Source organism: Nomascus leucogenys, chromosome 22a (genome assembly GCF_006542625.1).
Source record: "Nomascus leucogenys isolate Asia chromosome 22a, Asia_NLE_v1, whole genome shotgun sequence".
Lineage (NCBI taxonomy): Eukaryota > Metazoa > Chordata > Mammalia > Primates > Hylobatidae > Nomascus > Nomascus leucogenys.
In genome coordinates this window covers 117242617-117314283 of record NC_044402.1, presented here as the reverse complement: position 1 = coordinate 117314283, position 71667 = coordinate 117242617, and the positions used below count along the sequence as shown (strand labels likewise).

The 71667-nt window shown below is 47.8% G+C and overlaps 1 protein-coding gene across 1 annotated transcript; it reads left to right on the top strand.

Annotated features, from left to right (window-relative positions):
• The first annotated feature begins 42041 nt into the window (after positions 1-42041).
• Positions 42042-65500, top strand: IGFBP5 (insulin like growth factor binding protein 5). Its single transcript, XM_003254058.3, has 4 exons — positions 42042-43196; positions 58541-58770; positions 59390-59509; positions 60734-65500. Exons 1-4 carry the CDS (start codon positions 42860-42862, stop codon positions 60863-60865), a joined length of 819 nt encoding a protein of 272 aa, XP_003254106.1. The 5' UTR covers positions 42042-42859; the 3' UTR covers positions 60866-65500.
• Positions 65501-71667: the final 6167 nt, after the last annotated feature.

The window sequence follows — 71667 nt, the reverse complement described above, 5'->3', positions numbered from 1 at the left end:
GGGGCGCTGAGTTTGAGTAGCAACGAGCAGTGTCACTTCACTATATGAAATACACACAAACAGACAACATCTGCCATCTACCATCTCCAACATTTCATTTAAAAAGAGCATTTTGTGGGGTTTTTTTGTTTGTTTGTTTGTTTGAGACAGAGTTTCGCTCTGTCACCCAGGCTGGAGTGCAGTGGCGCAATCTGAGCTCACTGCAAGCTCTGCCTCCTGGGTTCACACCATTCTCCTGCCTCAGCCTCCTGAGTAGCTGGGACTACAGGTGCCTGCCACCATGCCAGGCTAATTTTTTGTATTTTTAGTAGAGACAGGGTTTACTGTGTTAGCCAGGATGGTCTTGATCTCCTGACCTCGTGATCTGCCTGCCTCAGCCTCTCAAAGTATTACAGGCATGAGCCACTGTACCCAGCCTAAAAAGAGCATTTTGATATCAAAGACATAGGATGAACCCAATTTCATGATAAAGGGTGGGGGTTTTGATTGAATGCCTATAGTTTTATGAAAAACTTACTTCACAGGCCGGGCATGGTAGCTCATGCCCGTAATCCCAGAACTTTGGGAGGCCGAGATGGGCGGATCACCTGAGCTCAGGAGTTTGAGACCAGCCTGGCCAACATGGTGAAACCCCGTCTTTACTAAAAACACAAAATTAGCTGGGTGTGGTGGCACATGCCTGTAATCCCAGCTACTCAGGAAGCTTAGGCAGGAGAATCACTTGAACCTGGGAGACAGAGGTTACAGTAAGCTGAGATTGCGCCACTGCACTCCAGCCTGGGTGACAAAAGCAAACTCCATCTGAATGAATGAATGAATAAAGCATTTTGATATCAAAGACATAGGATGAACACAATTTCACGATAAAGAGTGGGGGTTTTGATTGAATGCCCATAGTTTTATGAAAAACTTACTACACTGATTGGAAATGGAAAGAGAGGAAGAAGACAGTGGATGGGTGGTCTCTGGCTTGAGAAGAGGTGAGAAAAGGTGAGAAAGGAGGGTATTTACTCAAACAAAGAAACAGAGAGGAAGCAAGTTTGGGGTAGAAACTTGAATTCCACTTTGGACATGTTGAGCTTGACCAGGACCTGGAAGACAGCCAGGTCAGAGAACTGAATATAGAGAATTGGGGCTCAGACAGCTCCAAAATTCTAAAATTTGGGCTACATAGAAAATGCATAAAGAAGGAAATAAAAATCACCCAAATTCTCATAACCCAGAGACAACTGTGATTAGGACATTTTTCTAGTTTCTAACAGACATATTCCTTGGTTTACCAAGAGGCATAGCAGTGTGAAGGTTAAAAGCAAAGTCTCAGAGCCAGGAGCTAAGCCAGTTACCAGCTCTGTGACCTTATACCCTTATACAAGTGATGGCCTTCTGTCTACTTCAGCTGCTTCATCTGTAAAATGTAGATCATGGTACCTTTGCTAGAAGGAGGGAATTTCAGGAAAGGTGACCCCCATTAAGTCCCTGCCTTGTTCATCTCAGTAACCCCTTAATTTAGCACAGTTACATGGTGAGTGTTCGATAAATATTTAACTAATAAATGTGATTTTCACAGATGGCCTATAAGGAAGAAAGGAATTAAAACTGACACAAAGAGGAAGTTTAGGAGGACTTCCTAACTCAAAACCATGTAAAACCAAAGCACATATTCCCTGGGGATATTTCCCAACATGATAGACTTCGGTCAGCTTCAGATGGGAGCAGAGGCAGAGGAATGGACACAGTGACCCGTAACGACTCTAAGGGCCTGAGCAGAGGCAACATGTCCTAGTTAAAAAACAAACATTAAAAAAATCATCTGGGTTTGAGTCCCGGCTTGTAGAGATTTATAGAACGTGGGGGTTTATGGGACTTCAGGGACCTTCCCTACTTCTTCCATAGCCCACATGCAAATCCCTCCCACACTCTCACCATCTTGCAACCTGACCTCTAATTCCCATCTGACCATATCCACGACGAGGGGACTTATTCTTCAAAAAGCCCATTTTAGTAACATGTCCTTGGAAAGATCTGAAGCAACCCTCTTTGAAAATATCATTGACGTGACATTTTCTGTCCTAGGATGGCGAACCTGGTTGATATCCAAGCTGGAATGTTTATGAGACTGACTCTACCTTTTCTCTTGCCCATGGGGAATACCACCTCTCGTAAAAACAAACAAATCCACCTCAGCAGATGCCATTTTAGAACACTTGATCCATTTCTCCAAGTAGTTGTTTCAAATAAGAGAAACCTCTGCTAACTCTGTCAACTTGATTAAATTTCTAACCTTTCTTAGCCCTCCATTTCCTCATCTGTAAAATGAGAAAATTAGATTAGACAACTTCTCACTGAAATCTAATCTAAGATTAACACTGCAATCCTGTGATTACTCTTGCTGGTGAACTGGCAGGTGGGGAGAGAACAGGTACACAGGATTTATGAGGAAGTCAAACCTGAGCTCCAGGTATAAACCAGCCGTGGCAATTAGCAAAGGCTGGAAACATGAAAAAGGGGTGTACTTGTACTTGCACTTGCACTTGAGAGTCAATGGCTGCCCAGGGCTCCAGGTGCACAGAGAAGGCCGGGGTCTCAAGCTGCTTGAGGACACGCCCACCTGAAGGGAAGGCCCCACGCGCCCACAGCTGTCAGGGCTGTGGAGGAGAGTGCTCGGAGCTCCACCCTGAAGCCAGAACTTCAGAAAGTGCCCCCCTTCCCAGGTATAGCTCTGGGACTGCAAGGTGACTGGGGAGGCAGGTGACTATCTGGGGAAGGCTTGGAAGGGTCTTTTCTAGGTGAGGTTTCCAAAAGTTCTTAACAAGGCTTGGGAAACCACTGGGCAGATTATAAGTGAGGAGGGATTAATACTAAGCATAAGCAGTAAGACATCAGGGAAGTGCAGGCAAACATAGGAAGTTATACATTCAAGGTCACAGCCAGAAAATGCCAACCCATAGTACGGATGAGATGGGGATGGCACTGAAATGCCGCTGCTGTGTTCCCATTCCAACGCAGTGCCTGGGCAGGAGGGGGTGCTGCCATGGACAGGGTGGGCTCTAGCAGAGATCATGGAGCTCAAGTCCCACCACACTCTGATTCACAGCTGTGTAACTTGGACCAAAAACTTAACCTTTCTAAGTTCAATTTCCTCATCTGTATTATGGGCGTAATAATAGTATCTACCTCATAAGGTCCTTATGGGGATTAAGTGAGATAATTTTCCAAAGCAAAAACCTAAGGTGCACCCAATAACGTGAGTAGCAGTGGCAGTCAGAGCAGCCGTTATTGTCATCTTACAGACCAGCCCTCGCCCAGCCCTGTGCCAACAATGGAGCTCCAGCTTATTCTCAAAGTTCCAGAGTTTGGAGGAGATGATGGAAGGGATGAGGCAGGAAGGAAAAATCAACCCCAATGATAAGCCCGAAGAAAGAGTCCTTTTCTCTGCAGGCCACCCCTCACCCCCACCCCCAAACCCAGCTATGTCTCTCATAGCTCCTTGCAGAGAGCAGTGGCAGGAGGCCCACAGGCCACCTGGACTCCCACAGGGGCTGCTGGAGTGCTGGAGAGGCTAATGTCATAGGTGACAGACAGGGAGCCTATGGGACAGCAGGGGACCACACACTCAATGGGGAGACACGAAAAGAAATGTTTTGCAGTGATGTGAAAGGGGAGAAATGGGAAAGCGTTGGCTAAAACAGTGTGGAAAGTAGGACTGTCAGATAAAATGCAGGACACCCAATTAAATCTGAATTTCAGATAAGGAATAATTTGTAATACAAGTATGTCCCAAATAGTGCATAGGATATATTTTTTAAAAAATTGTTGGTTATCTAAATATCAAACTTAACTGGACGTCCTGTTTTGTATTTGCTAAATCTAGCAACCTTGGCAAGAAGTACCACTACAGCAGGCTGAAAGGGTCTTCTGCGGGCAGGAAGAGGGGAGCTGGACTCAGCCTGGCAGAGGAGGGGAGGGGACAGGGTCAGACCAAGTGTGCAGAGGAGTTGACAGGGAACCCGACGCATAAGCCGTGAAAGATGACAGAGGCTGGTCAGCCAGAAAAGGAAAGGGAGAGCTCTACAGACCTCATGTACAAAGGCCCAGATTCTGAAATAGATGGGAGTTTTTGGAGAACCACTGGCATCCAGTGTGGCTGGAGCAGAGGGCATGAAGCAGAGAGGGCCGAGGCAGGACACCTAGCAGGTCCTCTCTGAAAGGGTCTGGGCAAGGTGACCCTGGTTCAGAACATGTTTGTGCAGAACGTTTTTAGCATCACCACGTGCTGGACTTTCTTCCTGAGGCTACAGTAGTGAACAGACAGACAAGCTCTGTCTTATGGTGCCACTTATTCTAGCAGGAAGTGAGGGCATTCCAGAAAATAAACTAGCGAACAAGATCATTACAGAAAGAGACCGCCAGAACTGGCCACCACTCCCATGCATATCTGGTTAATTCTAATTCACCTTTAGGTTTTTTCTGGATATTGTGTCCTTGAGGAAGCCTTTCCTAAACCCCTTAGCGAGGGTTAGGTGCCCTCCTTGGTTTTCCCAGCACCTCCTGGACTTCTGCCAGCACAGCACTCAGTACCCTTGTTGAAATAGGGTTCTTACTTCTCTATGCCACACACTAGACCCCAATATACAGGTGCCCCTTATAATTATGAAGCTTTACCAAACTCACAATGCAAAGTGCTGGAACAGGGGACCCAAGGATGCTCAAAGTCTCCCATGGTAATTTCCTTAGGAGATTCCTCCTAAGGAAACCCCTTCTCCTAGGTAACCCCTGTCTCAGATTATTTCAAGGGAACACTGACTGAAAGTAGAAGAATATGCTGCAGAATATCTTTAGTTGTTCTTTCTAGATCTACAAGAATCAACGTTCCAGGAGAACCTGAATGGTTTGATGTCATTGTTAGTGTGTTTTACTGTGTGGGATAGTATGAAATCATGCTGTTTCATTTTTGGTGTGGTGGTGATGGTAAGGGCAGGGGGCACAGTGGGGTGAGTGGCTGGAATAACCAACTTCAGGTTTAGTGGGTGATGTCTAATTTATGTATAGATGTGTGTTCAGTGTGCAGGTGCATATGTCAAGATAGACATCTAAACGTGTTGGTATGCCACAGGCAAGCTGCCCTCCTGTTGGAGCACCTGGGATGTACAGATTTGGAAAAGGCCTCCCCATGCAAGCAACTGTCAAGAATGATGGATACTGAAACCTCAGGGAAGAGGAAGGCACGAACAAGAGGCCTGAGCTCTGGGAACCCGTTGGAACTTAGTTCCATTCTCTCCATCCTTGACTATCAAGGACCAAGTGATCGGTGGTTCTCTCTAGTTTGCCTAGAGGACATCTGAGCCTAGAAACCAGAGAAGTGATTGGAGAGGTGATAAGAACAGCTATTTGAGGGAGAGGGGCGTGGTGGAGGAGGGTGATCATGGGATGGGGAAGCAATGGGGCAGAGACCCGATGGGGAACACCAAGAGGTGATTTTGCGTGTCAGAAAGAAAACTGGGATGATTTTCCTTTAAAACTATAGTTTTGGATAGGAAATCCTATTCTCCAGCTGTAATACTGAGTATCTTTCTCCTAATTTTCAAAGCTCGAGAGCCTTTTCATGGCCTTCCCAAATTTCCCTGCCCAATTTATCTTTTCTTTCACTTCCCATTCCTTTGTTTCCCACTTCACATCTAAAGGAGACTGGAAAATAAGCAGTCAAAATGTTAAAGCCAACAGGCACTATTTCCCCAAGTTTTAAAATAGCAGCAGTCAGCCGGGCACGGTGGCTCGTGCTTGTAATCCCAGTACTTTGGGAGGCCGGGATGGGCAGATCACTGAAGGTGGGGAGATCGAGACCAGCCTGGCCAACAGGGTGAAACCTCATCTCTACTAAAAATACAAAAATTAGCCAGGCATGGTGGTGGAATCTCAGCTACTCAGGAGGCTGAGGCAGGAGAATCGCTTGAACCTGGGAGGCAGAGGTTGCAGTGAGCCGGGATCGTGCCACGCACTCCAGCCTGGGTGACAGAGTGAGACTCTGTCAATAAATAAATAAAATAGCAGCAGTCCTTTTCATGTATATGGTAATTACCAGATTGAAAAGCATTTTCATGTATGCAATCCCATCTGATTGTCACATCAGCCCTCTGAAATAAGAAAGGCAGTCATTATTTTTCTTCAAAGATAAGAAAACAGTAATGGAGAAATAAAGACAAGTGTTCAAGATGGTGTGTCTGGAAAGGAGCAAAGTGGAGAGAGGTGAATCCCAATCTTCTTAATGCAAATTCAGAGTTCTTTCCGTAACACCACACTGCCTGAAACCTGTGCTCTTTACTGCTTACCAGAGGGGCGTGTGATTTACTCTGGACAACAGGAAAGGAGTAGAAAATAACATCAAAGCTTCTTGGAATGGAAGCCCACTTCAAATGCTTCTCTGAGAGGGCGATACTGCCTGATCCATCCATTCTGAAACCATGCACAGAACCACTGATACATAGCAGGTAGCTGCCCCTCCTCCTTTACCTTGTAGGTTGGGTGAAGTGTGACCCACCCCAACTCGAAAGACAGGCCCCAATTGGTCTAAACCAGTCAGATAATCCCTTTCAATTTACCATAATAGTTGATCCAGGAATGAGCAAATCCAAATTTAGGAGAAGCAGCCCATGGCATTTCCCTGGGAATCACAGTGATGGGTTCAAGTTGGCCCAATGGGAGTGAAGCGCAGGACCAGCCCCAACTTCATGGGTACATGACCTTTGAGGTCAAGGCCCCATACTTACTGGGTCCCACAGTTGGTTTAATATTCTGGTTTTGCCTTCTTGAAATTCTTAATAATGGTTGAACAACGGGTTCCACATTTTCCTTTCACACTAAATCCACAAATTATGTAGCTTGTCCTGCACAGGACTTTGGTCTGTTGGCTGAGGGAGGACAAGAACAAGAAGCATGCAGCCATGGTCATGGTGGGCTGCCATCTTCAGCCATGAGGCAAGTCAGCCTGAGGATGCAACCAACATTTAGAGGAGGACAGAGCTCAGAGAATCACAGTGAGCTGTGGTCCTGATGGAGCCAGACCTAAAGCAGCTGCCACTCAGTCTGACTTCTTGATTTTACCAACTAAAACATCCCCTTCTTGGTTTAAGCAAATTTCAGGGAAATTTTCTATTACTTGCAATTGAAAACGTCCTAATTGATACAATGACTAAGGATGACTGTCAGTGCAGTAACTTAGCACCTCACCTCCAGCGCAGGATGCAGCGGCCTCAGCTACTTCCACTACATATTCACACTCGGTTCTCATTCCCTCCATAAAATCTGTCCTGCCCACTCACTCCAGCCCCCAAAGGAGCCACCACTCCTCCATACTCCCAAAGCAATTCAACTAAATCAATACATGTTCCTTGATCATTTGGCATAGGACGTGCTAAGGACCAAGCTGGGCTGAGCCATTCATGTGCCTTATAGTGAGTATTTATACAAAAAGCATTAGAAGTGTATCATTTAGAGCTGGACATGATCTATGAGATCGAGTCCAACACCACTGCACTTTTCAGAAGGAAGAAAGCCCACAGAGAAAGTGGCTTGTTTTAGGGCACACAGTGAGTCAGAGGCTGAGCCAGGCCTGAGTCTCCACCCCTTACCTCCAGCTTTCTTCACCCTATTCTGCCTCTGGAACTGTCCAGGTATTTCTACACATAAGTTGAAAGATTGAGTTTAGTCCCACTAAAGTTGAAGAAGGTGCAGTAACCCTGCCAGTCATAAAGAGCTTGATTCACAAAATCCCTTCTACCTTCTCCAAGACTTAGACTCCACCATTTACAAATGTCAAAAATCTTCCCAATATCTGATCATAATAAAAATTGCTTCTTCTCCGTATTGCAATTTATTTATTTTTATTTTATTTATTTAAGAAGGGGTCTCGCTCTGCTGTCCACGCTGGAGTGCAGTGACACAATCTCAGCTCACTGCAACCTCCGCCTCCCGGGTTCAAGCAATTCTCCTGCCTCAGCCTCCCGTGTAGCTGGGACTACAGGCACGCACCACTATGCCCAGCTAATTTTTTGTATTTTTAGTAGAGACAGGGTTTCACCGTGTTAGCCAGAATAGTCTCCATCTCCTGACCTCGTGATCTGCCCACCTCACCCTCCCAAAGTGCTAGAATTACAGAAGTGAGCCACCACGCCTGCCCCTATTGCAATTTAATTATTCATCTTCTGGTATTAAATTATCTGGGTTCACCTCCTGAAATCTTGCACTTACTAACCCTGTGATCCTAGGCAAGTTTTTCTGCATCTCTATGACTCAGTTTCCTTCCCTGTAAAATAATAGTTCCTACCTCAGAAGAGAAAAATAGGGATGAAATAAACTAATGAATATGAAGCACTTAGAGCAGGCCTGGCACATAATAAGTGCTTAGTAAAAGTTAGCTATTATTACTATGATTACTATTATTATTATTACTATGATTATTATTATACTCTCCCTAGTGATATGGCACATGGCTGTCTTGCATTGACATTTAACCCTACGCTGATGTTTAGCTTTTCATAGATATGCGCTTTACCCTCTCCCAAAAGCTCCTCAGGACAAAGGCCATGTCATAATTGATTTATTTCTCCTATAATACTTGACCCACCTCTTCCCTCTCTACTAGTTGGGATCCAAGAACTTCCTCTCCATAAGCTTTAGAAAAGCCTAGCTTTGCAAGATGGGGATCCAACCAATGAACTTTAAAAACTGGCCAGCTCAGAGAAGGGTCCATGGGCTCCTTGAACTGGTGGGGATAAGATAGCTGTCCTTTATGCCAAGGTAGACAGGACCAAAAACGAGAGGACTCCACTGCAGCTGAAGAAATTTGAGTTAGGGATCAAGAAGAACTTCCTCATGGTATTGGGCTCTGATAAACTTTCAGAAAGGATCATGGGGCCGGGCGCGGTGGCTCACGCTTGTAATCCCAGCACTTTGGGAGGCCGAGGCGGGCGGATCACGAGGTCAGGAGATCGAGACCACGGTGAAACCCCATCTCTACTAAAAAAATACAAAAAAATTAGCCGGGCGTGGTGGCGGGCGCCTGTAGTCCCAGCTACTCGGAGAGGCTGAGGCAGGAGAATGGCGTGAACCCGGGAGGCGGAGCTTGCAGTGAGCCAAGATTGCGCCACTGCACTCCAGCCTGGGCTACAGAGCGAGACTCCGTCTCAAAAAAAAAAGGATCATGATGTTTTCTTTTCTGGATATTTTTAGAAAACACAGAGACTGCTTTATTTCTAGCATGATTAGCATGAGGTCCTCCCACAGCCGACACGCAGACATCTAGTGTTCTTTTGTGGGCCTGGGATGAAGGCAGAATAAAGACACCAGAGCCCTGGGCCCCAAGTCCTGAAAGCCTAACATCCCAGCAGATCCCCCGCAGCGTCCATCCTGGCCACAGAAGCTGGGGTGTCTCTGGGTTGGGACAGGAGAGAATGGTTTGGGGACAAGGAAGGCTGGGATGAGGTTGAGAGGAATGAATGACATCATCTCCGTATGGTATTCTGAGCTCCTTGAGAGAAAGGTGTGGTGTAAATACCAGGTATTATTATTATGAATCAGAATTTCTTCTTTTTAAATCCCTTATACACCTTAATTCTCTTAACAATGGACCATTTCTAGGAAAGAGAACAAAAGACTTGCAAGGTGGCTTTCCAAAAGAGTGGAGCATTTGGGGTCCCTTCCACCAGGCTTCCCAGGCTGTTTTTTCTCTCAGGGATCAAATGTTGCCAAGTGACCAGACACCATTCTGACTAAACAGGAAATTCTCTGTTCCTGACCCCAACCTTCCCTTCCCAACCCCCGTTTTATTTACCCTTTGACCTGAACATAACATAAATATTTAATGTCATTTGTTACCTGAAAATTATCTGTATTTATCCTGTTTATTTACTGGCAGTTCCTCAAAAACAAAACAAAAACTACAGGATTGGGTCAGACAACACCAGTTTGTCTGATTTTTCCACTGAAGTCGTCATTTCTGTATTTGACTTAAGTCAGTGACTAGTTGCTCCCCAAACACACCATAGATTTCCCAGCCTTCTTGCTCTCGGCCTCCCTCCCCGCCATATCTTTTCTCTGCCTGGCAAAATCCTTCTCACTTTTCAAAACCTATTTCAAGTGCCCGCTCCTCTGTGGAGCCTTCCCTGAGAGACCCTCCACCCTCTGCAGGCTGGATCCACTACTATCCCCTCTGTGTTCCTGCAGTTCTTTGTGTGTCCTGTATCATAGGTGTGGGAGGCAAGAAGGTGGAAGTGTCCAAGCAGGACTCTGGAATCACACTGCGTGGCTTCAAACACAGGCTCTACAGGTCCCTGGTTTTGAGGCCCAATGCAGGTGTCTTAGCTTTGGCCAGGGATCCCATCTTGTTTCTTTTTTTTTTTTCCGAGATGGAGTCTTGATCTGTTGCCCGGGCTGGAGTGCAGTGGTGCAATCTCGGCTCACTGCAACCTCTGCCTACCAGGTTCAAGCGATTCTCCTACTTCAACCTCCTGAGTAGTTGGGACTACAGGCGCCCACCACCACGCCCGGCTAATTTTTGTATTTTGACTTGAGATGCGGTTTCACTGTGTTGCCAGGCTGGTCTCTAACTCCTTACCTCAAGTGATCCACTTGCCTCAGCCTCCCAAAGTACTGGGATTACAGGTGTGAGGCACAGCACCCGATCCAATCTTGCTCATTTCTGCTTGACAAACTTCTGACTCTTAGGAGATACTATGCAATCCTTGGAGGATGGATAATAAGGGAAAAAAAGGAAAGTAAGCAGAGGAATAAATAAAGATGGGGCTGGGAGAATTAGAAGGAAAGGGGAAGAAAAGAGGAACAAGTTTTTAAAGAGGGAAGAATCTATCATTTGGGAGTGGTTGAGATATCCAACATCTAACCCCTAAGTTAGTATCCCACACCCTAACCCGACAGCTACTCTGGGCTTCTGTTTGGGGGCTGCAGCCAATTTGTCAGCTAGCTCTGCATTCCTGCACCCCAGCGAGGTCTTGAGCTGAGGCTTGCCTGCAGCGACAGGATGAGACGTGAGCAGGCAGGTTACAACAGTCCATCCTGGCACCGTGTGCAAAGTCTGCCTATAGGGAAAGACCTGGCTTTGGGACTATCCTGCCACCTCCCATACTAAGCCAGATCTGCTTAGCCTTGAGCTGGAAGAAGCCTATAGCTGTAGAACTTGGGAATCAACTTATCCTTTTAACACACAATCCAGACCATGCCACCCCCTTGTTCTCATGGCTTTCATGGCATCCTCAGTCCCTTAGGAAACAATCCAAGGTCCTTACCATGGCCTCAGCTCCTGGCTACTTGTCTGCACCCTGTCCCCACATGGCCTCCTTGCTGTTTCTCAAATACACCAAACAGGTTCCCTTCTAATGGCCTTGCATTTGCAGTTCCTTTGATAAGGATCCACTCCTCCAGATATATGTGTGGCCTGCTCCCTCCTTTCATTCAGTCTCTATCCAAATGTCACCTCTTGAGAGACATCTTCTCTAAGGTGGGCCCACCCCACTCACCTGCCGAGTTTACCTTCGTGACACTCATCTCATCTGATATTACATCCATTACCTATTGCTCACTGCTTTATTTGGTTTTCGCCTGCCTCTGCTCTAAATGTGCCCCATGACTGTAGAAGCTAAATCATTGAAGTGCCTGGCACATAGTAGGTACTCAGGGAACAACTGTTGAGGACAGAATGAAGGAATCCATCCGCCTCATTCTTGGTGAGAATCTTGGGACCCAGAGTGGGAAGAACTTGTTCAATGTCACCTTTGCTCGCTTATGTGTAGCAGACCTAAGTTCACCCACATCACCTGGCTCTCAGATGGAGGTTTTGGTGCCATTTCACGCAGACTGTGACCTGGGAAGGGCCGCCTACCCTCACCAGTCACCGACACAGACGCCAAGGTGGACTCAAGCACAGAGAGCCCAGTGCATGAGGGCAGTTTGCACCCAGGTCTCCTTCTGTGCTGTGCCTGAGTCTCTTCTCATCGCTTACTCATTCTGAATGTGAATGAAAAGGTGCTTTTAGACACCAGATCAAGATGATCATGGGCTGGGGATCACCAGTCCTAGACTAGGTCCACAGACGATAGGACAAGAGCCAACTGGATTTAGCTGGAGTGGGGTTAGAGGGCAGAAGGAATCCCTGACAACACAGGACAGCCAAGTCTGAAGTTGGTGTCCAAGACAGGGTGAAATATTTTGAGAGTCCTTCAGAGACAGGGGAAAGCCACTGCTATCCATTTATGTAAACTCTTCTTGGTCCTTCAGCATATATGTATTGAGTGACTACTACAGCATTCTAGTGTGTGCAAGGTCAGGTGTGTGCAAGGTCAGGTGTGTGGGCAGATGATCTGTGGGGCCTCTCACAAGCCCAAAGAGCCTGAACCTGTGTGACTTGGTCCTCAAAGAACCTCCTAGAGCAGCTTGTTCATCAGTGAAGTGCCAGCCCTCAGGGACAGGAAGTGCCCAACAGAGAAAGTGACACAATCTCCCAACTCTGCTTCAGCGACAAGGATAACAATGACACCCCCATTGCTGAGTCATGGACGCTGGGCTACCTGGGCCCTCCATGGCTCATTTTGACCATCACCCTGCCCCTAAGAATAAGTAACACTTCCTTTCTCCCAGACAAGTGTGGGTCATTCTTGGAGCTTCCCCAGCCTCATTAATTCCACAGCCTCCTTTTTTCAAACTTCAGTGACCAGTGGCCCTTTCCATTGTAAAGTTTTTTCTGAAGTCTGCCTTTATACCTCCCTGCTACTCTTTTTAAAGTTCTTTCTTAAGGTTAGTTTCGGTTATTCATCCTAAACAACTCTCTAGACACCTGGACGTTTTTGCACTGTTTATTGAAGAATACATTTTAAAAAATTAATCAACTGGTCCTCCACAAATATGTACTGGGTATCGATTATATGCAAGAATCTATGGTAGCTTTAGGGAGAGAAACAAAGAGAAGGCAGAAGGGAGAGTGGTAGATCTGGAGATAGAGATCTTGGTTAGAAATTCCAGCTCTGATACTTGTCTCCATGAGAACAAATCCTGTTTCTCATGCCAGGTTTATTATCTGTGAAAAGGGATGAGGAACTCTTGCCCCATCTATCTCATTGGGCTGCTGTGAGTCTCAATAAAAATTACCAAAAATCGGAGCCTTTACAAACTGTAAAATTCCATAGAAGTGTAAGTGAAATGCAATATGGTGCAGTGGAAAAATAACTGAACTTAAAACCGCAGGTTGAGCAGGGCCCAAGGACTGACTATGTCATTTGCTTCCCTTGGGACTTTGGGAAAGTCATTTAACCTCAGTTTCCTTATCTGTAAAAATAGCTTTTGGTGAACATTGAGATGCTGCCTGCAGAAGCATCCATCATTGGCTGCTGGTACCTAGCAGATCCTCAGTCTGTATTTGTTCATTCATTGACAGCCAACCAAAGGAGAGCTGTGCTTGCAAGTGGACAAAGAAGAGATGCAGCAGCAGTGAGCACCTTGGTCTGACCAGGCTTGAAGGGTCTGCCAAGGAGCAATGAGAAATGCACTGGAAGGACTGTGAAGGAGGCGTGGGGGCAAGGGCAAATGCCAGACTAAGGAGTTTGCACCCTAGAGAGTCATTCATGGGCATTAAGGAGCCATTGATGGTTTTAGAGCAGGGGAGTAACAAATGAAAAGTTCTCTGGGGGAAGTGGCTCTGGAATGGGGAATGCTCTGGAATTGTCAGGTTCTCCATTCCAGGGCTGCAAAGCTGGAATGGAATGTGGGCTTCAGAGGTGCCTGACTAGCACCTCCTTTGACATAGCCAAACCAGAACAAAACCTGTTCAGACTTATGGAACTTAAGCCTTGTATTAGTCTTCTATGAGTGTGTAACAAATTGCTTCAAGAACTAGTGACTAAAAAGAAAATCAACACTTGTTATCTCACATATTCTATGGGTCAGAAATTTGGGAGTGCCTAGTTGGGTAGTTTGGACTCTGGGTCTCTCACGAAGTTACAGTCAAGATAGCAGCTGGGGCTGCAGTCACCTGAGGGCCTGACTAAGCTGGGATCCACTTTCCAAGATGGTTCACTCACAACTGGCCCATGGGTGCTGGCTGTTGGCAGGAGGCTTCAGTGACTCACCACGTGAACCTCTCCACAGGGCTGTTTGAAAGTCCTTAGGGTATGGCATCCAGACCCCAGGGCAAGTGTCCAAGAGAACAAGGCAAAAGCTACAATGTCTTTGCAACCCAGCCTCAGAAGACACACACCATCACTTCCCTGGTATCCCATTCATCACACTGACCCACCCTGATACAGTGTGGGAAGGGTCTCCATAGGAGAGTGATCAGGTTCATTGGAGCCTGGCTACCACGGCAGGGAGAGTGTCATGTTGAACGGAATGATCTTGGAATCAAATCTCAGGTCCTTGACTTACTCCTTGTATGACATCAAGCAAGTTGCTTAAATGCTCAGTGTTTATAGTTTCTTCTCTGTAAGACAGGAACAAATGCAATGGTGCCAGCATCATGGAAAGGTCGTAAAATGTCAGCAAGATGACGCCCGCACATAGAGTGCCAGTCCAGCTCCAGCTACAGAGTCCATGCTCTTGTTTACTGGTATAATGGACAGGCAGGTTGAAAGAAGGCAATTCTAGATGCACAAACCATCCCTGTGGTCAATCGAAAAATGCCTCCCAAAGATGTCCATGTCCTAATCCCAGAAACTGTGAATACATGACCTTATATGGCAAAAGGGACTGTGCAGACGTAAACAAAGATTTGGAGATGGGGAGATTGTCCTGGATTATCTGAATGGGCCCAGTGATATAATTACATAGGTCTTATGATAAGATAGTCAGGCAGTGGATATAGAGAAAGGAAAGGGTGATGTGATGACAAACAGAGGCAGAGATTGGAGTGATGCAGCCATGAGCCAAGAAGCTAAGGTGTGCCAACAGCTAGAAACTGGAAGAGGCAAGGAATAGATTTTCCCCTGGAGCCTCCAAAAGAAACCAGCCCTGCAACACCCTGAGTTTAGCCTCCTAAGGCTCATTTCTGACTTGTGATTTTCAGGACTATAAAAGAATAAATTTGTGCTGTTTTAATTCACTAACTTTGGAGTAACTTGGTACAGTGGCAAGAGTAAACTACTGCAGTCCTTCAAAGGTACCTAACTGACACCTGCAGCCTAGGGAGGAAGACGAATGGGAAGAGAAAGGATGGCAGAGGAGGAGGGATAGGTGCACGTTACTGAACTGCCTCCAGGGAAACCCATCACCCTCTTGCAAGGCAGAGTGACAGCCCTAATTCTGAAGGCTCTGGAGCTACCTAAGTGAGAGGAATGGGTTCAAAACCCAAAGATGGATGAAGATAGAAAGCAAAGGTTGACAGCTGTTTTGAAGTTGACTGGCCAGGCTGGTGGACTTAAAGTGCCTCTTGCTTTGCAAGAAATAAAGCTGTGTTGGTGGGTTCCTGATGGCCTCAGTGGCCCTGCTCCAACATGGGCATTCTGCAAATGTCTATTGCAGAATGAGACTAGGAAAAACCATCTCCAGAAACCATGGGGAAGGGGAAAGAAGGAGGCTCTAGTGAGGAGGGTACTGTAGACACTTGTAAAGAAAAAGGCACAGGATTTAAAGGCAGAAAATTTTCTTTTGTCTCCAACTCTGCCACTTGCTGCTTAGGGACACCAAAAAGGTTCATTTCACCTCTCCAGGCCTCAGTTTCTTCATCTGTCAAATAAGATCGTTTCGAGGATTACATAGGGGAATGCATGTGGTATAGTCTACAGAACAGACATACAGTAAGCAATTAATGTTAGCTACTATTATGGTGACCAATTTCATTTAGAAAGCAACTGTGTAAGTGTTGACTATGCATAAGGCAGTGTAGATGCCAAGTGAGTAAGCACAGTCTCAACTTTTAATGCATTAATGGTCTAGTGGGGGACACAGGCAGGTGCCTGTGGGGCCCTAGAGTGTGAAATTTAGGACAGGCTGTAGAATTCTAAGACTTATGGGGCTTCCTGGTAGGTAAACAGAGGGCTACCACTGGAGCAAAACAGACTTCACCTCCATAGTCACTTCAAGCATACTAGCCAGACTAAAGAAGACAATCCAAGAAAGTCTGGTCTTAACCTCCCCTACACCACGATGTCCTCATCCATAAAAGAACAACTGTTCTATTGTTGGTGCAAACATTTCAGTAAAACAATGCACATAGCAATGGCTCCATTAACATCAATTACCTTAATATTATGAGGAACCCAAGCTTTGGAATCATATATTAATAATTTTTCATTCCAACCCCTACCACGAACCCGTACTGTACTTGCAAACTGTCCGACCTTGGGCATGTAGCTTAAATTCACTAAGTATGGCCAGGTGCGGTGGCTCATGCCTGTAATCCCAGAACTTTGCGGGGCCGAGCTGGGTGGATCACCTGAGGTCAGAAGTTTGAGACCAACCTGGCCGACACAGTGAAACTCCGTCTCTGGTAAAAATACAAAAAATTAGCCAGGTATGGTGGTGGGCGCCTGTAATCCCAGCTACTTGGGAGGCTGAGGCCGGAGAATCACTTGAATCCAGAAGGCAGAGGTTGCAGTGAGCCGAGATCACGCCATTGCACTCCAGCCTGGGCAACAAGAGTGAAACTCCGTCTCAAAAACAAAAAATTTCACTAAGTATCACTTAATTTTCCAGGAAATGGGAGTGATTACCCTTACTTGCAGAGTTGCTGTGAAGGTGAGAAATATTCCATGTCATGTGACTGGAACATCCTAGACTCTCAGTAAAAGACAGCTAGTAGCACAGTGCTTGGCTGGGCCCACCTGCAGGGAGAAGTACCTCACACCAGATGGATGACACCAAAGAATCCCTCTGCTCTCCTGTGACCTATGCTGCTCACCTGGGGGCCACTGCACAGGAATGATGGCAAAAGGTGAGAACTCAGCTCTAGGCACAGCTGATTGGATAGGGACAGGAGAGGAGTGATCGCCCAGCCAGGAGCTGTACCAGCCACAGGGCCCTCTGCTGCATGCACAGCCACCTCCATGCAGCCTCGCCAGTGGACCCGCTCTGGTTCAACGCAAAGGCAAACCTCTGCCTCCAGGGGCCATATCAACTGTTTACAGATGGAGGTTCTCCCTCGCACGGAATCTCAGTCTTTCCTACTGCAGCAAACTCTGAGTGGGACAAGAAGGCAGGAGTGTCCTGTTCACAAACAAAACCCATGTGGTCTCCCACTATAGCAATAACAGAAGCTGATACCTATGCTCACCATGTGCCAGGAGCTATGCTGAGCAGGCTTCTTAAGGAGGTATATTACCATTGTACCCATTTGCCAGATGAGTAAACTGGGGGACAGAGAGAAATTGAGTAACTCGCTGCAGCTTATGCAGACAGTAAGCAGAGACTCAGGGTTCAAATCTAGTCATCTGGCTTTGAAGGCCCTGCCCCCTCACCACCAGGCCATGCAGGGACACTGTCCCTGGGACCCATGATACAAGTAAATTACCCTCATTGATGGCCATGGCTGCTCCCATGCTGAAAGGCAGCAGGTACCCACCTGGAAATTCTGGGATTTTAAGAGGCTCCCTGCCTGGAGAGATCCAACCAGACTGCACTTGCCCCTGCAGGATCCTGGCCCTCCCCCTTCCTCCTTCAGGACCTTCCCCGTGACATCCCCCAAGCCCTTTTAGGAGCTGGCTCCTGAGTTACTGCAGAAAGAAGGCTGCCTCGACCACCTCTTTCCCCGCATCTCCAGCCCAGCCCTGCAGGAAAGGCTTCTTGGCTGAGGACACTAAAATGTTTCAAACCCCTCACAAGCCCCTCCCAGGAAGGGAATTAAAACAAAAAGACAGAGAGGGAGGAGGAGCCATCTGCGAACTGAGTCTTCCCCGCCAACACCGTGCCAGCCTTACACATCCTGAGGACTGGAGCCCAACAAGTTGCAACTCACCCAGGGTTCTTCCCTCCAGCTGCATCCACTAATTATAAGGGAAAAGTTGAAAGGAAGGTTTCAAACTTTTCGTGATAGTGCAGTTTTCTCTTTTGCTCTTCTTTCTCTCTCCTCCAGTCTCCTTTTCCTATTCCCTCTCCTTCTGTTCTCCTCTTCTGGTTCCTGGCGACAGGCTCCCCCAGATAAGTACAGGAAAGGACTGTGCGCATTGAGCACAGAATGGTGTACTGCAAGGTCCTTCCAGAGGTCATGGAACTGAATCTCTGCCTCCTTACACAAAACCATTGCTCACCCCTTAGCACCCTTGAGGAGCAGGTGAACAAATGACTGGGACCTCTCCCTCTCATAACAGTCTTTAAAAGTTTACTTTAAAGTCTTTACAGTTTATTTCTCACTGTACCCAAAAAAATGCATATCCATAAAGATTCAAAGAAGACTTCAGATCATCCATTGTCCCAGAACACAAGATAACACACTATCAATGTTTTAATGTACAGTAAACTCTTGACATTCCCAAAGATTATATCTCAAGATCTTCATGAATCCCCAAATTTAAGAAAATGGGAATATCAGAGACAACCCCAAGAGCCTTTAAGAAGAGATTCTTAACTCTAAGTCTGATCTACATCAGCATAGGCTTAAGGAAGGGATGTCCTAGTTTGAGGCTGAGTTATGGGTGAAGTGCCACCCACTTTACAGATGAGGAAACTGAGACTAAAGGGGTATATGGTTTTGTCTGTGACCCTGAGCTAAATGAGAGTTCAAGGTGTGGCAAAAAGAAGAAAAATGCCTTGGCAGGGTCAGCAGGGAACTGGCTGGTGCCTGCATTGGCCAATAAATTGGAGGGACAGGGAAAACAGTAGAAATCCTGCCCTCCCACGTGCACTAACACGTTGAGTTCTCCCATTTGACCAGACCCATCTTTTCCAGGAGCTGGAGTCAGGCATATTGTCTAGGTCTAGAGAATGAGATACCGGTGGACTGAACAGCCTGCCCTGGCCCAGGAGGCCCCTCACTCACTGTGGTAAGGTATGGGCTTCCAAGCATTAGAGCTGGGACCCAAATGTCTCCCAAGAAGGTAGCCAAGAAGGCAAGGAGCAGACGCTTACCCTGGATGCCACAGGACATGTCCTACCAGGCAAACAGGAGAGCTTGCCAGAGCTGGAAACCTGGAACCAGCTTGCTTCCTCACCTCGGTCCCACACTTAACACTACTTAATATTGGTCAAGTCTTCTGACAAACTAGCATCAAACAGTGGCAAATCTGCCGTGAACAAAAAGATCCAGACATCCCAGCCTGGTGATGGCACTTACACCACTATTCCAGGGCAACCAGAGTGCACTGGGCAATCTCTTTCTTTTTTTCTTTTTTTTTTTTTTTTTTAAGACAGTCTCACTGTGTCACCAGGCTGTAGTGCAGTGGCGCAATCTCGGCTCACTGCGACTTTCTCCTCCCGGGTTCAAGCGATTCTCCTGCCTCAGCCTCCCAAGTAGCTGGGACTACAGGCACGCAACACCATGCTCAGCTAATTTTTGTATTTTTAGTAGAGACGGAGTTTCACCATGTTGGCCAGGATGATCTCGATTTCCTGACCTCGTGACCCACCCACCTCGGCCTCCCAAAGTGCTGGGATTACAGACATGAGCCACCACTCCCGGCCTGGGCAATCTTTTGGAGTTTGTTGCAACCTGTGATGTGGGGGTGCCCACCCTCCCTCCTCCAGGATCCAGCCAGGGGCTAACAGCCCTCACCTGCCACTCCCTTTGCACAGCCTGGAGCCAGCTGTGTGGAGTCTGCCATTCCTAGACCGGCGGAGGACTGATTCAACTCCTGCCAGAGTTCCCTGAGTCCTAGCCCCAAGCTTTTTCTCGCCGCGCCCACAAAGCCCTTGCTGGATACCCCTCTCTCATGCACTCAAACCTCTCTAAGATTTATTTTTCCCCACCACGCCTAAGCTCTTAGGGCTTCTGGCTTCATATTTTATCTCCTTGGTGGCTCGCCAGAGAGAAGAAAGAGGAGTGCAGGAGAGCGATCTGAAGTAATGACAGAAAGAAAGGGGGAAGATCACATATGACTCTGAGACTCCCAGCTAGCTCCTTCTTCCCAGTGACCTACTGGGGAAATTTAATTAAGAAGATCTATCGGTCAAGTTTCTGGAGGGCCTCTGGAATTCTCCAAGGATTTCCAAGGACTTGAGAAATGTTTTGAAATAGAAAATTAACAATTACGGAATCATTCAAAACACAAAACAAAACAAACACTGAAATGACCTCTGGCCTAGATATTCCTATTTGCCTTGGTACCCCAAATGTCCTACACGCAGATGTGCGTGCACACCAGCTCCACGAAAACCTGAAGATGCCAGGGACTGGGCCCACCCAAGTGGAGTTGCCAGAGTTAACAAATAAAAATATAGCACACTCAATTAAATTTGAATTTTAGACAATTTTTGCAGGCATCTGTAATCCCAGCTACTCAGGAGGCTGAGGCAGGAGAATCACTTGAACCTAGGAGGCAGAGGTTGCAGTGAGCCAAGATCGCGCCACTGCACTCCAGCCTGGGCAACAAGAGCAGAACTCCGTCTCAAATAATAATAATTTTTAATATAAATGTGTCTACTATGGAGTGGGACACATTTTTACTGCAATTTATTTGTTGTTTATCTGAAATTCAAATTTAACTGGACTCCCTAGATTTTATCAGGCTTCCCTAACCCTAAGGCATCTGCCTCTAGGTTCTCCGCAGAGCTACTCTCACCTAGGCCCACATAAACATTCTATCCACGAACGTGAACCTCGATCCATTGTGAATTCTCCCTATTTGCATGTAGTCATCTAAAAATTACCCAGGGCTGGGGAGCTAGGGAGTAGTGCATTTTTTTCATGCCTCTTACCACCTGCCTGACCCCTGATCTCACTCAGGAATGTCATCTGTGACTCAAAATCTAGTCATCTGATTTTGGAGGCCCTGCCCCCTCACCAGGCCATGAAGAGACACTGCCCCTGGGACCTGTGGTGCAAGGAAATTGCCCTCATTGATAGCCATGGCCCCTGCAATGCTGAAAGGAAGGAGGTGCCCACCTGGAAATTCTGGGATTTTAAAAGGCTCCCTACCTGGAAAGATCCAACCAGACTGCACTTGTCCTTGAGTACTAGGAGTACTCAAACTCACCAAATGTCAAAGACCTTTGGCATCTCGGAAGGTTCTTAGCTCACCCATTCTAAATTCTCCCTCCACGGCAGTCCTGGAAGAGGAAGTTTGGGTTAAGAAAAAGGCTAAAAGTATTGGCTCGTGTAAAAAGTTTAATTTCCAGATGCTAGAGAAAATCAAAGAAGTGGCTTAGATTGCTTTTTCTGGTTTCTAAGGTAACATCACAGAGATGTCCAGGTCAGTGGGGGTGCTGTCATAGCAGCTCTCTTGCTAAAGGGCCAGAGGAGTGTTTTGTACCTGTTATGAATTGTCCCGACCCTGTACTCCATAGAGACAGACCATGGCCCTGGAGCCAGGGTCTCAGGACATCTCTTATTCTTTTCCTGGCACTCAGTCTGGAGAGCTGGGCATCCGCCAAGTGGGTGGGCTGTCTCCTCCAATACAGAAGAGAAAAGATCTCCCGAGTCTCTGGTAGGACTCCTTGAAAGATCTCCCTTGGGGCTTTTCCCTTGGTCGGCATGTGTGAACAAGACTCCCTCATGTTTCTGACTCACTCTGAAATGAGTTCTGCCCAGAGCTCGGGTCTCTAGCTGGCAGCTTGGCAATGAGCCTGGGATAGTGGGGAAAGGAGGCATTCTTCCCAGGTTTCCAAAGCTGACTTGCCTCAGAGACACAAGCCCCCAGCCAGCCTTCTTCTAGGCGTCTATTTCCAGGCTGGGAGAATGGGTTCACTGAGCCAGCCAGATATTGTGGGAAGGATCAAAGAGATGATGTCTGTGAACGTATGGTGAATTCTCAAAACAATAGAGCTGAGATCCAAAACATCAGGCATCTTGCAAAGGTAAGATAAGTTTAAAACTTTCAAAACAGATTTTATGTCTCCAGAATCTCTCCCTTGAGAAATTCAGAGTCTGATCTCTGGTCTCCTTGAAACCAATCAATTAAAAAAAAATTGAGCTACAAGGCTTCCAAAGGGGGGGAAAAAACGGCCAGGTGCAGTGGCTCACACCTATAATCCCAGCACATTGGGAGGCCAAGGTGGGCGGATCACCTGAGGTCAGGAGTTCGAGACCAGCCTGGCCAACATGGCAAAACCCAGTCTCTACTAAAAATACAAAAACTAGCTGGGTGTGGTGGCAGGCGCCTGTAATCCCAGCTACTCAGGAGGCTGAGGCAGGAGAATCGCTTGAACCCAGGAGGCCAAGTTTGTATTGAACCGAGATCACACCATTGCACTCCAGCCTGGGCAATAAGAGCGAAACTCCATCTCAAAAAAGAAGAAGAACAATGAGAAGAAGAGTTCAAACTGCAGCAAGAGGAACATCGTTGGACGCTGCAGGAGTTTCCTAAGCGTGAAAGTTGTCTAGCTTGAAAACTGATAGAAGAATGAACTCCTGTTGTGCAGCACCTTGCAGAGTTGACATTCCATGAAGACACAGAATGCCCAAACCCTTCAAGGTGAGAGAAGAAGAGGACTTCTGTGACAGCCAAGCAGCACTCAGAATCAGAAAATCCATGGCGATGTTCTCATAAAGCCTCTTTGGGTTGCAAGGAACAGAAACCCCCCCCAACTAGTTCAAGGGAATAGAGGGGTGGTTGAAAAGGTACCAGGAATGTCATGGGAAAATGGGGAAGATGTCATGGGTCCCTGGAATAGGAAAACCAAAAGCCTTTGTGATCCAGGGCCATTGTCTCTTGCTTCCATCCTCCTCCCCTGCTACTATTTGTTCATCTTATCCTTCTTCCAATATTCCATCCTCCTAAGGCTTCTCACCTCCCATGACTGCCCCTAACTGATCCTACCTCCTGTGTGCCTTTCATTCTTTCATTTATGAAAGAGAGAATCGAATTGTCCCAGACTCACCCATGGGTGGATTCTGATGGGATCAGGTGTCCTGCCTTGAGCAGTCACTGTGATGGGGCAGGAGGCGTTCAAAGCACTGAGGCTCACTCCCCATGAACAGAGGCAGGACAGGCAATTATCATTATGCCTGGTACAGAAGGAAAGGGGAATACATTAAGAGGAGAAGCCAAGGCTATCTTAAAAAGAGAGAACACTCTTTGCTATCCACAGTGAATGTGAAGAGTTGGAACTTCAGGTCGAAAGCCCGTTTACTTATTGAACAGTATGCTTAAGAATGTTATGTATATTATCCTGTTTTGCATTCCTACCATTGTGGGTTAAATTATTTCCGTTTTACAAGTAAGGAGCACTGAAGCTCAAAATGGCACACACCAAGATGACTCAGCTAACTGAGGGAGGCATTGTGGTCCAACTCAGTTTCGTGTGACTCCCAGCCGGTATGTTTTCAGACAGAGTCAGACACTGAACAAAGGTGTCCCTCTGAAACTTGAGTCAAATGAGATGCAGACAATCAAAGTCAAGCTACTCTCCAAATCTCCCTACATGAGGAAGAATGGGATGGGAGAGGAAGGCTGGGGGAGGTAAATGGAATTTTCTTTCTGAGAAATAGGAAGGATGCAGGGGTAGAAAGATGGAAGATGTGTGGCCTGTCTGTGGACGCTGGGGGTGAGGCACAGGATGGCAAAGAAAAATGAAATCCAAGGCCATAGAAAAGTACATACTTTAAAGGAGTGGATTTTTCTGTTGTTGTTCTTTGTTCCTTTACCAGAAGTGCCTATTAAAAAAAAAAAAAAAAAAAAAAATCTCTGCTGTTGCTTCAGCAACAAACAGAGCCAGAGCTCTGCAAGGCCTTTGCCAGGTCAAGAGCTTTTTCTATTCCCGCTACCCCCCAACATTTCTATTGTCAAGGAGGAAGAGCAGAGGCTGCCGAGACACACCACTCAGAAGACTCAGCAGAAACCCAGACCTTGCTTGAACTAGAAGGGAAGTTAAAGACAGGTATAGGGAGGTGGGCGGGGAGAGGGGGATACTATGGGCTCTGCCCAGTGATACCTGAAGACAGTGACTGAGGCAGAGACCAAAATCAAGCCCTGACGTGGACCTATATGGAAAGTAAAAGCACAGGGAACAGAGAAAAATGCTCAAAGCTGAAAGACACACACACACACACAGACACACACACACACACACTCCCAGAGACCCAGAAACAGACACACACACAAAGCGAGAAACACGGGCCAGAGAAAGAAAGGAGGGCTGCCTTGTTTATTCTTGTGAAAGACATCTGGATTTCTCAGTGAGGTCTCCACTTGGGTCCTTCCCTCACTTTCCAGCTGGACCGGCTGGTGGAATGCTGGCTGCAGAGGTGCCGTGAGTCAGCACCAGATCCTAGCTTAGTCCCGCTGCCCCTCTGCTCTGCCCTGTGCCAGACCACACAGCCTTCCGCCCCTTCCTGCCAAGCATGGCTCAGCTCCCCGTCCAGGTAACACACTTCAAAGGCACTGGGGTGAGATGGGGCAGGCTGGGCCAGCCTCAGGATGGGAGCAGTTTCCAAAAGGCCCCAGCCCAAACACTCCTCATCAATTTTCTAGAATGTCTTCCCTCCACCACTCCCTGCCCCATTTCCCTGACCCTTTGAATAACCCCTGGAAGTTAGAACTGGAGAACTCAGTTTTTCACTGGGGCTGTCAGCCTCTTCTGCACTGTGAGTCTGTGCAGTTTTAGTATTGTGGGGTTGACCAGATGTCAGCCAGTGTCGAAGCACAGCCCTGTCATAACATAATCGGTATGTTCTTCCCTGAAGCTGGTCATGCTCTCTGGGAGAGTCAAAAAGACAAGGGGGTGCTTAAATGGCTAGGAAACATAGGACATCTATCAAGGTGTGTGTACTATAGAGATGCCCCTGGGAGTGAGTCTTAATCCCCAGCTCCCAGGCTGGTTGCCTGCATCTCTCTGAAGATAATACCTGTATGCTGCTTTGTACTAACTATATGTGTCCAGTCTTCCACAGAAAACTGTAAAGATCTCTGCAATCAGGAAACATACTCAACTTTGTGTTCCTCGTAACACAAAATAAAGCACAGTGCCTGGTGCTGAAGTACTCTCATGAAACATCAGCTGACTTGGGTTCATTTGCTGGTGGCTTCTTCTGACTTTTTAAAAATACAACAGAACTTTAGAACCATGGAAACAACTTAATGTTTCTTCCTCTTGTAAGTCCTTTCTCCCTTGTCAATTAGGTTCCTGCTTGAGATCTAGCACTGATCCAAGGACTCAGAGCCTAAGGATGATGTATGACCCATATGTCATCTTGGACATGTAACTCAGCCTCTATAACAACATCCAGCAAAACTTTTTGCATTTATGGGAATATTCTATATTTGCACTGTCCAATACAGTAGCCACTAGGCACATGTGGCTATAGAGGCCTTGAAATACAGGTTGCGGTGAGCCGAGATCGCGCTGCTGCACTCCAGCCTGGGTGACAAAGCAAGACTCCATCTTAAAAAATAAAATAAAATGAAAAGCAATGGATCTGAACAGACATCTCTCCAAAGAAGATATACAAATGGCCAATTAGTACATAGAAAGATGCTTAATATCATTAGTCATCAGGCAAATCAAAATGACAATGGATACCACTTTATACCCAGTAGGATAATTATAATCAAAGAGTCAGATAATAATAAGTGTTGACAAGACTGTGGACAATTGGGACTCTCATACACTGCCCCAGAGAATGGAAAAAGATGCAGCTACTTTGGAAAACAGCCAATCATTTCCTCAAAAAGTTAAGCATAGAGTTACCATATGACCCAGCAATCTCAATTCCAGGTACATCACCCAAGAGAAATAAAAACATGTGTTCACACAAAAAAACTTGCATACAAGTGTTCATAGAAGCATTATTCTTAATAGCCAAAAACTAGAAACAACTAAAGTGTCCATCAACTGATAAATGAATAAACAAACTATGGTATATCCATACCTTGGAATATTATTCAGCCAAAGAAAAGAACGAAGTACTGATACATGCTGCAACATGGTTGAACCTTGAAACCATTATACTAAGTGAAAGAACCCAGACACAAAAGACCACATATTATATGATTCCATTTATATGAAACATCCAGAATAGGCAAATCTATAGACAGAAAGTAGATTAGTAGTTGCTTAGGGGTAGGGGATGTTGGGGAGATTATAGAGTAATAGCTAAATGGCTCAGGGTTTCTTTCAAGGTGGTAAAATATTTTTAAATTAATTGTGGTGATAGTTGCACAGCTCTATGAATATACTAAAAATCATTGAATTGTACACTTTAAATGGTTGAATTGTATGGTGTGTGAATAATTATATTTCAATAAAGCTGTTACTAAAAAGGTACCCCAGACTTCTCAACTAGCATTGATCCCGCTCACATTTCCCAATGGGCTTTAACCAGGCCGCATCTTTCTCTTCCTGCTGTCGCATCGTATGGCTAAGAGAGACCAACCTGCTTATAGCCAATGCCTGTGACAGAGCCCCATCCGTGTAAGTCTAGAAAGGAGATGGAAGCTTTACTCACGTTTCTTTGGGCCTGCTGGGTAATTGGACTTGTGTTAGGAGTTGGGGGCACTGGCTACTACCCCAGGAGTTCAGGGGGAAATTTGCTCTAAAGTAGTTGGGTGCCTGCTCTGAATTGGGCCACCTGAGTCAACCTCCTCACTCCTGAGCTCACTGCAGTGCTGCCTGGGTGGTGGCAGGAGGTAGGGTAAGTAGTTCTTACTCTGGGGACAGGGACCACTCTGAGAATCTGAACCTTGGGCATAAATGGCCATCCTGCTAAACAGTGAGGCTGAAAGCATGGAGCTCCTAAGCATGACCTGCACCTCCCAGGAGCTGGTGGGAAAGGAGTGTGCTGAGGCATGTGAAATCACCGTGCTCCCGCCAGCCACCTCTCTCTGAAATCTGGTTGGAGAGATGGCTTGGCCAGCCCTGTAGCTGGGCAGCAACTTGCTCCAAGAGGAGACTCTCAGTCACCTGAGTCAGCCTCCTCATCCTGGAGCTCACTGCAGTGCTGCCCAAGTGGCGGCAGGAGGTAGGGTAAGGCAGGGATGCGGGCTCCCTGCCTCCTGCTTCCAAACCACCTCTATTCTTTCCCATCCTGCATGGCAGGCACAGAGCTGGCAGAGGGAGGGAGAAGGCACTGAGGAGCAAGTTTGATCTGATTTCCAGGCCTCCATCTGCCTTAACCAATCTCTGCAATGCTGGCACTCTGTGGTCAAGTTGAGCCACTACCAAGAAAACTTGAGAAATATAACTGCACACTTCTCTGGGACTCAGGCTAAGCAACTTCTTGGCAATCTCAAGAGTCTGCCATCCTACCCAGTTTATCCCAGCTATTTCACACACTCATTTCTCTCCATAGGTTCCAGTCTCTTCCCACCTTGACATGATGACAAGCTCTTGACTTCCTTCACCATGATCAAATCAAACAGGTGCCCTTCATCCCTCCTTCCTTCCTGGAATTACCTCTCTGCCTTCAAGCCTGCGCAGAAACCAAGCCCCTCCACCCACACCAAAAAGTATCTATTCCAGCTCTCTTCATATGTCCACTCCCTGCCTTCGCCTCTTGTCTCCCTTGTCACCAGCTTCTCCACTTCCCCCTCTATTTTGCAGAAAACCAGGGTTTTCCTAGGGTCATTGTACTAGTCAGAGTTCTCCAGAGAAGCAAAACCAATAGGATGGATGAATGGTTGGGTGGTTGGATGGATGGATGGATGGATGGATGGATGGATGGATTGCTAATACATAGATACACAGACACATAAAGAAATACATAGATACATAGATGAAAGGAGATTTTTTTATTGGATTGGTTCATGCAATTATGGAGCCTAGGAAAGCCAATAGTGTAATTCAGTTTGAGTCCAAAGGCCTAAGAACAAGCGGAGCCTCTGGTGTAACTCCCAGTTCAAAGGCCTGAGAATTGGAGGGAATTCGGGGTGAGATTCAGGGGAAATTTGAACCAGGAGCTCTGATGTCCAACGGCAGGAGAAAATGGATGTCCCAGCTCAGGAAAAGACAGAGCCAGTTCATCCCATCTTCCTTGCCTTTTTATTCTCTTTGAGCCGTCAATGAATTGGCGGATGCCAGCCCATATTGGTAAGGATGAATCTGCTTTACTCAGTTCACTGACTGAAATGCTGATCTGTTCCAGAAACACCCTCACAGACACACCCAGAAATAATGTTTTACCAGCTGTCTGGGTGTCCCTTAACCCAGTTAAGCTGACATATAAGTTAACCATCACAGTCATTGATCTAGCCACTACTTCTCGCTTCCCTCTTCCAAGAACAATCTCTTAGACTGACTGGTTGGTCTGTACTGATGACTCCATGTGGTGGCTCTCATTGACTTCTACTCTCGGCAACCCACCACCCTTTCCCTTAATTCGGTCTTCAGTGGCAGTTCTTCACCAGGCGAAACCAACCATGGCTTCCCCAGGCAGGCAGTTTGGCATGGTTAAGGGTAGAGACTGCCAGCTCAAACTTCCTGAGCTCGTAGCCCAACTCTTCTACCTAGTAGCTGTGTGGTCTTGGGCTTGTTTTTTAAGCCATTCAGTGCCTCCAGTCTCAATTATAAAGTTAATAAATGTGCTTTCCCTTATAAGGCTGTAGTGAAGATTAAGTAAAATAATGCATGTCAGGTGGCTCACATGTAAGAAGGCTTCTATGAAAGTTGGCTAATGGTGTTATTATGGTGATTTTCTTCTTTCTCTTAGAGCATTCCTAGTTCAAGAAGGCAGAGACTGATGTCTCAGTTGCTCCTTTTATTTCCAGACTGTTCTGTCTCTGTTCCTCTTTTCCTTTCAAGCAATAACTTGGGCTCTTCAACTAAGCTCAGACCAGGCACTCTCTTCTGCACAGTGATTCTCTGTGGGAGGTCGTGTTCATGTTGCCACAGTTTTGTGGATGATTCCCAGATAGGTACCACCAGCCCCACTTGTTCCAATTCTGTGGGCTCCCCTATGCTCAGGACGCTTCACCTGGATGTGCCCTCTCCATCTCCTTTTTTCCACCTCTTGCTGCACTGCATCCTCTGCCCAGATCATCTGCCCTCCACCCCATCCTCTTGTATGTCCAGACTCTGGAACCTCACCTGCATCCTCCACTGACCCACTTCCCCCAAACGCTCACTTCTATAGATCACCAAATTTTCTTCTCCAATAGAGAGAGGAATCATCCCCCTCCCTACTTACTAGTCAGGAAATGCAGCTGAGTGTTCAGGGTGTAAGAAGAAAGATGCCCCATAAACATAATACTGTGCCTGGACTGAAGGGCCATGTTTTCATTCTATTTTAAAATCCAGTCGATGGTGATGGGAGGAGAAGATGGAGCTGTGTATATGGGACAGGGTGGCCATGGAGTGATGGGAGAGCCATCTTTTGTGTCTGTTTGAAATTCTCTACAATGAAATGATTTGTGTTAATATAATTAAATAACCAGTCAAAACTCTAGGAAAAAAGAAGGTGGGGGAGGGTGAGCCAATGCTGTCTTCAGAGTCCCAAATGGTGACAAGAGGCAAAAAGTGAATTGCAACTGTCCCCCTTAAACCCACGTCTCCCAGTCCCCAGCCAGCCAGTATCCTTCCTGTTTCTTTCTAGGGCTGTGTGCATATGTAACCTCTGTTTTACAGCTGTGAGAAATAGGTAGGTAGGTAGGTGGATAAATACATATATACACAGATGATGATAGTTAATCAGTAATGATTAGTGTGTCTGCTGTTTTCAGTCATTTCTGTTTTGGAGGAGTAGGGGATGGGGTCCAGAGACCACTCCAGAGAAGCTTAGCATATGACAGTTTATCTCAGGATTTCTAGAATACGGAGTGTTTTTTCCCTGTATTTCGTATTCCAGGTTCTTCCTGAATCCAAGATTTATACAACTCCCTACGTGTTCACGGACCAGAAATCATCTGATGCAGGTGACCAAATCTTTGGGGCCTTTACTGGTGGTGCCTCATTTAAACTTTGACTTTGAACCTCTAGGGTCAACATTGACCTCACTTATTTCTTCCCAGACTATTGAGTAGAATTAAGTCCCATTCATTCCAGACTCCCAGCCCTGGCCCATGTCAACCCCTAGGAAATGCCCCAAGTGGACTCCAACTCTCTCCAACACAGGCATCTCTCCCCACCCCCAATACTCCTCTACTCTCCCAGGCCCTTTACCATCTGGCTGGGTTTCTAACTGGCTGCAGAGAGCAAGTGATTAGGGAGGATTTAGTAATTATCAACAAAGAAAATTAAAATTTGTTTGGTTTTATTTTTTTTGCCTTTAATACTTTAGCAACATAAAAAAGATAACAAGAAAGAGAAGCTGGCTATTGAGTAATCAAACTAAAAAATAGAAAGAGGAAAGGAGGAAAGAAATAGACTTCATTCATTTACTCACAAATATTTGAGCATCTACTATATGTCGGTTGCTCTTCTAGGCCCTGGGCAATGCAATGGTGAACACAGCCGTCAAACTGCCTGCTTTCATGGCACTTTTTTTCTAGGCAAAATTAAGGCCTAGAAGGACTGTGAGAAGAGAGATGCAGATCTGAAAATTTTGTCTATAAAAATATTCACAGAGGGCAGGTGTGGCGGCTCACACCTGTAATCCCAGCACTTTGGGAGGCCAACGTGGGTGGATCATCTGAAGTCAGGAGTTCGAGACCAGCCTGGCCAACATGGTGAAACCCTGTTTCTACCAAAATACAAAAATTCTCTGAGTGTGGTGGCAGGTGCCTGTAATCCCAGCTACTCAGGAGGCTGAGGCAGGAGAATCACTTGAACCCGGGAGGTGGAGGTTGCAGTAAGCTGAGATCATGCCATTGTGCCATTGCACTCCAGCCTGGGTGACAAGAGGGAGACTGTCTCAAAAAAAAAAAAAAGGTAATTTTAAAAGACATTGTGAATAATAATTACCACTTGAGTGTGTTATGGATTGAATTGTGCCCCCCAAAATTCATATGTTCAGTCTGAACCCCCAGTACCTCCAAATGTGCCCTTATTTGGAAATAGGGTCCTTGCACATATAATTAGTTAAGATGAGGTCATAAAGGAGTAGAGTGGATCCTTAATCCAAAATGGCTGGTGTCCTTCTAAAAAGGGAAAATTTGGACACAGATACACCACAGGGAGAACACAATATGAAGATGGAAGTCCACCACAAACTAAGGACCTACTAGAAGTTGAGAGAGAGGCCTGGAATAGATTCTTCCAGAAGTGGTGCCTTCAGAGGGAGCATGACCCTGTTGATAGCTTGATCTTGGACTTCTAGCCTCCAGGACTGTGAGACAATAAGTTTCTGTTGTTTAAGTCATTCCATTTGTAGTACTTTGTTAAGGCAGCTTTAGCAAACTAATATATTTTGTAGTAGGTGCTGCGCTAAGTGATTTACGTGCATGATCTTATTTAGTCCTCACAACACCCCACTGATAGGTACCATAATCCACTTTACAGAAGAATAAATTGAACCAGAAAAAGTTATGCAACTTGCTCAAGGATGAGGTGCTTTAATAAAAATAAATGTGATATTCAACATTTGGGTCTCAGAGAAACCCACCCTCCACATTTAATCTATGCCAATTGAGTAAATCCCACATCTCTGTCCACTCATTTTTTTTTTTTTTTTTTTTTTTTAGGCAGAGTTTCGCTCTTGTTGCCCAACCCGGAGTTCAGTAGCGTGCTCCGGGCTTACTGCAATCTCCACCTCCCAGGTTCAAGCAATTCTCCTGCCTCAGTCTCCTGAGTAGCTGGGATTTCAGGCACTCACCACCATGCCCAGCTTTTTTGTATTTTTAGTAGAAACAGGGTTTCACCATGTTAGCCAGGCTGGTCTCAAACTCCTGACCTCAGAAGATCCACCCGCCTCAGCCTCCCAAAGTGTTGGGATTACAGGCGTGAGCTACTGCACCCAGCCTGGTCTTTCAATCCTTGCTTTAAATAGATATTCTCTTGGTTGGCTTGTGGTTAAGATGCTTTTGTTCTCTGCTTGGTAATCGAATTGGTGCATTAACCTGTTACAAGTCTACACAAGGAGAAGGACCTATTAAGTCATGATGTTTATGCTGTAAACAGTATCTCCTCCTTCCTCATTCACCAACAAATTGGTAGCCAACTCTCCTGGCCCCATGACATCTCTGTATGTAGCTCCCAATATACCCCCCATTACACATACACACATGAGCCATAATACTAGAGACTGTTCATGTTGTTTATATTTAAAGTGTGGTTTTGTCCAAGATTTGTCATTTGGTTGTGTGTAGATTTTTTGTCCCAGCTGGTCAAGTGTGTCTGGCCTAGAAAGGAGCTCTCAGAGGATAAGTCCTGAGTCTATTTAAAACCCAATAATTGCCTAGTTAAACTGAGTGACTTCACAGCCTTGCCAGCAGACCAAAAGTTGGAACAGAATCTCTGCAGATCAGCTTCCTGGAGTTCTAGTCAGCTCAAGAGTCTGTGAAACTGTGAACCCAGCTTTCAGTTCATGGTCAAGTGTCTGTGTTCCTTGTATTGATGAGAAGGTAACTCTGAAGCAGTCACTGAATACCGTTTATGCTCTCCTTGAGTACACAGCCATCTTGGATGAGAGTGAAAAAGACAGTGAAGGAGTACACCAGTATTTCTCAAACTAGAGTGATCTAGAGATATATTCTATGCTAATCGTTTTGCAATATATGTGTGTATGTGTCATTTTGCTAATAATCTTGAAAATAAACATATTTTAGGTCATCTGGATGACCACCTAATTCAGCTCTAGAAGACATTTTTCATTTTCTAAGGCATAGAAGCCAAGTAACATCACTTTCATTGTCATTTGCTGATGGGCTGAAGAGCAAAAGCAGACATGTTCCTGAAATAATGTGTGGAAGCTGAGTGAAGGCTGGGTGACATGGTGCCATGTTACAAAAAGTGAAGGTTTGGCAGTACCATTTTGTTTTGTAAGTAATTTAAGGACTTTTCATGGGGAATCTTGATTATACTCAATTTTGTATCTCAAGATGACTTTAAAACTAACCACTATGTGTTTTAGACATAAAGTCCTTGCCCATGCCTATGTCCTGAATGGTATTGCCTAGGTTTTCTTCTAGGGTTTTTATGGTTTTAGGTCTAACATTTAAGTCTTTAATCCATCTTGGATTAATTTTTGTATAAGGTGTAAGAAAGGGATCCAGTTTCAGCTTTCTACATATGGCTAGCCAGTTTTCCCAGCATCATTTATTAAATAGGGAATCCTTTCCCCATTGTTTGTTTTTGTCAGGTTTGTCAAAGATCAGGTAGTTGTAGATATGCGGCATTATTTCTGAGGGCTCTGTTCTGTTCCATTGGTCTAAATATCTGTTTTGGTACCAGTGCCATGCTATTTTGGTTACTGTGGCCTTGTAGTATAGTTTGAAGTCAGGTAGCGTGATGCCTCCAGCTTTGTTCTTTTGGCTTAGGATTGACTTGGCGATGCGGGCTCTTTTTTGGTTCCATATGAACTTGAAAGTAGTTTTTTCCAATTCTGTGAAGAAAGTCATTGGTAGCTTGATGGGGATGGCATTGAATCTATAAATTACCCTGGGCAGTATGACCATTTTCACAATATTGATTCTTCTAACCTATGAGCATGGAATGTTCTTCCATTTGTTTGTATCCTCTTTTATTTCATTGAGCAGTGGTTTGTAGCTCTGCTTGAAGAGGTCCTTCACGTCCCTTGTAAGTTGGATTCCTAGGTATTTTATTCTCTTTGAAGCAATTATGAATGGGAGTTCACTCATGATTTGGCTCTCTGTTTGTCTGTTATTGGTGTATAAGAATGCTTGTGATTTTTGTACATTGATTTTGTATCCTGAGACTTTGCTGAAGTTGCTTATCAGCTTAAGGAGATTTTGGGCTGAGACAATGGGGTTTTCTAGATATACAATCATGTCATCTGCAAACAGGGACAATTTGACTTCCTCTTTCCTAATTGAATACCATTTGTTTCCTTATCCTGCCTAATTGCCCTGGCCAGAACTTCCAACACTATGTTGAATAGGAGTGGTGAGAGAGGGCATCCCTGTCTTGTGCCAGTTGTCAAAAAGAATGCTTCCAGTTTTTGCCCATTCAGTATGATATTGGCTGTGGGTTTGTCATAAATAGCTCTTATTATTTTGAGATATGTCCCATCAATACCTAATTTATTGAGAGTTTTTAGCATGAAGGGTTGTTGATGGCAACAAAAGCCAAAATTGACAAATGGGATCTCCTTAAACTAAAGAGCTTCTGCACAGCAAAAGAAACTACCATCAGAGTGAACAGGCAACCTACAAAATGGGAGAAAATTTTCACAACCTACTCTTCTGACAAAGGGCTAATATCCAGAATCTACAATGAACTCAAACAAATTTACAAGAAAAAAAAAAAAACAACCCCATCAACAAGTGGGCGAAGGACATGAACAGACACTTCTCTAAAGAAGACATTTATGCAGCCAAAAAACACATGAAAAAATGCTCATCATCACTGGCCATCAGAGAAATGCAAATCAAAACCACAATGAGATACCATCTCACACCAGTTAGAATGGCCATCATTAAAAAGTCAGGAAACAACAGGTGCTGGAGAGGATGTGGAGAAATAGGAACACTTTTACACTGTTGGTGGGACTATAAACTAGTTCAACCATTGTGGAAGTCAGTGTGGCGATTCCTCAGGGATCTAGAACTAGAAATACCATTTGACCCAGCCATCCCATTACTGGGTATATACTCAAAGGACTATAAATCATGCTGCTATAAAGACACATGCACACATATGTTTATTGCGGCACTATTCACAATGGCAAAGACTTGGAACCAACCCAAATGTCCAACAACGATAGACTGGATTAAGAAAATGTGGCACATATACACCATAGAATACTATGCAGCCATAAAAAAGGATGAGTTCATGTCCTTTGTAGGGACATGGATGAAACTGGAAATCATCATTCTCAGCAAACTATCACAAGGACAAAAAACCAAACACCGCATGTTCTCACTCATAGGTGGGAATTGAACAATGAGAACACATGGACACAGGAAGGGGAACATCACACTCCGGAGACTGTTGTGGGGTGGGGGGAGGGGGGAGGGATAGCATTAGGAGATATACCTAATGCTAAATGACGAGTTAATGGATGCAGTACACCAACACGGCACATGTATACATATGTAACAAACCTGCACATTGTGCACATGTACCCTAAAACTTAAAGTATAATAATAATAAAAAAAAAACTAACCACTATGTAAGACGTGACTCCACTGTTGTTTTCTTTTAAAAAAAAAAAAAAGTAGTGGGAGAGTTAAATCATCAAACAAAATATCAAATGTGCATGCCAAGCTCAAAAAAACTTGCGCTGTCACAGTTAAACTATAATCACAACACGAGTAGTGATTTATTTTCAGCAAAACATCAACCAAACACCAATCAACACACAAATTAATGTTGTCATTTTGTACTTTGTTGAGTTTGTAACTTTAGTTGGGTTTATTTACATATTAGTTGGATTTTACAGTGAGGTTAGCATACAGAGCATACACCTTAAAATGTCTGTACATATTTAAGTTACATTACAATTAACATATTTTAAGTCCAACATTAGGGGTCTATTGGAATTTCTGTAAAGAGTTTTTAAGTTACATTTGCAATATACAGGATTGACCAGACTAGTATATAAAAGAACATAATAGAAACACATCAACATAGACATTACCAACAGTCAGGCAAAATGATGCAAAGATAAACTCAGGCATTTAGGAAGATGTTGGAAGATGCTGTAATAATTCAGGGGTGGTAAATATTTTTCTTTCTTTTTGTTTTTTTAAGACAGGGTCAAACTCTGTCACCCAAGATGGAGTGCAGTGGCGCAATCACGGCTCACTGCAGCCTTGACCTCCCTAGGCTTGGGTGATCCTCCCACCCCAGCCTCCTGAGCAGCTGGAACTACAGGCGTGGGCTACCATGCCCAGCTAATTTTTGTATTTTTTGTAGAGACAGGGTTTTACCATGTTGCCTAGGCTGGTCTTGAAGTCCTGGCCTCAAGTGATCTCCCCACCTTGGCTTCTCAAAGTGCTGAGATAATAGGCGAGAGCCACCACACTCAATGTTTTTCAATTAAAAATAATGTATTCAGTGCCTTCTGTGCTGGAAACTATACTAAGGGCTCATGACCAAAAGGTAAGGAGAGGAGGAAAACCAAGATGAATAAAACCTGGGGCCCTTCAAGACCCTCAGTTTAATGGGGAAGCTGGGACTGCAGCAGGTAATATTGATTAAGCACTAACAAGATTTACATGGAGTGCCTCACTCGAGGCCCACGACAACCCTGTGAAGTAGACAATATTTTCCCCCTATTTTACTGAAGAAGACACAGAGGATCCCGGGGCACCGGCAAGATGCACTTAGGAAATCACACACGAGAGTCAGCAAAATCTTCCAAAGTAGATGTGATTTCATCCAGGTTTTTAATGACAATTAGCGGCTCACCACTTAGCAGTGAAGAAGAAAAGTGTTCCTGTCAGAATGAACAGTTTGTGCACAGGTGTGGAGGCATGGAAAAGCTTGAATTCTCTAAGGAAAGAAGGGCATAGGGGTTTAGACTGACCCAGTTAGGAACACGGCCACAGGCAGCTGCTTTAAATGTTTCAGGACTATCTCTTAGCCCCAGTAATGGATCAAATCACGCACTAGACCCATGCTTTCCACACTAGTAGAAAAGCAGTGTTTCCTGCTAGTTTAGATATGAAGTTTAGCTCTTCCAACCAGGGCCATTGCATATAGAGCTGTGCAGATTGTGTACTACACAGCAAGAGCCCCGTTTAAGTGTTGCTATTCACAGAGCAGACCTAGACATGTACATTCATTATGACAATTTCCTGGAAGAGGCAGTAAAGTTTCCTGTCCTAACAGAAACTGTATTTTATAACAATATTCTGATGAATAGAAGTAAAGTATCTTGAGGAAGTTCATCTTTTCCTAATTCACACAAATTTACCCTCTGCACTAACAGTGGTAAGCTAGCTCTTACCACTTCTCCCTCCCAAACTGTGTGAAATCTCAGTTGCTAACCATGCACTGTGATTTTACTTGGCCTTTTCACGGTTCATATGAATCATATTAAACCTGCTTCAAGTAGTTAACACTCTCTCTCTCTCTCTTTCCTCTTTTTCCATGTGATTCCATTTTTTCTACCTACCCTATCTCTCTCCCACCTAAATCTGGTGCTACCAACACCGTCTCTAAGTCACAACAGATCGCTTTTTCTGGTTAATCTCGTTCTCCAAAATTGAAACAGCTTCTGAGCGGTCCATTGTAGGAACATGCCAGATCCCATGATCCAAGAAGACAGAAGGGCTCCAACCAGAAACAGTATTTATGGAGCCTGCCCTGCTCTGCCCTATCTGTCTGGAACTGTTCCAGAAGCCTCCTTAACATCAATTCGTGCAGCTATTAACTTATATGCGGCTCACATCAGGATATAAATCACTCTGCGTCACAGCTGGCTCCGGCTCCTTTAACAGCCAGCCTGAGGGTCAATTTAGACTCTAGTTAAATTGCCACCACTGCAAGCACCACTACAAAATTAACTCTAAAGTAGCACATGGTTTCACCCTCAAAAATCACTGTAATTCTGTTCTATGAGAAACTACACATAAAACCTAGAAAAACATTGTGCAGAAAGGATATAGAGCCATTTCAGGACAGTGACTACCTCTGTCCAGGGAAAAGGATGCAGGGATGGCATGCATGGGAGGTGAGCTATCTGTCCCACTCTACTTCTCTTTTAATAAAATCTTCGCCAGGGCGCGGTGGCTCATGACTGTAATCCCAGCACTTTGGGAGGCCAAGGGGGATGGATCACGAGGTCAGGATTTCAAGATCAGTCTGGCCAACATGGTGAAACCCTGTCTCTACTAAAAATACAAAAATTAGCCAAGCGCAGTGGTGCGCACCTGTAGTCCCAACTACTAGGGATGTTGAGGCAGAAGAATCGCTTGAACCTGGAAGGCGGAGGTAGCAGTGAACCAAGACCGTGCCACTGCACTCCAGCCTAGGAGACAGAGCAAGACTCCATCTCAAAAATAAAAATAAAAAATAAAATAAAAAAATCTTCAACAACAATGGCAAAAAGTGAACATGTGTCAAATAAGTGTAGGGAGTGGAGGGTACATGCTCTATTATCTTCTGTTCTTTGAATGTTTGAAATGTGCCATAATTACCTTTTTTTAATTTAACAGGGGGAATTCTTACGAATTGTGGCTGAAGATCACTTCTGATTATTCCTCAGAGAAGGTTTAGGACACCCTTTGATGAACCCAAAGTCATCAAGTTCCTACCCTGGCCATACCTTTTCTCCAAAGAAAAGTAATCATGAACACAGCGTCTGGTGGGACACAGAGGGTTTTGCACCTCAGGCTGGCCTGGTGCTCTTGGGGCAACAGTGCAGTGCCGATGCTGGGGTGGCCTATAAGTGGACCCACAGGGTGTCCGTACATGTCCTTCCATCCATGCTTTTCTTCCCCTGTTCCCCCATCCCCATTGTTAAACACTTCTACCAGTATCTGCTTCTTTCCCTTCATGAAAGGAGGCATGTTTCTAATGATGTATCTATCCTGCCACCTAGCCTTCAGCAATATCACTACAACAAAGTTGCCTCACGCTGCTCTTTTACACAGACTTCAGTCTTGCTGAACCTCCCAGATCTAGGGAAGGACCTGAACAAGGGGGCACTTTCTTTATTGAACATCACTGTACCTTAGTTTGGGACCAGGACAACATGGTCGCAGCATTAGTATTCTTGATGTGTGTTGGCCTCTGGGAGAGACTGAAGTCAATGTCATGAGGTCTTTAAAAATTGAATAAATTATATAAATAAGCCTGTCTGAGAGTGGTGAGAGTGACACAGAAAAGAGAATGAAGACAAGATCCTTAGCTAACATTTTTCCATTCTAATCAGTAGAATCCACAATACTTTGTGTCCTACTAAAAAGTCTAGCTTTCCCAAACTGTGTTATCAGGCATCATCCTTGAAAATCACTTAGAAACTCACAGAAAATGACCACAGGTAAGGAATCCAAAGCTTTATAAAATGAAAACGCTATCTATCCTTTGAAAAGTTATCCAGATAAAACAGCATAAGCCTTTCACTCCGTTGCATTTCTTGAAAGTTGGTTTTGATAAGCAGTTAATCTTTTAAAGGAAAGAGGAGGGGTGATCTCCGGGGAAACGGGACACAAGTGGTTGATATTTAAATACTACTTCCCCGAAAAAGATGCAGTTGACAGGTATAGAAGCTAGTCTATGCCAGAGTTGGGAAGCCCATGACAGCGAAAGCAAGCTGGCAGCAAAGGGGGGTCTCCAGGAAGGGAACATTTGTATCTGGCAGGAATTAATGATCCCCTCCCAATTACTCTGGTTGATGCAAACTATTTTTTTTTCTAGAAGCAATTTTCTAAAGGTGATTGTGAACAGATCTAGACCTCCAGAATGGAGTGAAGGGGAAAATGGAATCAAGTAAGGCTCATAGGCATCCTCCATAATCTCGTATCCTGCAGTAACAACACCAACACCTTCCCACTCCACTGTCATATGTTAATTATGGGCTCAGAAACAACACCCATCTGGCCAGTCCTCCATCTTTGGATGAAATTACTATAGACAATCCCAGGCTACTGAGGTTTCTCTCATGCCCTCTCGGGAAGCCTATCCCAGGGTCTCTTGGACAACAGCTCCAGTCTCTGAATCCCTTATAACTTAAGCCCATTTCTAAGTGGAGATAAAGAATGGCTGCTTAGCACACCAACGTGGCACATGTATACCTATGTAACAAACCTGCACGTTGTGCACATGTACCCTAGAACTTAAAGTATATTTAAAAAAAAAAGAAGAATGGCTGCTTAACATTTACAGTCTTGCAGAGTAACCTCTCTCCATGGCCCCTGTACTGCTCTGCCCCAGGGTCCAGCTCCCACCACATTCTCCTCCTCCCTTCTCTCTACCCTTTTTATCTTTTCTGTGAATGATTCCCTCTCCTTTTACCTGTCTTCACATATTGTATTATCCAGCCATTGGAAGTTGGCTACACGAAAAGAGGTGTCACTAGAGGCCATCTCTCTCAGAATACAGGGTGACTGGAACGAGGCAACTCATGTTTCTTTGGAAGGAGTACCACAATTTCCCCCAATCATCTGAAAAGCTACCAGTGTGCCTGAGGCAGGCTGAGCTGCTAAGGGTGTGCAGAAAGAAATAGGAGCAGGGAAGAGAACATACTGCACGCATTCTGCTGCCACTCTTGTAGTCTGAACTTGACACAAATGAGAAAATAACACATGATCTCCCTCACTTCTAAAATATTTCCACCAAAGTTTTGAATATTGATTAGTTCCTACCTTACCAAGCCCTCAGACAGAGAAAAGAAGAAATTAAGAGGAGCCTTGCTGCTATTTTTTGTTTTAATCATTACACACAATTCTCCTCCCTCTCCCAGCCACCACCTAAACCCCCTTTGGCAATACAGGCAAAGACATAACTTTAAATGTTAGCCTTGTTTTAAAATGTGCGTTTCGGCAAATAGATAAGTGAGAAGAGAGATCAGGATCTGGGGGTGTTAACGGCATAAAGTGAGATGCTCCTGAACTGAACGAGCAAGAAAAAATATTTTCTTAAAAGCAGTCCTCCAGAAAGAATTCTTATCATAGATAAGGGTGCAGTCTAGTGGCAAACTTCATGAAATGCAGCCCCTTCTCCAAAGGAAAGTTAGAATACTTCTCAAGGGAGGAAGCACAATGTAAAAGGTGTAACAGCCCACACCAAGTCCACCCAGCAGGGGCAGTGACACTGGTCATTTCTCTCTGACTTGCCTATGAGGTTCATGGCCCACTCAGGTCAATTTCAGAAAAGGCTAAAACCACCACCTTCCTTTTTTCGAGGCCTTAGTTTTCTTTCATTTTATTAAAGAGGTTCGAGTGGCATGATTCGGTTCCTGGTCAGGACCTCTTCCAAGCAGGTCCTGTGGTCCTGTCAGCTCATATTCCTGGGATGTGCCTACAAGCACCAACTAACCTATCAACTTATCACAAGGTCTCCTCCCGCTACTCTGCCACCCACTCCCTCCAGGGATGTGGCCCTGCCCAATAGAAATACCTCTGCAAAATGACAGAGAGGGAAGTGTCACTCCAATCCACCTTTCGTCCCTCTAAGAACCCCACACACAAGGACACTTTAGGCCACCATGCAAGGTTTTCAGACTTAGCATTTCCTGCGAAGTGTCCATCTCTGCAACTCACTGCTCTCAGTAATGCTGTTGTATGAATGTCCATTCCTGTAGGTACACAACACACACACACACACACGAAGAGAGACAGAAAGAGAGAGAGAACCTCCCTGGCCAACATAGCTGAAGGAAAGTGGTCACCTCTTCATCATGAGTACAGAAACCCCCTGATTAAATCCTCTTCTCCAGACTTTTAGGGGAGAAATTCAATTTTTCTTTTTTTTTTAAATTTAGCTCACCAGCCATCACTGGCCATCCTACACTACCTGTCCCCCAAACACACACACACACACACACACACACACACACACACCCCACATGGAAACAGACACCAGCATACAGTCAATTGCAGAAGCTTAGGAAGATTTCTTGGGCACGGTATATCCAGTTGGCTAATAAGAAAATACGTCTCCCTTCAGCCTGTGCCTTGACTAGTTAAGGGATAGGAGAGAGGGGGAGACGAAGTTACTCTCTTCATTGTGTTCACCCTGCTCCGAAGAACTCTGTCTTCCACTGGCCCCTCCACCTCCTCCCCATTCTCTGTAGCCCCAGCCTGTCCCCCTTGCCCCTTTCTTACATTCCGCGGGGAGGAGGGCGCTGTTCAGAGGGGAGGAGGGCGCTGTTCAGGGAGCGAAGGGGAGCCCCCTTGTGTCTAGAAGGCCTCTCCCCACCCCCACCCCGTGTGAGTTTGTACTGCAAAGCTCCTTGGCATCCTTGCCTGAGTTGGGTGTTGGGAAGCTCAAATTGCAGCTACAAACTGGCTGGCAGCCAGGGGCCGGCTATTTAAAAGCGCCTGCTCGCCCGAAGCCCGTAGTCTCTTTGGAAACTTCTGCAGGGGAAAAGAGCTAGGAAAGAGCTGCAAAGCAGTGTGGGCTTTTTCCTTTTTTTTGCTCCTTTTCATTACCCCTCCTCCGTTTTCACCCTTCTCCGGACTTCGCGTAGAACTGCGAATTTCGAAGAGGAGGTGGCAAAGTGGGAGAAAAGAGGTGTTAGGGTTTGGGGTTTTTTTGTTTGGTTTTTTTTTTATTATTATTTCTTGATTTCAACATTTTCTCCCACCCTCTCGGCTGCAGCCAACGCCTCTTACCTGTTCTGCGGCGCCGCGCACCGCTGGCAGCTGAGGGTTAGAAAGGAGCGGGGTATATTTTAGATTTTAAGCAAAAATTTTAAAGATAAATCCATTTTTCTCTCCCACCCCCAACGCCATCTCCACTGCCTCCGAGCTCATTATTTCGGTGGTTGCTTGGGGGTGAACAATTTTGTGGCTTTTTTCCTCCTATAATTCTGACCCGCTCAGGCTTGAGGGTTTCTCCGGCCTCCGCTCACTGCGTGCACCTGGCGCTGCCCTGCTTCCCCCAACCTGTTGCAAGGCTTTAATTCTTGCAACTGGGACCTGTTCGCAGGCACCCCAGTCCTCCACCTCTCTCTACATTTTTGCAAGTGTCTGGGGGAGGGCACCTGCTCTACCTGCCAGAAATTTTAAAACAAAAACAAAAACAAAAAAAATCTCCGGGCGCCCTCTTGGCCCCTTTATCCCTGCACTCTCGCTCTCCTGCCCCACCCCGAGGTAAAGGGGGCGACTAAGAGAAGATGGTGTCGCTCACCGCGGTCCTCCTGCTGCTGGCCGCCTATGCGGGGCCGGCCCAGAGCCTGGGCTCCTTCGTGCACTGCGAGCCCTGCGACGAGAAAGCCCTCTCCATGTGCCCCCCCAGCCCCCTGGGCTGCGAGCTGGTCAAGGAGCCGGGCTGCGGCTGCTGCATGACCTGCGCCCTGGCCGAGGGGCAGTCGTGCGGCGTCTACACCGAGCGCTGCGCCCAGGGGCTGCGCTGCCTCCCCCGGCAGGACGAGGAGAAGCCGCTGCACGCCCTGCTGCACGGCCGCGGGGTTTGCCTCAACGAAAAGAGCTACCGCGAGCAAGTCAAGATCGGTGAGCGCGCTCGGTGTGCCAGTCAGTTACGCGGCGCACGGGCGGGGGACACGGGACCGGCCGGGCCCGCGCGCTTTGCGCAGCAAGTGGCTTCGAGCTGGGGTGCAGCTCGGGAGTAGTCGGGGAGGGTCCTTGCACCTCGGAATTGGAGTCCTGGAGGATCCTGCTACCCTGGGGAACTGTCTAGCCGAGTCTATCCCAGCTTTCGCTCTTTCTCCTTCCTCCTTCCTCCTTCCTCCTACCCACACCTTGCCCGCCCCCTCCCCCTACTCTGTCCGAATACTGATTCTGAGCTCCTATTCGGTCACAAGGTCCAAATCCCCTGGTACCCTATCTACGGTCTGAAAGAGTGTATGTTACATTATCAACTCCCTCCTCTACCCCCTCGCGCCCCGCATACGTATTTTTCAGAACTTGGAAAAAAATCTCTTTTGTTAAAATATTATTTTAATTGCGGCCTGGAGAGAGAGGCATTACCCATCTTCCGAGCTAATTCCACCTTTGTCCCTCTTGGCCCCTCCATCCCCTTGCCTCCAGACGTTTCTATCCCTCCACCCCTACACACACACCACAAACACCCCACATCCTTGGTAGCTAATGCCTTTCGGGTGGGAGCCCTGATGCCCCTCCCATGTGCATAACCATTGCTTTTTATTGAAGATGATTGCCTGTGGTAGATGGTAAAACATATTTAACTGCAAAATGACTTTTATTTTATCCCAGGAAGGGAAAAATACTTTAGGAGCGCGGGGGTGCGGGGTGGGGGTGGGGAAGAGCAGGAAGGAAGGGTTTGATATTCTGTGCCTGGTGTTCGTTTCTGAATCTAATTCCTTTTCCCCCTCTCCAATTCAGATTTTACCTAGGATGAAAGGTGGACATAGGGCTGGGAGGCAAAAGGGGATGTGAGATTCAGATCTTTCAACTTCCTCGCCTATGCAGATTCCTGGCACCACCACCACCTCCACCCCCGCCCCGCAATTCCTCCCTCCGCAATCCCCCCACCCCGCCCCCCCATCTCTTAAACCAGATCACAAGTGGGTGTGGATTAAGTGCATGAGGGGCCCTGGAAACGCAGAATGCAAAATTCAGGGGGCGGAGACAGAAAAGCCACGCACTGGGAGCCTCGCCTCCTCCTGCCCCGCCCCCGGGTTGCACCGCCCCCAAATTCTCGGCGCCAGGAGTCTAGGGTTGAAATGATTGACAGAGCTACTTGTTCAATCAGAACAGTTCTACCCCCTTAGACTGAGTTTCTTTTTGGAAAGAGTTACCTGATCATTAGTTAAAAAAAAAAAAAAAGTTAAATAAACTACATAAAAGTCTGGGTTCTAAGACGTTAAACTGGCTATTGATTCTCTCCAAAAGGGGTTAAAACTTGGCTAAACAATGTTTATTTGGCGTAGTTTAGTTACGGAGACAGTTTAGTTACGGGGGCAATCCCCTTATCCCTCCCTGTCCCTTTCCATTACTCACGAGCACCCTAACATGAGTTTTCTTAAGTGCAAACTTCAGTCACTATAGGGCAGGAGAGGAGTGCGTCCGCGCTTGCCAAGAGGCCGGAGAGCTTCCTGTATTCAGCTTCCGTCCCCGCAAACCCTGCAGGGTTTGAGTGGTGCAGGCGCCAGCCCCTCTAGCTTTGCAAGAGGTAGTCGATCTCCAGGTTGCAGCCTGCAAAAAGAGGAAAAAGGGAAGACGTGCCCGCCCTGGGAACTCCAGAGACCGGCTTGTGAGATTATTTTTATTAAGATCCACTTTTTAAAGGCGGTCCTGCCCGCCTTCATCTTGGGGGATGTGGATTTGGAAAAGCCTAGCGGAGGGGGAAAACATTAATTGATTTCCCGGCTTGGAAGCGACCGCCCTGGGTAACAATCCAGTCACACCGAAAGTACGTAAGGTGTCACTCAGCCGCATCCTGGCTCCACTTATTATTTGCCAAGCGTGTAGTGTGATGTGGCTAGTGTGACGGGTGTGCACGCAGGGCGCACGCGCGCGCAATTGCTAGGCGAGCACGGAGGGCGCATCACACACACACACACACACACACACACACACACACGCGACACTTCAGTCCAAACAAGATCCCCTGTAGAATTCCCTGCCGCCCCTTGCTCAACCCCCACCTTCTGAGTGCCTTTGAGCCAACCCGAAGCCGCCTGTTCTACCCGCCCCCTCCCCAGCACTCCTCTCCAACTCCACCCCGCCGAAGGCAGGTGCCCGGCCGGCTGCTGTTGCTGGTTGGCGGCGCTCCACCGCGGCTGGTGCCGACATCTTCTTCCCGAACAGATGGGATGGGAGTGGGCGCTCCTGGAAAGGGCGTTTTAGCCGGACAACCATTGGGCGGGTCCCCAAAAAGTTGGAGATGGTGTAGAGACCGTTCTTAAGGAGAGAGAAATGGACAGAGAGGGAGAGTGCCCTTTTGGTCCTTTAGCCAAAATTCCTGCTTCCCAACCCACCTCCCACCTCCCTCTTCTCCCCCACCCCCGCCAAAATCTGAGCTTGCAGATATGGATTTGCTCCCTCCCTCCCGCAGTTGCAGCATACACACACACACACACACACACACACACACACACACGACATATTATATCTACATAATGCGTATTATATATTGTGTATATGTTATATACTATATTACATATATTTATATGTAACCAAACATGTATAACCCAAAAAAGGTGCATTTCTGGAATCAGAAATGGGGAGCAGAGGAGAGTGAGGTGGCAGGCAGCCAAAGCCTCTGGGAGGGAGAGGAGAGGGCAGAGGAGAGGGTGTTTTGCTAGGCTGTTGCTGAGCAACTGGAGAGGGAGTGGGCCCGAGAGCAGGGTGCTGAGAGCGAGCCTGGCTCTGCATTTCATTCTGGCCAGTTCAGGAGCAGAGACAGATGCGGAAAAAAGAATGTGTGTGAGGCTGGAGGGAGATGAAAGACGGGAGTTATTTGATGGGCAAAGCTCAGTAAATAGCGGTGAGTGGAGGGAGTCAAGGAAGTACTGGGTTTGCTTTCGGGCATTTTTGGTGGGCAATGAGGTTTGATGGGCTGGTCTCCAGCATAGATACCGGGGTTCGGGTAGGTCTCCTCTGTGCTGGTGAGACATTCAGTTTGAGATGTAGGGAGCCGTGGGTTCTGGCTTTCAGTTCTGTCATTAAGAAATGAGACACCGTGGGACAAAAAAATAGGCTTCTGGAAAAGAAAGCAAAAGCATTACCTAAATAAAAGTGAATTCAGCCTTTGCTTCTTTGAGGGGTTTGGCCTCCATCACCCTGGCTTCTACTCCAAGCCTGGTCTAAATGCCATGTTGAAGTCAAGTTCCAGAGTTAGGTTTATTGGCCAAATTTATGTCTGGGTTGAGCAAGATCATGGAAAACTGAAGGAGCCAAATTCCTTTCCCACCCGCACCCCCTCCCTCTGAAACAAGTCTTTGAGAGGATGGCTGCCCTGAGCCAACCAAAACGGGAGTTGGGAAGAAGAGATGGGGCTTTAACTGGACTTTTCTTGCCACCTCCGCCCACCGCCCCCGCCCCGGCCCCCGCCTCCCCCCGCCCCCACCTTTCTGCTGTGTCAGCTCAGACTGGAAGAACAAGCAGAGTTAGCCCTAGTGAGAGCTCATTTTCTTTCCATTTCTCTTTTTCCCCTTTCTCACCCCTCCCTCCTACTCTTCCCTCTGCCCTTCTCCATCCACCCCCCCGACCCCCCACCCCAACTCTAAGGCATCCCCTGAGGGCTTGAGTTTTAAGTCAGAGCAGCTGTGAGTTAGTCCCGGGGCTTGGGCTGGATTTGAGCAGGCAGGTGGGCCTGCAGCTGCAGAGGGTGGACCCGCCTGACCCTAGGAGCCAGAGGTCATCGTGAGGGTTACAGCAAAGGGCATGGGAGCAGGAATTCCCTGCAGAAGCCCTGGCCCCCTTAATGGAGCGAAGAAGAAGCCAGCGGGAAGGGGAGGTAATTCTTGTCTAAAGTTTCTACTTTGTACCTGAGCAATGCCTATGAAACTTTTAAGATATTTAGTGTGTGGAAAATAAAACTCTGGAGAAGAGACCACCACACTCCAGACCCACTACATCCAGAAACTGGAAGAAGATCATAAAGAGCAGGTACCAACCAGGGGCCAGAGCAGAAGGGAAGAGGGCGGGAGAACGGCTGCATTGAGAGTCAAGCAGGCGATTTGGAGGGGTTTGTTTAGTTTTACATTTGCTTTTTCTCTACAGTTGGTCCAAAAGCTGCAATTCCCAGAGACTGTCCTTAAATTGCAATCTGGACATGTTATTCAAAACAGTAAGACTGATTACATATTGATTACATACTTGCAAAAATCAATAATAAAATAAACAAGGAAGGCAGTGTAGGCTTCTACTCCTCTCCCCCAATACCAGTGAAATCCCCCCCTTTTATTTCCAGTTTCATTTCTTTCCATAAATTCTGTTATGATGTCATTTCTCTCTCTCTCTCTCTTTTTTTAAAACATAAATCCAGAGGAGTGACTGAACATCTCTGTGAGGGGGAGAGGTTATATTCCCACCTTGGCCACTATGCTGTTGGCTTAGAGCACCTAACCAGGTTAGTTAGTTAGTGCCTGGCCACTCAGCTTAGCTCAGTCCTAGTGTCTCTCCAGGAACTGTCTGGGTATTGGCCAAAGAATGTTAAAGCTGGAAGGAACGCATAGCCATCATCACAGTCAAGGTCCTAGTTTTAGGATGAGGATACTGAGGCCTTGAGTGGGAAGTCACTTGCCCAAGATGTGGCAGCAGGATTAGAGGCAGACAAGGGGCTGGGACTCAGCTCTTCCCGGCAGGGGCTCCAGCACTGCATTCAGCCATTCCTGGCTTTCTCGCTAGTCACTGGGGCTCGTGCCTGGGCCTGGGCTAACCTGCAGTAAGGCCTTTGGCAAACACTGCCAGATGCTATCACACCATGACATAAGAACCCACAATCTGAAGGCGCTCTGTTTTAGGGGCAGTAGGAAAAGGAGTGAAGCGGCCCCAAAGTGGAGAGGGCCACACTCTCTTATCTTCACACTCACTTCTGTCCCTTTTTCTACACAGTCTTGCATACAAGCCTGGCTTAAGCTAGTGGTTTGGTCAGAGAAAGAGGACCAGGAGGGTGTGAAGGAGGGGTGTTCAGCCCAGCTTTCAGGTCCATGCGCCAAACCTCATTTTCTACATGACAGGAAGCTCTCCTGATGCGGAGAGGCAGGCAGGCCCTGGCTGCCTCTGAGCTGTGCAGCGGCCTGTAGTCTTGAAGAACACGGTGCAGAAGTGGCCCGCTTCCAACAGCACAGTCCTCACGTGGTGCCAACAGAAAGCAGAGATCGAGGGAGGGTGTGGTTGGGTGGGGTGAGTGTGGTAACTAGGAAGTTCTGCATCCAAAGGAGAGAAGGAAAGCCATACACCACCAAAGCTGATAAGGAAGAGAGCATGAGGGCCCCCTGGCTTTCATAGGCAGGTGTGTCTCAGATCTTTCAGCAGGAGAGGAGAGATGTGCTTCCAGAGGGCAGCTGGGGACTTCCGGTTACGCTGCAGGAAGTGCTGAGAGCCGTTGTAATACATCCTGGAGGCCGTGGCAGCTCCTCCTTCTGGGATGCTTAGGAAGGAGGCAGATAAGATAGGCCCCTTTTTCCACTAAGTCAGACCTGCCAGGTGAACTATAGGAACATTTTAAATGAACTCAGTTATCTCATGTTTGACCCCTCAACCTAAACCATCAGGCCCCTTTCCCTGGCCTAAAATAAGGTCCCACTGAATCTGCACTCAGAGCCAGGCCTCAGATGACCTCTGCTGATTCTCTGAGTTGTTTTATGTGGGTTCCAGTTATCCCGAACTGGGACTGTGACACCCCTCTGTCACCTCAGCCAGGATGACTCTTCTTCCAGATCATTTAGAACAGCACTTCTAATTGAAACATAATACAAGCCACATTTGTCATTTTTAATTTTCTGGTAGCCACATCTTTTTTAAAAAGATAAAAAAAAAAACAGGGAAATTAATTGTAATAACATATTTTAACTGAATATATCCAAAATATCCTTTCACCACATGCTCAAAATAAAACAATTATAATGAGATATTTTACATTCTTTCCTTCATATTTAGCCTTTGAAATCCGGTATGTTTTTTACACTTACAGCTCACCTCAATTCGGACACTAAATTTTCATTGGAAATACTTGATCTGTATTTAGATTTCATAAAATTTACAGTTGAAAAAGCAGAGTCACATACCTGAAGCATTCCAAACATACTTTAAAATCTTTCCAATAACTGAGTTGAGTATCTGTTCTTAAATTTAAACTAATTAAAATTAAATAAATTTTAAAATGTGGTTCTTCAGTTCCCCGGGCCACATTTCAGGTGTTCAGTATGTATCTGCACGTGGCTAGTGGCTACCAGCAAACCCCTCTCTCACCTGAGAAGGGAACTGCTGTCCCCACTCTTTCCTTTTGCTCCCAAAGACTCAAAAAAGAGGAGTCTCAGCTTTCGTTGACAGGCAGGGCTCCCTTGTTTGGTCCCTAGCAGAGCCTGGGCACCTTCTTAGGGGCCTCAGGAGAGAAGAGTAAACCCTACTTCCTCCCTGCTGCCCCTTCTGGTCATGCAGAACTTTGGGGGAATGTGGCTGCGGCTGGCAATGTTCTGAACTGGCTGTGGTGGATCATGATGGGAAAGTGGCCAGAAGAAAAGCAGCCCAGTGCTTCCTCCAGAGGCTGCTCCCCACCTATCCCCCCACCAATACCTTCTCATTTGGGGCATGTATGGGGAACAGACAGACACTTCCACTAAGCATGCTGCCCCTTCCCCAACTCCAAAAGAAGCTTGGCTGGAGATTCTCACCCAGGGACCTGTGCATCAGCATGTATTTCCTATGTGTACAGTTATCGCCAGCTGCTTCCCAGGGACCAAGAAATGTGAACCAGAGTCACAACCCCAAATCCTAGTTTGGCATCAGAAAAAAACAAGGAGCCTCTCTTTACCTCTGGTCCCTGGACAGTGGGGCAGATGTAAGCGGGACCTCAGCCCCTTACTCTGTGAGGTGTCACCTTCCCACCTGTGGCATCTACACTGTGGAGGGCGGTGGGCCCCCTTTTCTCTATATATCTTCAGGGAAGGAGGCTAAGTGCCCTTAACGCAGCATGAAGGAATGGGTTAGGCAGAGGAAGGACTCCCAGGAGGAGTTCTCTAAGTGGAGACAGGTCCACAGAGCACCTGTGCCAAGTCCTTTTCACCTGGTGTTGGCCAACAGACCCCCACAGACAAAGGTTGAGCCAACACTTTCTGGAAGACCTTCCTGCAGTCCAAGGAGCCTTAGATCTTGTGGTCTACAAGTAGGTGTCTGTCAACCAGGTGTCACAGCAACCAAATTTTTAGTTGATGATTGGAACTAGGGAGGTGGTAGGAAACAGAGCACTACAAAGGCAGAGACCTGTGCTGAGAATGAATTAGCACGCATCACCCTGATTAATCCTCAGAATATAAGGGAGAAGGGGCCATTGCCATCCTTCCCATAACACAGGTGAGAAAACCGATTTGGAAAAAGGAAGAAGAAAGTAAGGTCTTTGGGAGGCTGAGGCGGGTGGATCACGAGGTCAAGAGATCAAGACCATCCTGGGCGTGATGCTGCGTGCCTTTAGTCCCAGCTACTCAGGAGGCTGAGGCAGGAGAATCATTTAAACCTGGGAGGAGAGGGTTGCAGTGAGCCGAGATCATGCCGCTGCACTCCAGCCTGGCGACAGAGTGAGACTCCATCTCAAAAAATACATAAAATAAAAGAAAGAAAGTAAGGTCAAAGTAAGTCTGTACCAAGGTTTGTTTGTTTATTTATTCTTAGAAACAAGGTCTCACTCTGTCACCCAGGCTGGAGTGCAGTGGCACAATCATGGCTCACTGCAGCCTCCAACTCCTGGGTTCAAGCCATCCTCCCTTCTCAGACTCCCCATTGCTAGGACTATAGGTGCACATTGCCACACCTGGCTAATATTTCATTTTATGTAGAGATGGGGTCTTGCTGTGTTGCCAAAGCTGCACCAAGGTTTACTGAGCTATTGTCAACAGCTTCATCTTCCTCCCAGAAAGGGCAACTGAAGGTTTAGGGTGGCACAGTTTGCTGTACCTATTCAGTAGTGGGCTGGGATTTGAACCCAGGTGGTCTGGTTCCTGATTCTGAATGGTTATCCACTATACTACATGGTGTCTGTATTTCTCTGGTAAGGATAGAGATATATTCCCAGCTCGGCCAGCTTTGCTGTTGGTTTAGAGTACCTAACCATGTTAGTTCTCCTGGCCTAAAATGGGGTAGGGGGGCTCAGCTGGGTACACCTACAGCCCTCATCATCCAGTCAGTAGGACTCTGAGTCTGTTCAACTCCCCTCCGGGGTCTTCCTCCTGGCTTTCCTCCACTCTTACAGCTGCTTTTTGGGATGATAGCTTTGGGGGTTTGTTTTTTTCTTGAAAGGTTAGTGCTCATTTCCTCCTCAGCCCATAATTCAGGTTAAAAAGAACCCAGAACATGCATGCCTATTTCTGACGATCGAGTAAAAACAAAAACAAACAAACAAAAAACAAACAAACAAAAGAACATCTTCTGAGAGAGACTGGCGCCAGGCAGGTGCTGGTCAGAGATGGGATGGGTAGGAAAAGCGATGATGTTGCCGCTTCCCTGGAAGGCCCCACAGCGCCTTCCCCCGCACCCCTGCCACAACCACTATGGCCTTTCTCCTTCTGCAAACGCACACACACAAGCGCAGAAGAGCCATTTGACATCCACAGCTGGGAAACAGACTTCAAGAGACTGAGACATGTCTTACATTTTTTAAAGCAGTGAACAGCCAATCCCTCATGCTTCCACCAGCCTTGTGTTGTAGGGAGGAGCTGGTGGCTGCAAGTTGGCTAGGGACCTAGGGTTGGCAAGGGAGGAGGGGAACTGCAGAACATTCTAGACTGGGCCTCAGTATTTTCATCCATACCCAGGCACAGGCCAGTGCCGTCAGGCCAGCACTGACCAGTAGGACTTTCTGCAATGATGGAAGCGTTGTAGGTCTGCAGTGTCCATATGTGGCCACGAAGTCCTTGAAATATGGCTAGAGTGACTGAGGAGCTGAATTTTTCATTTTATTTAATATTTTTTTAAATAGCCACATTGGCTAGTGGCTACTATATTAAATATATACACATATATATATGTGTGTATATACATTTTGTCTCACTCTATTGCCCAGGCTGGAGTGTAGTGGCACTATCTCAGCTCACTGCAACCTCCACCTCCCAGGTTCAACTGATTCTCCTGCCTCAGCCTCCCAAGTAGCTGGGATTACAGGCACACACCACCATGCCCGGCTAATTTTTGTATTTTTAGTAGAGACAGGGTTTCACCATGTTGATCAGGCTGGTCTCGAACTCATGACCTCGTGATCCACCCGCGTTGGCCTCCCAAAGTGCTGGGATTACAGGCGTGAGCCACCATGCCCGGCCTAAGTGGTACATTAATGTATAGTAGCCTTAGGCCAAGGAGAAGCCCAGTGAATCCAGGAGCACCCCTGCTGTTTCTCACACCCATGGTGCTCACCTGTCTGCCTCCCTGTGCCCTGTGGCAGGGTTATCTTGCTTCAGGGCAGGGGCATGAATGAGATAACCTCCCAAGGCATGCACTGGGCTCTAAGCCCCAGCTTATATTACAGAAATACTTCCAGACCTACTTCTCTTTGCCTCTTGGGCAGATTTACACATCTCTCCATTTAAAGGTTATTTATTGAATACTATATGCTGGTGAGACAAAGAGAAATGACAAAGCTCTGCCCTTAAGAAGTTGGCTATTTAAATTCCGCAGAGGGGACTAGAATGAAACCCAGAAGAAATTCAGCTCTCTTTTTCATTCTTTGTAGAGAGATTCTAGGCGTCCTCATCTTATCTTCTGTCTAGAAAAGGAGATGGGAGAATCTCCCCAGGTCTGGGTGGCCTGGCAAAGCCCGACACTCTTCCTGGACTGTGAATTTCAAAGATGCCTCTGTTTCTTCAATTTTTGTAAGTTAAGGCACAATATCTGGGTCACCTAGTTTTCTCTTACAATTGATTATTAGGTCAAGCGAGATAGAGTGATAAACTAACACCAGCCCAGGAACAGGCTGTTAATAGCACCAGGGTGTGACTAAGAGGTCCTGGGGTGGGGGGTTTAGATTTTAGGCAGTCAGGTCTCCACCTGGATCCATCCATTGCTATGACTAGCAAGCAAGGTGGAATCAGAACCCTTCAGACTCTGCCAGAAGAGAACAGCCGTGGCAAAAGGGCAGGTTTGGAGAAAGTGGTTGAGCTTGGGCAGGGTACATGCGTTGTGCAATTGTGCAGCATGCGGTATTTCTCACCCTAAGATGCCTCTAGGTCTGTAGCAGCTGGGCTTGCATCATGACACTCTCTGTGTTTGCCAGGACATAGAGAATGGTGCAGTCCTCAAACACGTGTTCATGTTACCATGGGGAGAGGCCCATGTACCGTGTGTACCTCTGTGGATGCTGCTGCACGGGGGTGTATGGGGAACTCCTTATGAATGAAAGAGGACTGAGTTGGTCACCCAAATGTGGCAGGGGCTAGAGGCATTGGAGAGCCAGTGGGAAGGACTGGAGGTATTATATAGAAACCAGAGATTTAGATCCCACCCCAAAGGTAAATACTGTATCCAGAAAATATTATCATCATCCCCTCCCTTAGTCATTGAATAGGATTATGAAGGTAAGGTCTGGCGTCCATAGATCCCAGCAGGAGAAATGGATGCTGAGCATTCCACATTTCCCATCCTCTGCAAAACCCTCTCAGAACAGCATCTCATGGGCGGGGAAGTCTGGAATATGTCTCTCTTCCTTCCTGGATCATTTTCCAATTGCAGGTTACAGAAACAGCAGAATGCCATGCACAAAGAAGCCCTGTTCCCCTCTCCCTCACCTGCCTTCACTCTCCCACACATGGGTTCTCTCTGAGCCTCGCTTGTTTGTCTCCCTGACTCTTTAAATATATCCTGCAGACACACAAACAGAAGGAAGGGTTTTATTTGAGTGATTATTACAGAAGTAGGAGAGAGAGGCACCCAAATTCCAGATTTATTTTTTCTGTGAGACAGGGTCTCACTCTGTCCCCCAGGCTAGAGTGCAGTTGAGCTATCGAAGTGGAGCAATCATGGCTCACCTCAGCCTCAGCCTCAGCCTCCAATCTCCAACCTCCCATCTCTAACCTCCCACCTCCTGGGCTCAAGCAATCCTCCAGTCTCAGCCTCCTGAGTTTCTCAGACTACAGGCGCACGCCTCTATGCCCAGTTAATTTTTGTGTTTTTTTTTGTAGAGAGGGGGGTTTCACCATGTTGTCCAGGCTGGTCTCGAACTCCTGGGCTCAGGCAATCCACTCACCTTGGCCTCCCAAAGTGCTGGGATTACAGATATCAGCCACCATGCTCAATTCCAAATTCCAGATTTTAAAAACACTTCCAGGCTAGGCGCGGTGGCTCACGCCTGTAATCCCAGCACTTTGGGAGGCCAAGGCGGGCGGATCACGAGGTCATGAGATCGAGACCATCCTGGCTAACACGGTGAAACCCCATCTCCACTAAAAATACAAAAAATTAGCCCGGCATGGTGGCGGGTGCCTGTAGTCCCAGCTACTCGGGAGGCTGAGGCAGAAGAATGGCGCGAACCCAGGAGGCGGAGCTTGCAGTGAGCCGAGATTGCGCCACTGCACTCCAGCCTGGGCAAGACTCTGTCTCAAAAAAAAAAAAAAATCGCTTCCAGTCCCTAGAAGTGCGCCCATGCTGTGTGGGTGTCAGTCTCCCACGCCCTCTGCTGGCCACATGGAGATATTGACCTGTTTGTCAAACAGGTTCCAGAGCTGACTGTTGAGTTCTTTTGCTGTTCACGTGCAGAACAATCTTCACCAGGAAATCCTCCCGGGTATCCTGCCTAGATCCCTTCTGCAACCTCAGTTCATTTTCTCTTGATGAAATAGCTCCAGAGTAGCTAGTCTACTTGTTCCTTCTTGTTTTATCTAAAACTTAAACCCTTCCAAAATTGAAAGCCTATTTATGACTCAGCCACAGAGCAGCTGAGTCGAGCTAGCTGCTTCTGGCACTCAGCTCCAGTCTTACTTTCCAGCCCTTTAATCTCTGTGGCTCTGCCCTGGCTCCCCTCCAAGTTTCCGCTCTCTCTGGAGCCTATAGGTGACCACAAGATCCTGATTAGTATCTTCGACACTGGACTCTGCTGCTGCCTAAGGAATAGGTCCCATGGGGTTAAGTGGCACCAGAAACTGGGAGGCACATCAAAACGTTAAGCCTGCTCTTCAGAAGCAGCCAAAAAGCTTGCAAAGCTGGGGAAGGTGTGCCCTCAGGAGACTCGCCTTGGGGAGGCTGGGAAAAGGAGAGAGTTTGCAAAAGCGTTTTGAGTTCCTTAAATGAAGAGAGATATGAGAATCTACATTTTGTATGCCAGTATCACGGTTGCTTGGCCCTGGGGCAGTACTTGAACACGTTCAAAGAAAAGAGGTCAAAATAAATTTACCCCAAGGCATGTCAAACCTTTGTCAACAGCCCCACCCCCCTCCCAGAAAGGGTGACTCAAGGTTAAGGACAGCCCACAGCACTTCTTAGAAAAAGTCCCAAAAGGTGAAAGGTCTTGAGAAGAGCTGTTGAGGGAAGGCGGTGGGCCACCATGCTTCTGTGTCCCCCAGGGCTAAAGAGAGAATAAGCTGAAATGACAGCTGGAGAAGGGCACCCTCTGACCAAATGGACAGAGCCTCCCCCAACAGGTAGCCAGAGGAGGATGGAATGGCACCCCCATTTCAGATGTCCTTAAGAACTAGAGAGATAGATGCTTATTTCTGCTTGGACACAGGGGGATGGACTACATGGCCTACGGAAAGGATTCCAGGAACTGCTACACCAGCCACAGGAGAGAAGCCAGCTTCCCAGGCTCTCTCCCCTTGAAGAGGTGACAATGTGTTGGCTCTCCGGGCCAGGCTGGGGCAGCCCACTGAAGAAGACACAGAGACGCATGCGCTGGTCAGCAGCCAGCCCACTCCCCCACCTGCCCTCACTTTATCCAGTTACAATCTTGATTGGGGAAGGGGTCCAGGCTTCTCCAACCTGAACCCCCTCTAGGCTTTCAGTAGCCACCATTTCCTGCCTGCCCCTCCCCCTACAGGCGTCAACTACTTTTTGAGGATTAGAATGCTTGGTGATGCTGAGTTTGAGTGGCGTGCCTCCAGTCCCTCAATAAGACAGGCCTAAAAGCCATTCTGTGCAATGGTTAGCACTGCCTCTCCTTACTCCCTCTTCTCCAAGATCTGAGCCTCGGGGTGAGGCCTGTGTTACTAGATGATGGAGCCCCAGCCTTTCAATTTGTACAAAGTCCCCAAACCAGCCATGCTTCTCCCTTCCTCCTGCCAATCTCACTTGCACTACAACCAAGAAAAGTCAGTTTACCCCAGACCATGACCCCAATCCCTAGAATCCTGCATTCTACCTACTAGGGATGTCACCCTACTGATGAGTCGTCACAGCAGGGTTTGATAGAGCAGAATCGAGGTACTGGGACATCAAGACACGACTGGGAAGAGGGGGTGAGAGGCCAGAAGGGGTACCAGGACTCTCAGGTTGCATTTTATTCAGGGAGAGCCCGCCCACCACCTTGCTATTTGCTTTCTCCGAGTCATCATCTTCCTCTCCAGTAATTACCTCCCTTCTTTTCCTGTGAATAAATACCCAAAGCAACTCACCACCAGGAACGCTGCGAACCCTTGGAGGCTTCTTTAGGGCAGGGACCTTCTCTGCCAAGGCCTTAAAGACCAGATACCTATTTCATGAGACCTGACAAATCCTGAGCCAAGAGAGAAACAGATGCTTGGGTGCTTCCTGCCACCTGCCATCCTGCCTAGGTTAGGCCAGGTGTCCAAATGCCTTTCCTAACTCACACCTGGAACTTGCCCAGGGCTGCAAGCTCAGAAGTCGGGTTCTATACCTGCCCAGAGGCATAAAACAGTGTCTTCTTAAAAAGCTTCTCTTTCCTTGCACCCCACCCCTACTTCCTGGAATTCTACCCACTTCTTCTGTTCCCCATCCCAGATGTCTGGCGGTCACTGTTCCTGGGCATCCCAGCGATCATGGAGTAGATGGAGAACAGAATTTTCTTTCACCTCATTTCAGTTATTTAAGGTCACTCAAAGCTCTATTTTCTCTTTCCAGTATTTGAAAAAAGAGGGAGGCAATGAAGACAGGGCCCCCCACCTCCACTCACCCCTGCACCTGGTCCCACTGTGGGGCATCCTGGCCACACGCTGCCCGCCTGGAAACAACAATCTAAAGTTCCCCCACTCTGGTTCCTCTGAGGCTGGGGGAGGTCAAGGATCTGAGAGGAGAGGGGGACCCAGGGATGGATGCCTATGAGATAAGAATTGAGGGGAAATCTGCGCACCAAGAAAAGGCCGGACGGGTGGAATTAAGGATCAACAAATACATGAACAAAGTCTTACTTCTCTAAAGGTCAAAAGCCAGCTAAGTATAGACTGTCACCAAGCCACTCCTATATATAACTGTCCCGGTCTCAGCCAGCTGTCGGCCTCTCTCAGTCCGGAGCTGAGTAACGTCCCAGCCTCCCAGGCCCCCGAGCATGGCACCAGTTCTGAGCCAGAGTCGGAGCGAGGCCTCCGAGTTCCACTTGGCCCCACGCCAGTCCCCTCCGGGCCTACACTTCTGGCTCTCTCGTCCCCTCCTCCTGCCGTTTATGAAGGTCCTCACCACCCTGCTGCTCCAGACCCCAGGACCCCCTCCTCCTAGGTTCCCCAGGTCCAAAGAGACCTCAACATCCAGCAGCTCTGAAAGTGCAAAGATCTCACTAACAGGACAGCCTTTGCCCTTCTCGTCCATGCCCTGGCTGTGTCATTTTCCTCCGTGGGCCCAGATTCCCGGGTTCCTACTTCTCAGCCCCACCTCCAGCCAGGTCCCATCTACTTGACCATCCCCCGGCAAGCAAACCGCTCACTGCCACCTTCATCCTTGCAGAGGCCACTTTCCTCGCCCTTCCTCCTTCCTGCCCCCAGAAGGCCCGCTCCGTCCTCACCCATCAGTCCATCAGTCTCTCGATTCTCCTCCTCTGTGAAGTCTCCCTGCCTATGCTCTCTGCTTGACTCCAAGCATGCCAGAAACTTTCTGCCACTTAAATGAGCATTCCCTCTGCTTCCTGGTTCCTATCCCCCTGCTTTCAGGGTGTGCTCCAGCAGAGCAGAGACACATCTGCTTCAGCCTTTATTACTCCCCTCACCCCAAACTGCCCAGCCCTGGGCTCTGGCCATGTGCACCTTGGCCCATGGGGGCTGACCTTCCGGCTCCTTCTCCTGCAGAGAGAGACTCCCGTGAGCACGAGGAGCCCACCACCTCTGAGATGGCCGAGGAGACCTACTCCCCCAAGATCTTCCGGCCCAAACACACCCGCATCTCCGAGCTGAAGGCTGAAGCAGTGAAGAAGGACCGCAGAAAGAAGCTGACCCAGTCCAAGTTTGTGGGGGGAGCCGAGAACACTGCCCACCCCCGGGTCATCTCTGCACCTGAGATGAGACAGGAGTCTGAGCAGGTGCATCTCGGGGATTCCCTCATTCCCCCCCGGCTTTTGACCTTTTCCTGCATCTAAATGGACATTCATGGCGGCAGGAGGTGCTTAGGCTAGACCTGGCAGAGGACCTACAGCCCACCATGTGGCTCAGCTTAGGATGTGGGAGGAGAGTTTCCAGAGCATACACTTGTCAGAACCAAGGGCTTGTGCGAGTAAGTGGGAATAGAGGCGGTGCTCATTTGAGGAGAGTGTGTGCCAGCCCAGCAGCCACACACCAGGTACCTGGGCCCTACAGCTGTGTCCAGTCCAAGGCAGAGACTGAATATTCTCCTAGAGCATCTAGAGACGGGAACCTCTGGACATTGTTACTCAGCAGAAGAGAAAAGCTGCAGGGGAGGGGATGGCCTGGAACACAAAAGAGAAAGTATGGCTCCATACCTGGCCAAAGGCAGGCTTTGTATGATCCCAGCACATGTGACAAGTGACAGGGAGGAAAGATCTTTGGTACCAGATGATTAGAACCAAAGGTGGTCACTTTCCTCCCGAGACCCTTCGGCCCCCACCCCCTGGGCCATTCGTCAGCGCAGCTGGGTGGTTTTCCCTTGGTCTCGCCACGCCTCTCACCCTCCTGTCCCCACAGGGCCCCTGCCGCAGACACATGGAGGCTTCCCTGCAGGAGCTCAAAGCCAGCCCACGCATGGTGCCCCGTGCCGTGTACCTGCCCAATTGTGACCGCAAAGGATTCTACAAGAGAAAGCAGGTACGTCCCCTGCCCTGAGCTCCCAGGCTCAGGTGGCTCCGAAAATGGCACTTGCCAGGAAACTCCACCTTGGGCAAGTGCCTAAGGTTTCCACCGTTAACCACTTAGCATTTCCTGGGCCTCAGATACCCATTCATATACCACGATCATGACTTTCCACATTCCCTACTACGCTGTAATCCATTTCCTCATTCTCTCCTATGCCGTAATCCATATGCTTTCCACAGTTCGCCTTAGCTACATGAATTCATTGCAAAAGCAAAGTCTGTAACACTATTGCACAGCATGTATCATTGGTGCACCGCACACTCAGGAATTTAAACCATATTTTCTCTGTGTACCACCTGAAATCAGCCCATGTCCCTTCACAGCCAGGCTTCCCTTTGGGAATGGTTCTCAGATTTCCAAGGGCATTCGATCCCTGGAGGGCATGGCTGATGGCTGGGCCCCACCCCTGCAGTTTCTGATTGGTAGACCTGGGGTGGACTGTGGGGTGAACAGGTGACCCTGATGCTGATTTAAGGGCACCAATAATCTGAATATAAAAGCCAGGCCACAGTGGGGCAAATCTTGGCTCTGCCACTTACTAGCTGTGTCCCCTTACTCACCATTTAATGTCTCTGTGCCTCCAGACCCTTGTGTAAAATGGAGAATGAGGAGTAAGTGATTGATCTTTGTAAAGCACTTAGAACAGTACCTACTGCATACCAAACGTTGAGTGGTGTCTGGTACATGATAACACCACAAATGATGCCTCCTCCTGTTATTATTATTACCATCATCATTATTATTGGATCATGACTCTCTTGAGAATCCCTGCAGAGTTTCAGGTTGGGGGAACTCGAATGGGTAATATTTAAAAAGGGACTGTAAGCCAGGCACAGTGGCTCACGCCTGTAATCCCAGCTACTCCAGAGGCTGAGGCAGGCAGATCACTTGGGCTCAGGAGTTTTAGACCAACCTGGGCAACATAACGAGATCCCATGTCTGAAAAAGAAGGAAACAAAGGGATTGAAGGAGCTAGCCAAGGGTAGGCTGCCTAAATTCACATTTTCCCTGGGTCTTTCCATGAAACGGGGACACCAGAAACCCAAGGGTCGGGTCTAGCGCCCTCAACTCTCTGGGGATGAGAGTCTTGCCTTGGAGTAGAGAAGAGGCCGGGCAGGGAGGAGCAGAGCCCTGGGGTGCGGCCGTCCTCATCACCTGTTGCTCTACTCACCCCAGTGCAAACCTTCCCGTGGTCGCAAGCGTGGCATCTGCTGGTGCGTGGACAAGTACGGGATGAAGCTGCCAGGCATGGAGTATGTTGACGGGGACTTTCAGTGCCACACCTTCGACAGCAGCAATGTTGAGTGATTCGTCCTCCCCCCACCCTTCCCTCACCCCCTCCCACCCCCAGCCCCGACTCCAGCCAGCGCCTCCCTCCACCCCAGGACGCCACTCATTTCATCTCATTTAAGGGAAAAATACATATCTATCTATTTGAGGAAACTGAGGACCTCGGAATCTCTAGCAAGGGCTCAACTTCGAAAATGGCAACAACAGAGAGGCAAAAAGCTAAAAAGACACCCCCCCTTTAAATGGTTTTCTTTTTGAGGCAAGTTGGATGAACAGAGAAGGGAAGAGAGGAAGAACGAGAGGAAGAGAAGGGAAGGAAGTGTTTGTGTAGAAGAGAGAGAAAGATGAATAGAGTTAGGAAAAGGAAGACAAGCAGGTGGGCAGGAAGGAAATGCACTGAGACCAGGGAGGGGCCCAACTTTCACATCCAGCCCTGGCCTGGGGTCGGGAGAGGTGGGCGCTAGAAGATGCAGCCCAGGATGTGGCATTCAATGACACTCTTGGGGTTTCCCAGTATAGATTGGTCAGGGGGAGAAAGGAAAAGGCAAAACACGCCAGGGCCTCTCCCGGATCTGTCTCCTCCTCTAGCCAGCAGTATGGACAGCTGGACCCCTGAGCTTCCTCTCCTCTTACCTGGGCAGAGTGTTGTCTCTCCCCAAATTTATAAAAACTAAAATGCATTCCATTCCTCTGAAAGCAAAACAACTTCATAATTGAGTGATATTAAATAGAGAGGTTTTCGGAAGCAGATCTATGAATATGAAAGACATGTGCGTATTTTATTCCCCAGGCAGACTTTTTTTTAGAAATCAATACATGCCCCAATATTGGAAAGACTTGTTCTTCCAGGGTGACTACAGTACATGCTGAAGCGTGCGGTTTCAGCCCTCATTTAATTCAATTTGTAAGTAGTGCAGCAGCCTCTGTGGGGGAGGATAGGCTGAAAAAAAAAGTGGGCTTGTATTTATCTACAAGACACCATATAGTCATATATAGGCATATAAATCTATTCTTTTTCTCTGTTTTTTTCTTTCTTCCTTTCTTTCAAAGGTTTGCATTAACTTTTCAAAGTAGTTCCTATGGGGCATTGAGGAGCTTCCTCATTCTGGGAAAACTGAGAAAACCCATATTCTCCTAATACAACCCAGAATAGCATTTTTGCCTGCCTCGAGGCAGAGTTTCCCGTGAGCAATAAACAGCTTTTTTGTGGGGCACAGTACTAGACTTGACAGTGATTCCCCACGTGTGTTCATATGCACCCACCGAGCCAGGCAGAAGCCAGTCCTCCGTGGTGCACAGCGCGCGCCTCAGTCCATCCTATTTTAGTCTTTAAACCCTCAGGAAGTCACAGTCTCCGGACACCACACCACATGAGCCCAACAGGTCCACGATGGATCCAACAATCCCACCCCAGCCTTTTCCTTTCATCTGAACAGAATGTGCATTTTTGGAAGCCTCCCTCACTCTCCACGCTGGCAGGGCAGGAGGGAGACTGAAGTAAGAGATGGCAGAGGGAGATGGTGGCAAAAAGGTTTAGATGCAGGAGAACAGTGAGATGGATGGTTCCGGCCAGAGTCGATGTGGGGAGGAACAGAGGGCTGAAGGGACAGGGGGCTGCTGTTCCATTCTAGCTTTGGCGCAAAGCAGCAGAAAGGGGGAAAAGCCAATAGAAATTTCCTTAGCTTCCCCGCCGTATGTATTTTCTGGAATTTGAGAGGAAAGAGAGGAAAATGGGGGAATGGGTTGCAAAATAGAAATGAGCTTAATCCTGGCCACAGAGCCAGGGAAGGTGAGTAACTTTAGGAGGGTGCTAGACTTTAGAAGCCAGATAGGAACAATCAGTCGAAACTGGCCATGCTTTGGAAGGGACAAGGCTATGTGCTCCGCTGCCCACCTTCAGCCTGCAACGAGGGACTGAGGCCCACGAGTCTTTCCAGCTCTTCCTCCATTCTGGCCAGTCCCTGCATCCTCCCTGGGGTGGAGGATGGAAGGAAGGCTGGGACAAGCAGGGAACACATGATTCAGGAATGCTGTCACTCAGCAGCCAGATTCTGAACCAAGAAAACTCCCATTCTCCAATGACTTCCTCAACAAATGGGTGGCCTTGTGACTGTTCTTTAAGGCTGAAGATATCCAGGAAAGGCGGCTTGGACACTGGCCAAAGAGACCCCTTTGTGCTGTGGACACAGCTCTCTTCACTCTTTGCTCACGGCATGACACAGTGGAGACCGCCTCCAACAACGAATTTGGGGCTACGAAGAGGAATAGCGAAAAAGCAAATCTGTTTCAATTGATGGGAACCCTATAGCTATAGAACTTGGGGGCTATCTCCTATGCCCCTGGACAGGACAGTTGGCTGGGGACAGGAGAAGTGCTCAATCTTCATGAGACAAAGGGGCCCGATAGGGCCAGCAGCCACAAGGACTTGACCTGCCAAGTCAGCACGCCCCATCTCTCTGCACAGCTGTCCCCTAAACCCAACTCACGTTTCTGTATGTCTTAGGCCAGTATCCCAAACCTCTTCCACATCACTGTTCTTTCCACCCATTCTTCCTTTGCATCTTGAGCAGTTATCCAACTAGGATCTGCCAAGTGGATACTGGGGTGCCACTCCCCTAAGAAAAGACTGAGCCAGGAACTACAAGCTCCCCCCACATTCCTCCCAGCCTGGACCTGATTCCTGAGAGGGGCTCTCTCTTCGCACACTGCGTCTGGACTTTGAGCAGGCTTCTGCCCCTTGCATTGGCTTTTTGCTGCCAGCCATCAGGTGGGGGATTAGAGCCTGGTGTGAGTGCGCCAGCCTCTTCCGGTTTCCGAAGTTCGTGCCTGCTAACCCAAACCTGTGAGTCTCTTCTGCATGCAGGAGTTTCTCCTGGGCAGCTGGTCACTCCCTAGAGAAGCTGGGCCTTCATGGACACATGGAACTAAGCCTCCCAAATGGGCGGTCTGGCTGAGCCCAGGGTGGGGAGACCCTGGGAAGGGAGGCACTGGAAGAAGACGGCACCTCTTCCCCCGTGGCAGGGTGTGAGGGAGGCAGGTTTGGAATGGTGCGAGTATGGCAATCTAAGCAGGGGTCTCTTTGACTCCAGGCTGGCCTTTGGCCGACTGTCTGCTCACCCAGAGACCTTGGACTCCGGGCTATCCATGGCTCCGGGTCTAAGTGCTGCCCACTCCCACACTCACACCCACAGAAGGTCTCTCCCATCCCCTTTAGATTTGTGCCTCACTCCGGCAGTGGGGAAGATGCCTCTGTCTTTCCCGTGACTGCCAGGAGATAGGGAAGCCCAGCCAGGACTGACCCTCCTTCCTCCAGCCTCCCCTGACCCACCTGGCAAAGCAGGGCACCTGGGGAGGAAGAGACTGGAACCTTTCTCTGACAGCCAGGCCTAGACAGACAGGCCTGGGGACACTGGCCCCATGAGAGGAGGAAGGCAGGCGCACGAGGTCCAGGGAGGCCCTTTTCTGATCATGCCCCTTCTCTCTCACCCCATCTCCCCACAACCACCTCTGTGGCCTCCATGGTACCCCCACAGGGCTGGCCTCCCCTAGAGGGTGGGCCTCAACCACCCTGCTCCCACCACCCAGCGGTTAGCGAGACAGGGTGCCACGGCAACCGCCAAGCCCCCCTCAAGGTGAGACAGTACCCCGGATCCATCCACTCACCCCTGAGAGGGCTCCGGCCCAGAATGGGAACCTCAGAGAAGAGCTCTAAGGAGAAGAAACCCCATAGCATCAGAGAGGACATGTCTGGCTTCCAAGAGAAAGGAGGCTCCATTTTGCAAAGTGGAGGAGGGACGAGGGGTGGGGGTTTCACCAACCAGCAACCTGGGCCTTGTACTGTCTGTGTTTTTAAAACCACTAAAGTGCAAGAATTACATTGCACTGTTTCTCCACTTTTTATTTTCTCTTAGGCTTTTGTTTCTATTTTAAAACATACTTTCTTGGTTTTCTAATGGAGTATATAGTTTAGTCATTTCACAGACTCTGGCCTCCTCTCCTGAAATCCTTTGGGATGGGGAAAGGGAAGGTGGGGAGGGTCCGAGGGGAAGGGGACCCCAGCTTCCCTATGCCCGCTCACTCCACCGGTTCCCAGCCACCAGCCGGAGTCTCCTCTCCACTGCCACTGTCACACAGTAGCCCACATGGATAGCACAGTTGTCAGACAAGATTCCTTCAGATTCCGAGTTGCCTACCGGTTGTTTGTTGTTGTTGTTGTTGTTTTGCTTTTTCTTTTTTTTTTTTTTTGAAGACAGCAATAACCACAGTACATATTACTGTAGTTCTCTATAGTTTTACATACATTCATACCATAACTCTGTTTTCTCCTCTTTTTTGTTTTCAACTTTAAAAACAAAAATAAATGATGATAATCTTTACTGATGAAAAGGATGGAAAAATAAATCAACGAATACAACCAGTTTGTGAGAAAAAAAAAAGCAGAAAAAAAAAAAAAAACACCTGAATGCGGAAGAGCTCTGCTCCTGTTTAGCATTTTGTACTTAAGGAAATAAAAAACCAACAAAGGATCTCACATTTTCTTAAAAAGTGAAGATTGCTGTATACTATTTATTCAACTTATAATTTATGTTACTCCTTGATCTTTGTCTTTTGTCATGACAAAGCATTTATTTAATAAAGTTATGCATTCAGTTAGCCTGCGTTGGCTTCCTCCGAGGGCTCAGGGAAGGCAGGCAGAGGGAGAGGCAAGCCCCCGATTCTCCTCAGGTCACAGCCGAGAGGGGATGGAGAAAGGCCCCCGGCGGGATCAGGGCTGAGCAGCCACATGGTCCAGAGAGAACTCCCCAGCCCCCAAGACAAGCACTCCCCCTGGAGCTCCAGCAGCCCCTTCCTCATCTGTCGGAAAGCCACCACAGTCATGGAACCCAGGGCAACCTACATAACCTCCTCAGGCCTCCATTTCCTTGTGGGTAAAACCTCATAGAGCTGCTGTGAGGATTCAACCAGTTAATGTCCCCAAAGCCCTGAGAACTGGGAATATTCAGCACCTGTTCCCCTACTGTTCTATTAACAATTATTACTATCTTTTCATCTCAGCCTTTGCTATGAAGTAAAGTGACCTTCATCCACCCTTAGACAAATGAGAAGTTTCTGCTCCTTGGAGAAGATTTTAAGGAAGCAGTTTCTAGAATGTTTCTCATTCCCTCCTCCCACTACCTTGTAAGCTCATAACTCCTGGGAACCTCCGGCCAAGATAAAGTCTCCCTCTGGTTCCTAACCAACCTCCACCGCTGTCTGTGCCCAGTGAAGAGGAAAACCCAAGATGGCACCCCTGATGTCAACCCCTGGGGACTGAAGAGCACAGTTCTTACACCCTCTGACCTTCTGCCGCCTCACCGTGTTGCTTTCCTCCCTCCTAGGACTCTTCGTCCCCAGGGTCTTCCCCTACGGCCCCTCCTCGTTCACAGAGCTGCACAGCACGCTGCCCCTTAGGCACCCCACTGACCGCACACCCCACTGACCGCCCACCCCAGAGCCTCAGGCCCAGGAGCACAGCGGGGAGACGGAGGCAGTGGCATCCTCACTCTGCCCAGCTCAATGGCTGAGGCCGCCAGGAAGCCATGTGTCCTGTCCTGTCCTAGTCACGGGGCAAGAGGAGTCACTGGGGTGTCCCTGCCTTGCCGATGGCCTGATTCATCACCAGGCACACCTCCTTCTGGGGTGGCTGAGCCGCTTCCCTGACACCTGTCAGCGCCAGGTCCCTCAAGTTCACAGAGTAGTCTATCCAGCCAAAGAGCACAGGATCCAGACGCCTGTCACTCAGCCCACCCTGCAGTCACCTGGGTAGCCAGGGAGGCTCCCACATGGCTCTCTCAGGCTACCAGGGCCCAGCAGTGAAGGTAGAGGAGGAGGAGGGGGAGGATGCATTAGGAGGTGCACAGAGGGACCAGGCGCCTTCTCTGCTTTCCTTTCCAGGGGTGCCTCAAGTCGGGGGACAGGAAGAGGAACTACGGGAAGGCCTCCCACGTGGCACCTCCTGCCCCTAGACTGTCTCCTGGCTTATCCGGGGGAAGCTGTTCACCCTACCGTTGCAGGCACACTGCCTGGAGCAGGTGCCAGCTGGGATCCTTCTCCCCATTGCTCCTCCCGGAGGCTCTCACACCCCGCCCCCCACACAACCCTATGCCCCACCACTGTGGTCCTCTCCTCCCCTTTCATCTCCTCCTACCCATATAACCCACATCTGTGAATCCCTGCTCACAGCCCGTGGCCATCGAGGATTCCGGCTCTGGACGGACTACTCCACTTCTGTCCCCCCACCACCCTGCACTGCCCGTGCTCAGTGGGACAACCCATACAGCCCCTTAGCAATAGCACCATTCCCCTGGGGTCCCCGCCATTCAGCAGCCCAGAAACTGTGTCTCCCACCCTCTCCCTAGTGGTATGCTGCTGGTCCAAGCGCTGCCACACACCATCTGCCTTCCCCTCCATCCACTTAAGCCACACTCTGAGCCCTGAAACCCCGCTTTCCCACTCTAGTCATACTCTACTATGAGAGTGAGAAGAATGAGGCAAGAGACCAGAGACGATTTTACCTAAGAGAGACAGAGAGCCTTTGCTTGCCCCTGCTTGAGTTTTCAATCCATCGGCCCTCTCTGGCTCTGATGCTTTGCCTAACGAGACCAAGGCCCACAGCTCCGTGCTTGGCATCAGCTTGTCTGGGGCTCCCCTGCCCTGCAGCACTTCAGCCCTGTCCAGTCAGCACTGTCCCTCCTGCATGGCACTGCTGAGCCCCACAGGGAAAAGTGCCACTATTGAGTGAGCTGACATCACCCCAGAATCCCCAGGCTCCGAGGTCCCACATCCTGCCTGGGAAACCTATCAGGGGCCCCTAATCGGATTATTTCCCCCACATTACCCTCATTTCTCCAATGCATTGTACCACCTTCCCTCACTGCTAGCAAACACCCTTACCTTCTCCCTATCAGAGAAAACCAAGGCCAGCAGGTGAGAACCTTCCCATCTCCCCATTCCAACCCCTACAAAGCTATCCACAAAGCCACCCACCACACTCTTGTCTCCTCCCCTGCCTGTCCTCCTCTGTTCCCAAAGACAACGCTTTCCTGTGCGCTCCCCACCTGCTGGTCAGCCCCCAACCAACAACCATCCCATCTCCCTCTTTGTTGGTGACAGAGGAAATGGGGAGGAGGGAATAGAAAGGAATCGTGGCCTGCAGACAGAACTGATGGACCTTGCTCAAGAATTGACGTCAGGATGAGAATGAGGGAAAGTCAGGGACGTCTTCTCCACCCATGTCCCTCAAGCAACTCAAATACAATGTGTTCCATATTGAACTCATCCTGTAAGCTCAGGCTCTTGGCCTCTCTTATCATTTTATCTTATGCCTTACAAAGTACAAGTTCAATAACAACACAATTTGAACTCATCATCTTCCCCACTAAGCCATCCCTCTTCCTTCTCTTAATCCTTCTTTAGCCCTCCCCTCTTATTCCCCGTTCCTCCTCCTCCTCCTGTTTGCTGTCTCAGAGAATGGCACTGCATCCACCCAGCTGTCCAAGCCCAACCCCCAGCCTCAGTCCTGACTCCTTTTACCCCTTCTATCCAATAAGCCACCAGGTGCTAGGAATCAGTGACCTCACGGACCACCCTCACCCTCGGCCCTTCTCTCCATCTCCCCAGCCCTGGTTCATTCAGATCATGCTCACTTCTCCCCTGGATCCTTGCAATTCCTCCTGCAGGGATGTTCCACCCAATCCCACACCATGTATTGTCCTCCACGCTGGACATCACAGTTGCAGTTCATGGTTTTTTTGTTTTGTTTTGTTTTGTTTTTGAGATGGAGTTTTGCACTGGGGTGCCATGGTGCAATCTCAGTTTACAGCAACTTCCGCTTCCCAGGTTCAAGCGATTCTCCTGCCTCAGCCTCCCGAGTAGCTGGTATTACAGGCGAGTGCCCCCATGCCCAGCTAATTTTGTAATTTTAGTAGAGATGGAGTTCCACCATGTTGGTCAGGCTTGTCTTGAACTCCTGACCTCAGGTGATCCACCCGTCTCGGCCTCCGAAAGTGCTGGGATTATAGGCATGAGCCACTGTGCCTGGCCCAGTTCACTTTCTTTTTTTTTTTTTTTTTGAGACAGAGTCTTGCTCTGTCACCTCGGCTCACTGCAAGCTCCGCCTCCCGGGTTCACGCCATTCTCCTGCCTCAGCCTCTCCGAGTAGCTGGGACTACAGGCGCCCGCCACCACGCCCGGCTAATTTTTTTTGTATTTTTAGTAGAGACGGGGTTTCACCATGTTAGCCAGGATGGTCTCGATCTCCTGACCTCGTGATCCGCCCGCCTCGGCCTCCCAAAGTGCTGGGATTACAAGCGTGAGCCACCACGCCCGGCCAAGGCCCAGTTCACTTTCTAAACACCAATCCAATCATGCCCATCCTCTGCCTAACTTCCTTCCTTGGGACTTAACTTTTGGTCCAGAGTTCAAATCCCTCAGCAACACACCCCAAGTCGTTCCTGATGTGCCCTGGCTTCCTCTTCCTCTGGTTCCTCTTCCACCTGCCGCCTCCCTTCACCACACATATCCCCAACCATGTGCCGGTGTCCAGGCTCATTGTCCAGCCCATGACTTAAAGGTTTTGCAGGCCAGGCATGGTGATGCACTCCTGTAACCCAGCATTTTAGGAGGCCAAAGTGGGAGGATCACTTGAGCCCAGGAGTTCGAGACCAGCCTGAGCAACACAGCGAGATCCCTGTCTCTACAAAATAAAAATTAGCCAGGCAAGGTGGTGCACACCTGTAGTCCTAGCTACTTGGGAGGATGAGGTAGGTGGGAGGATCGCTTGATCCCAGGAGCTCAAAGCTGCAGTGAGCTATGATCATGCCACTGCACTCTAGCCTGGGCAACAGAGTAAGACCCTGTCTCTAAAAATAAATAAATACAGACATAAAAATAAGACAAAGTCTCTGTGCATGCTGCTCCCTCTGTCTGAACCCCAGCCCCCAACACCCGCACCTGCACATACATGAATGCATGATGCACGTACATCCTCCCGCTCCTCTCCCCAATCTCAGCTTCTTCCTTCCAACTCTGCCTTCACCCTCTCTGAGACACCTTCCCTAACACCAGACTTAACTATTCCTCCTAACTTGCCCCACATCCCCTACTGGAGGGGTACTGCCATCCATGGAGGGCCATCTTTGGGTTTCGGGGCTGTTTCCTTCCACAAGAATCTCAGCCCTTCAGGATAAAGGCTGTAATCTTCTTCATCTTCATCATCTTCATAGCCTGACATCCTAACACTGAGCCAGGGATACAGTGAGAGCTACTTTTTTTTTTTTTTTTTTTTGTGATGGAGTCTCACTCTGTTGCCCAGGCTGGAGTGCAGTGGCGCAATCTCAGCTCACTGAAACCTCCGCCCCACCACGTTCAAGTGATTCTCCTGCCTCAGCCTCCCAAGTAGCTGGGATTACAGGCACCCACCACTGAGTCCAGCTAATTTTTGTATTTTTAGTAGAGACGGGGTTTCACCACGTTGGCCAGGCTGGTCTTGAACTCCTGACCTCGGGTGATCCACCCGCCTTGGCCTCCCAAAGTGCTGGGATTCCAGGTGTAAGCCACCATGCCAGGCCGAGAGCTACATTTAGGCAGCACTTACCATGTGACAGAAATGATTTTATATTCTCAAAGCAAATCTTTGAGATAGAAACTATCCCAATATTTAAAGAGGAAGTAAATGAGATTCACAGAGGTTAGAAATATGTCCAAAGACACATAACTCAAGAGAGTCTGATTCTGTTCAAAGACTACCTCACCTCCACGGTCACGCTTTTAACCACCACATCTTATTATGTAGCTAGTATTCAAGACACATCGAACAGATTCAGGGATGACAGTGGTGACTGTCCAAACATAGAGAGCATAAGAAGAGGGATAGCCCTGTGGGCATGACCCATGCAGTCACACAAGGCTAACACTTGGTTTAATGTTCTGCTATTTCTGTCTTGACATTCTTAATAATTTCTGAATAAGGGACTCCATATTTTTATTTTGCCCTGGATCCTATAAATGAAGTCAACCAGTCCCCCATAAGAACCACACAGGAAGCAAGTTTCAATGCAGACTCCCAGGCCCCTCCCCGAGCTTCTAACTCAGGGGATCTGGGATAGGGCCAGTGGTAACAAGGTCTCCAGCTGACTCCTTCTGGACCACCCCTCTTCAATGCAACAGACTCTCCAAGGCCCAATGTATGCTCAGCTGCAGTTCCGCATGCTGCCACACAGTGGCAGTATAGCCCCGGTGTTTGCTTAACGTTTAAAGAGGCACGGTTAGTTCCAGGTGAGAGATGTGCTTGACATCTTCAAGATCCCTGCCCAGCCAGCCATCTTCCCACATGGATGCAATGATGCTTCCTCTCGGCAAAGGTTTCTAGGTTGTACTGCACATCAGTGAGTGTGCTTCCTGCAGCTAGAGCCACAGCAGAGGTGCCGCTCACCCACTCACCCATAAAAGCTACCTCTTTTTTGGGGGGGTACAAGAGCACTAAGGGTAATGGAGGGGAAATGGGCAATGAGGTTGTGGCATCCTCAGAAGCCCTCTGCAAAAGTTCAAAGAATGGACAAGGTGGCAGACCTGGGGCGTGAGGTCTGGCAAACAGCTGACCCAACAATGGCCCCATAGTAACCCCTCCCGTTTTATACAGTCCTATAGTTTTCAAAGCACCTTCACATCTAGTCTCACACTGATTCCACCCTGCTATTTAAGGCTGATAACATCCCCAATAGACAGATGAGGAAAACAGGCTCAGAGAAGGTGGAAGGCGTAGCCCCAGGCAATGGAAAACG

Excerpts from the sequence above, each read along its gene's own strand:
- IGFBP5 (XM_003254058.3), top strand. The coding sequence starts at position 42,860 with ATGGTGTCGCTCACCGCGGTCCTCCTGCTGCTGGCCGCCTATGCGGGG. Across the intron at positions 58,771-59,389 it reads TGAGACAGGAGTCTGAGCAG|GGCCCCTGCCGCAGACACAT; the intron begins GTGCATCTCGGG and ends CTGTCCCCACAG. Across the intron at positions 59,510-60,733 it reads GATTCTACAAGAGAAAGCAG|TGCAAACCTTCCCGTGGTCG; the intron begins GTACGTCCCCTG and ends TACTCACCCCAG.